At 41.4% G+C, this 72,089-nt stretch overlaps 1 protein-coding gene across 1 annotated transcript; it reads left to right on the forward strand.

The window, feature by feature from the left end:
• Window positions 1-3,082: 3,082 nt before the first annotated feature.
• LOC103801372 (chromosome unknown open reading frame, human C14orf39) lies at window positions 3,083-29,487 on the forward strand. The gene is made up of 17 exons (XM_009073785.1): window positions 3,083-3,131; window positions 3,498-3,554; window positions 6,555-6,681; window positions 11,400-11,489; window positions 15,183-15,370; window positions 15,844-15,886; window positions 16,405-16,525; window positions 17,654-17,748; window positions 21,821-21,960; window positions 22,406-22,485; window positions 24,332-24,417; window positions 24,510-24,574; window positions 25,668-25,738; window positions 26,028-26,185; window positions 26,577-26,712; window positions 28,059-28,116; window positions 29,285-29,487. The coding sequence occupies exons 1-17, from the start codon at window positions 3,083-3,085 to the stop codon at window positions 29,485-29,487; spliced, it is 1,767 nt and encodes a 588-aa protein (XP_009072033.1).
• The last annotated feature ends 42,602 nt before the right edge of the window (window positions 29,488-72,089 follow it).

Genomic DNA, 72,089 nt, shown 5'->3' on the forward strand with positions numbered 1-72,089 from the left:
CAAGAGGCTTTTGTTTGGGGGGGTGTGTGGGTAGGAAGGAGTAAAACGGGGCAATTCAGTTGGAGGTTTGGTTCAGGTTTCCTCATAAGGGTTTAGGGCTCGTCAGAGGGTTCCTAGAATAGTGTGGTAGAAAATGGGTTAAGGAGCGTAAATAGCACCATAAGAAACATATTTTGATTGGATTTTTTTTATTCAACACAGATGAAAAATTGTCCAGAAATGTGAACTCTAGTAAGTTTCAAGAAGACTCAAATAACTGGTCACTTTACAGTTGTGAATAGTAATGAACAGCACAAGAGAAATAAGGTTTGCTCTCAGAAAAGCCTCACTGGAAAGAAAATTTTATATATATATATATATGTGTGTGTGTGTGTGTGCCTGTGTGTGTACAAGGAGTTGGTGTCTGCTATCAAACCTGTCTTTATGTTTGCCACTTGGGCAAAGGAGATATCATATATCAATACATATATATATCTCAATATATCTATATCAATCATATATATATGCAATATATATAATTTCTTTATCGAGAACATATATATTCCTGTTCTATGTATATTCCTGTTTTATATGTATATTCCTGGTTTTATATATATATTGTGTGCAAATATATGTGTGCAAATCCCTGAACTGCATATATGTATATATAAACCAGAAATTAATAGTTTCACAGCCTACAAGTGGTAGAAACGAGCCGTGGATTTTAAGGAAGATATTTCCCTCAGATGATGGGTATTTTTCACCTTTTAATGAAGAACCTAGAAACGTCTGTTGCCAGATATATTACTGCTCTGTTATGAGGAATGGCATTAATATTAATTTTATGATGGTTAAAGACACCAGTAGGTAGTTTGCTCGTGGGTTCTGCACCCAAATATAATTTTGCAATGTATTGAACTTTATTGCCACAATTGAATTCCTTATAATGACATCAGTATAGTAAAAACCCGCAAGATAAAGCATTCTGAATAGCCCCTTTAAAATAATCCATGCAGTTTGAAACTATTTTATCCAGTCCTGTGTTACATATTTCTCCTCAACAAAAATATCAGCTACACATGAGAATTTCCTCTGAATTTGTCAGCCTTAGTTGGCTAATGGTTCGAAGCTACCTTTTCTACAGCAGGACCGAGAATCAGACTTTGCTACAGTCATATCCTGGAAGGCATCAGCTGCCCACAATTTGTTTCAGGCTGGTGTTAACTACTTTTAAGACCTGCAAACACCCTGTAGATTACCAGTGCGGCTGAGTCTCTCAGCCCGTTCTGACACTTGGATCCTCTCAATTCGCAGCACAGAGGAGCATTTGCCCTTTGCAATCATGTTACTTCAGTTTAACAGTATTGGAATAACAAGGATTTCACATGTGAAGAAGCAACTTTACCCTTTTCATAAACTGTAATGTAAAATTGCAGTAAAAATTTAAACCCTCAGTTCTGTTTCTCTCTTCTACAAAAATATTCAAAAGATAAAATAGACTGTAATTGTCTTAATGATAATATAATTATCTATGTCTTAATGATACAGAGATATACACTCTGCTCTACTGATGAACCCTGTGCTGAAGTTTGTAAGCCAGTCCATAGAATTTCTTTGCCCCGATATCTTGCAGTTTTTATGGGAAGCATGAGAAAAACAACTAGCAAACATTGCTAAAGTATTTGTAGAGAACAGATTTTTAATGCAGGCTCCAAACTAATTTTATTTCTTTCATCCAAAGGAATTGCTTCGGATTTTCTTTCACATCGTGTAGAAGCAAAAATACCCTGCATTGACCTGTGCCTTGAGGTATTATTTTAGTATTTTACTTAGTATTTTCAGATGATTTTTTTATTTGCTGTCTCAAGTGTTTCCAGGCACTAGGAACAATGATTTCAATCTTTTAAATACATCGGGTAAAACTATTATCTCTTTCCCGGAGTTTTTTCACAGCCTGTGCTAATCCAGCCGTTTGGATTAGGTGTTCTGATCCTGCCTGAACTAGCAGACAAATTCGTTTCTGTCAAACGTGCAGAGCTCGCATCGCCCCCACAGCCCCTCCCGCGGCTCCCGCAGCCTCACTGCCGCGGGATGTAGCCTTAATGCCACTTTAGTTCAGTTCTGCAGTTGTTTTCTATTCCTCTTTATCCTGGATTAGGATCTCATCCTCATCACCAATTTGTCGTGGCTTTACTCCTTTCGCATTGCTGTGGGGAAGACACTGTGATGCAGTTAAGTATCAGATAACTTCTCTTGTTAATGTATCTGAGCTAAATTGTTGCGTTCGGTACTTCCGATAAACGGTGATTATAATCCTTTTTAGGAAACTACATCATTCCACAGCTGTTTAAAACCCATAACTGTATTTCTACGTGATGCGAACAGCAGAATGAGTTTGGAGCACTCTGCTCTCCGTCCTAGGAAAGTTCTGTCTTTAATCACACTTTAACCACCCCGTATGATTCCAGTGTGCTGGCGATCCCACGGGAGGAGTGTGCAGGGCGGCTAAGCAGCTTTTCCACCACAAGCACTGCAGCCCATAGGCTTAGTAACCAGCTGGAGCAGAGGCTACACATGTACACAAACATCTTCTCTTGCATTCTAAGAACATTGAGCCTCCCAAAGGTAGAAGTGCTGCAGGGGAAGCGCTTTACCCAAATGACAAACCTCCTTTCCCCCTAACTGTGGTTTAGACTTTCAATGAGTCCATTACCGCTATCAGCGAGAAGTTTGGTTCTTCTAAAGAGGTTTAGATAGTAACTCAAATGCAATTAAAACTCAACTTTCCCCCCTTTATGTTTAAAGGCCTGGTATTGTCTTGCAATTCTGACTTGTTTGTTGTATCAATAAAGCTTTGGGGTGTGCAAATCCCTGAACTGCATTTTCCTTTTGTAGCTCACACAATGAGTGACAGGCTTCTGATGAACTTGGACAAACTTCTGCTCGAGCTTGGTAGGTCATTATACCACATTATATTAAATTAGTAATTGCTAATGCAATACGTGGCCTGGTATTGTCTTGCAATTCTGACTTGTTTGTTGTATCAATAAAGCTTTGGGGTGTGCAAATCCCTGAACTGCATTTTCCTTTTGTAGCTCACACAATGAGTGACAGGCTTCTGATGAACTTGGACAAACTTCTGCTCGAGCTTGGTAGGTCATTATACCACATTATATTAAATTAGTAATTGCTAATGCAATACGTGTACCAGTATTTTCTGCTTTAAATAGTTATATGGACTTCAAATAAATGTACAATATTAAGGTTTTGGTCTTTGCCTTCATCGAGTTTTGTTAGCTGTGAGAGCAAAGAGAGGTGCTGAGAGGGTAAAGAGAGAGGTGCTGAGAGAAATTGCTATTTAGATATCTTGTTAACATAACCGTTAATCACTTTGTGCAATTAATGCAGCATCGTGCACATTTGTATCACAGCTCATACGTTTGTATCACAGCTCAACTCACATATAACTTTTTATAAAACTGTATATACAGTCATAAAGTGTTAATTTTCTTCTTAAGTTTTCCAGGTAGAACAAACTTCTTACGCTAAGGAACATGTGAATCAACAGATAAACTGTGAGTAGTGATAAACTATCATTTTATTAGACATTGAACACTCCTTTTGTTCCCTTAGCCTTGGGACATGTTCTGTGTCCCGGGGGCGGAAGCAAGCCGAACAATGGAAGCTGTCCCGTGTCCTGCTTTCACCCTGTCTCGTCTTTTGCCATCAATACTTGCTCATTCTCCCCAGCAGACTTTGCTTTTGCTCGCGACTTTTAGCTGACGCCGTTCAGCTGCCTCACGGACAGCCAGTTTCATGCTGCGCCATTTCCTGCTCCGTCTCTGCAGCTCCTCGCAGTCACTGGCAGCTCTTTGATTCAGCTGTGCTTGCTCAATACATCTGCCACTTGCCTCCCTTTCTTTCTTCATGTTTTTTGTTCTTTCCAGATTTGGACCTCTGCCTCACTGCTTCTTCTCTGTTTCTGTTTTCTTCCAATAATGAAAGTTCTCTCAGTTGCTGCTACCTACTCGTGCCTGGTTGTTCTTTTTTTTTTTCAACCAAGCAGCTGGTTATTTTATTTGAAATTCACAACACTAAACCCAAAGAGAAAGTGTTGCTCCACATCAAATTGTTTTCCCTCTAGGACTTACAGACAGCATAATATGCCTTGACTTACTGTTTTTTAATCATGCTACTATGTGAAATCACTCTCAGGATTGGTTGTGGTACAGAAACTCTTCTTTAGACAATTTGAGGATACTTGTGCTCACCATTGGTACTTCATAGATGGATATTGAAGCTCATAACCTTCAGGAAACAGAACAAGAGAGAATTCTGGTCTAATTGGTGATCTTTTTGATGACAACATTACTAATAATCTTCACTGATATATCCAAGCAAATACTTAGTCATTAAGAAGATTATCAGTATTAAACTGAAGCATCTTAAACATGAAAACATCAGTAACACTAAATCTGGCACACCTAGAATTCTGGTTTAACTCTTCAGTCACAATAATTGAACCTAGAGATGAGGTTTTTCTTAACATTTATGGAAGGTTATAGGAAATGAGCTCAGGGAAAATCCAAAGGCTGTGTAGTAACACGGCATAGCTGCTTGTGTGTTCAGTTCAGAGGTACCTAAATATGTGTGAACTGACAACCAACACAGAATTATAGAAGTTTGTGTTAAATCTTTCCAAAACTTACCCAGAAATAGTAGCACTGGTTTCATCTCCTCTCTGTGTATTACCTGGCAGAAGAACAGCTGTAGCATTCAACCTCAGAATTCAGGTGTGAGATTCATCAGGCTCTTTGGCTACAGTCCTTTATAACCAGTGGAGGGAAATAGGCATTTTCAGGGTGTGATTCACCTTATCCTGAGGAAAGAGTCTAAAGTAGGTTGACAAAGTTAAGCTTTGAAACATCAGCTGGTCTATGCTGAGTGTGTCTGCAGCCATGGGTGTCCAGTTCTGCACTGTAAAGTTGGGTGAGATGGATCTCAATCCACCAGCAAAGGGTGAGTAGAGCAACCCACACTTGTCACAGAAGTGTTCATCTATAGAAAATACTAAATGAAATGGTAAGTGCATATTGCATTTATACAGTTACGATGTATCTTGGTGAATCTCCACAAGTTATGTGCAGGATACTTCCACACACACCTGTTTATTTACAGACACAAAACCTGTGTCAGTTGTCCAGTGTTTGTACTTCATGCTGAGTAATGCAAGTTACTGACTTTAGATATGGGAAATATTAACATATGAAGATATTCAGGATAAACCAAGATATTACTCTGAGAATCTTTTGCTTGTCACTGACTGATGTTTCTCTCTGAGGTTTGTTCGCTGGTATAAATGCAGGTGCTGTTGCAAGTGAATATATAGCAAGTAGTGTAAACCCAGACCCAAACTTCTGGATGACCTGAAGTTCTAGAGCAGTAGTTCAAACAACTCAAGACGCACCTGGCATAACTAAGATGCTGTTCCCGGCTGAGTGGATGAGACGGGCAGGAAGTCTGTGATTGACTTCTGTGCAGGGCCACCTACTCTGGCATTTAGTGCTTCAGGGCAGAAGTGATAGCAAGGGATGATTTGGCACTGGTAAATCTGACACCTTGTGTGAAAAAAGTTAAAAAAAACCAACCAGAAGCAAAACCAAACAAAAAAGACCAAGAAAAAACACAGAGAAAAAAAAGTGCACATAGTTGTGCTCATTGCTTGACAAGGTGAGCATCACAGCTTTGACTTGGGAAAGAGAGTTCTGATCCTGTTCAGCACTGTGGATTCTCTACTAGCCACTCATTCACAAAGCGTTACCAGCTCTCTGCTGTCAGAACAGGCAGAATGAAGAGTCTGCCTTAAGAATCTCCACAAATATCACAGTCCTTGAGAATCTGTCATTATAATGCATTCTTAAAATTAATTAACCCATGCCCTACATTAATGTATCATACTTTACACATTCTCACCCTGAGTAAAATTCCTTTTTATTTTAATTTCTCTGTTTCTGTTCCCACTAATAATTTGCTTATATACCTTCAGTGATGTTTTTATTTTCCTCTTATTGTAATCAGCTTCCCCAGTCAAAACATCTGTGTTTCTGGACTCCTGTAAAAGAAAACAAACGTTTCAAAGAGATCTTTATCCCAAGTTTGTGCTTCGATCAGTTGCAAACATTCCCGAGGGCACAGTGGCTTACCCTGCTTTCCCTGAACGCTGCTTCTGGTGTCTGCAGAAACTCAGCTCGAACTGCTGAGAGTGCTTTGATTTCTGCCACTAATAGTTATTTCAGATTTATAGAGATTGGGATTCACAAACAGCACAAATAATTTCTTTCTCTTCCAAAGTCAATCTCAAATTATCAGAGGATAATTAAGACACTTGCCACACAGATGAAACTCCACAGGTTTTGACTCTGTTGTTGCTTTGCTTAATTGCAGGCTGTTCACTCACCTGGCACCATGGAGATGAAGTAGTTTGGAAGACATTTTTAATAATTTTGAATGTAGAATTTTTATTTAACGGATTTTTTTACAATGAATATAATTATTTATTTACTTTTCGATTTCAGTGTATACTGCAAAAATCACAGAAAAAAAGAATGAGATTGCTAGGTTGGAGGAAAATATAAACAGCAGCAAAGATGTAATTGCTGATTTACACAAGCAAAATGAGAGCAGTAAGAAGAACTGTGATGCGTGAGTATAACATAGCCTGAACTTGGAGATTTGCGAAGAAAGTGAGTGAGGAAGGATTGGAAAAAAATGTGTGTGTGGGTTCTGACAGGAATGATGTTAAAAACAACCTTACTATTCTCCTATTTGTTCCAAACTGAAAATTTTAAGGCATAAATATTGCGTATTACCCATCCCCGGGGAAAATAAATTAAATTAAAACCAACTGCATTTGATCTTGGATTAGTTATTTGTTAGAATCAACAATTTTCAGAGGTCACAGTTACTGTCTCTGCAGCATCCTAAAGTGTTCATGTAGTCAGGTAATAGAAACATAATTTTTCTTTATTTGGATGTATCTGAATTCTGTCAAACATGACCAATGTTAAGAATACTATTTAAAAAAGGCTTCTGGAAATGGAACATATTTTATTCTATTTTTCCACAAAATGTTTCATGTTTCTTTTTGTTCTATACATATTTTCTTCTTAGATGTGTCATAACTGCCTCTGCATACACGTGAGTGTTTCTGCTTGCAGGTTTTGGTACAATTTTCACTGCAGACTGTAAAGTTGTTCTTTAGCCACTCTGTTCTAATGAGTGTGATGGGCTGCACTTCACAGTTTTATTTGCATAGATATTTCTGTCAGATTATTAGTGCAAGTTTTAACTGCAGATCACTTTTGGATCTTAGGAGCTTTTCAAGCAACAATTTGGGTACAAGGAGTATTTTCTTCCTGACACACAAATTTTAATTTTTAAATATGAAAACCTCAGGTGTTTGCAAGGGTAACTAAAAAGGCAAATCTGAATTTAGCAATACAGAGTGTGGCCCAGATGATAAAATCCATTGCAGTGTTCATCTCTCCCCAATCTGTCTAGTTCCTCAGCAGCTGAATATTTGTTAGCAAATTCTGTTTTGTTTTCTTGCAATTCTATATCTAAAGGTGAGTTCTTGAATAAAAATATCTATAACATAGGTTTGATTTTTCTTTCTGTGAATGAAGAATGTGGGTGTTTGTAAGAATAAAGAGAGAAGTAAAGATTGCATCAGGGACCTTTCTGGGTTTATTTTGGACTCTCAGAGAACAGAAGAAAGAATGGAATCATTAGGGGATGAAGTGGGTGTAGTGACAAGCTGTTTGAATGAATTCCCATACCCTACTGATCTATAAAAAGAGTTGAACTTGACAAGAAAGTTCCGTTTTTTCATTGCATTAAATTTTTGCCTCTAATGTGGTACAAAATGAGCATTTTTGTAACTTTATGAAACCACTCACACTACTCCCTTCAATCTCTTTTTGAGGTTGCAGATCTGTTTGCAAATCACAAACTGTTAAGTGATGCAAATGAAGAAATAAAAAATTAAGGGTAGAACTAAGGATCTGATCTAAATTTTAATCATTGAATTCAATGGGTTTTGGCTCAAGTCCTACAAAGAATAATTAATGGCATTAGTGTAAAGAGACTGAAAATGAGAAGTGACTCATTGCTGAATGCATGTATTCATAGAAGGACAATGCTTGCAGAAGAGTAGAGACTTTGTGTCTTAAATTATTGGAAATGTCATTTAACGACATCCTGAACACTGCCATAAACAAGCCTCAGCTATAAGACCAGACAATTAGAGCACTTACACAGTAGAATCATCTTAAACTTCCAAAATTTATTCTAGTTGACACTCCATCTACACTGGACATGATTCTAATGTTGATTTTGTAAATTCAGATATTGTTATGGAGTCACAAACACCCTCACAGCTCAGTAATTGCCTGTGATGCTCAACAGAGCTCCCAAAGAACCAACTTTTTGTCTGGGTTACAGCATGAGTATATTGAAGCAGATTTGGGGACTTGGAGCAAAATGCAGGATTCTTACATTCATCAAGTCTGCAGAAAACATCATACATAAGACAGATGTATTGGGATAATACTGCGTCTTCTAAGGAAATCCATATTGATCTTTGTAACAAAGAACTGAAGGCACAAAATGAGCAAAAATAAATCCATATTTTTAGACAACAGATGACATTTCCCCAATATTTAATCTCCTTAATGATTCAGACTCGACCTGTTGATCCCAGAGTAATAAGGGGAGAAATGCTGCTGCTGAAACCTGTTCCAATTGCATTGTTTCTCTTCTAGTGTTTAAATTTAGGTGCAAGGATGGTGAGATTTCATGGAAACAAATTAATAAATTCACTTTTAAAAAGCCAGATGAACTCAGAACATTGCTAACTTGGAAAAGAGATTGTTGTCTTGTCCCACTAGCCGAACTACAGGATATATTTTTTCCTTCAGATTAATGTGGACTAAGATTTCTTTTATCCCCTGGCTGATGAAGGGAAGGAGAAATAAATGTGATTGTTACCAAGAGAATCCCTGAACAGACATGCTTTTAGCAAATTACTAGATGAGCTACTTGAATCCTGCATACCTTGTTGTGTTCCCAAACCAGTGCTCTTGTACCTCATGTTTTCGCATGTCCACAGATGTGTACACAAAATCTAACAGACCACATGGTTTGTACTTTTAGGAGTTCTATGACTTTTTTGTAACTTGGGTTTGTTTTCTTCCAAAGAAAGGCACAGAGTTTTCTGAGTAGAACGTCAGTGTTATTGTGCCAGTACATCTTTATATATCTATGTTGGTTTCTGATTTTGAAAAAATCTGACCCTTTAGAAATTCATCTTTATGCCGAATTTGCAGTAGAAAATGGTGAAGTAACATTTTGTAATTGCGTCACTAGTGGTGTCAAACAATTTGTGCCAACAGGGCTAAGTTTTCTGAAGGATGTTGCAATTTCTCAATTAACTGTTGTGTTGACAAACCTCACTGCTGTTATACATGTTGATTGTGTTTTGTGTTGTCTCACCACGTGGAGTCCAAGATTATTGGACTTCAGTTCAACAGATTGTCAGATCTTTGGTTTTTTATTTGTTTTCTTGATGAAAATTGCATTAAGTTAACTGTTACTGAACCTTCCGTTTCATTCCACCCTTGGAGTGGTTTTTCAAAAGGACATTCATACTTTGTGTGATTGCATGCCACAAACCTTCCAGCTTTGAACCATAGGGCACAGTCATATCCAAAAATGCCCTGTGCTTGCCCTGCTCATGCAGTACAAAATGAGCTGAACGTCCCTAGTTGCTCTTTGAATTATTTGCTTTGCTCAGCTGCAGCCTTGTTCTGTATTCCCATTTCCCCCCTCCTCCTTGTTGATGTAACTATTTAAATGCGTCTCTGCTGGTCCAGATTCACTTAGTATCTTCAGTCCCTAGGGATTTTCCCTCCTATTTCTTCAACATTTAGCTTTGACAGTATCTATGCATGTGTTCCTAAATCTGGGGTTTGTGCACGCATCTCCTGGGACAGATAGCACCACTCAAGCTTCATTGTAGGTGTTAGTGTTGCCTTATGGTATCTTGCATTCTGGACAAAAGCTGAATTTATAGATCACTTTAAGCCCTGACTAGAGAGAGGCTGTGCTATCTTTATTTTTCTGTAGAAGATTCCCTTGGAGGGAGCATATGGGTTTCTTCTCATCAGAAGCTGGATCTCTGTCCTGCTCCCACGCAGCCTGTTCAGAGCTGAATCTCAGCTCCCAATATCTCAGAAGTCACCTGTGACACCTATGTCATTGCAGGAGCTGTTCTCTCTGAAGGAGCACAGTGCTGGCACGTAAACCTGTTTAGCTCAGTAGAGTTCAGTAATTTTTTTTCCTTCCCTCACCTCACAACACTGTGGTGTCTGTTAAGTCTTATTAAGTCATTACTGGCTGTTTGGAGGCTCCATGCACAGAGGTTTCTGAATTTGTTTCTTACCCTGTTTAACTGAGCAGTGCCCTGGCCATTGGCTCAGTTACAGCTTTTTCTGCAAATGCCTTTTTTTGCTAGCTCTTATAGCAGGGAGTGGAGGAGACATCCAGGCCTGGACGGCTCATGCACCTTACACCATCCTTTTTCATGCAGGATGTTTTCTTTTCAAAAAGCTCTTTACGTGCCTCTCCTAAAGATGACATCCAAATTTCACTTGAATGAGAGTCTATCTGCCTGTTTTTCTAGATTTCCCACATCCAAGGAGGAGGAATCTCTAGTAACTGGATGCTGAAAAAGTACTATTATTTTCCTTGTCAGAAGTCCTTCATGTATTCCCTGAAGTTGCTGTGCTTTCAGTACCATCTACAGCATCCTGCTGGAGGAAAATCACTTTGATATTTTCTGAGCAGGACATGCTTAGCAAACGGAGGAAATTTCGAGTTTGTGACTGCTGCTTGCATTTAGGAATGAGATGGCTGCTGGTGATACCAATGAGAATGAAGTTGTGGACACCTTCAACAAGAGGATTTTACATATCTAAAGGATTTACTGATGGCGCTGTGTTGAGTACTTAATAGGTGGATTTAGATGCCTAATTGCTTAGCATTAGGCACAAAAATTTCGTCAAGCTGTCTATTCATTCCCTAAGAAGTACTTTGTAATCTTTCTTAATCATGTGTTCATATATAATTACTTATATATGTAATATCTTGAATTGTGATTTTCTTGAATTTCAAATCTTAAGAAAATAACCATTTGCACTAAAAGACTTTTGTACGAAACCCATTTACATCTGACTTTCAGAACGTTAAGTGGATTATTTGTTGTAGGAACCTTACTAAAGTAACTGGATCTTCGGTTCTGAATGGCTTTTTATTAAGAAAGACCACCTATAGTCTTTCCTTTTTTTCCCCTCCCTGCACAGCTGGAAGCCCACCTATGCACTCCTTAGCAAGCATGGAGAATATCTGAAAAGTGAACTTGAAGCTTTAGAGGAAGCTACAGAAAATGAGAGGTAACTGTGGTCGTGTGGGATGAGGTTTCCAGCAGTAGTACTTACTAACCTGACTAAACCAGTCAGCAAACAGTGCTGTCTGCAGGAAAGAGTTGTAAACTTTTCAGGGTGATTTAGGTGACTGAGTAATGAAAAGAATTTTTGATTTGCATTATTGTAAGGTTATACGTTATTCGTAGTTACCGATCTCATAGGATAAAATATGGATTCTCCAAATTCAATTGCTCCCCAAATGCCTATTTTTCAGAACATTGTTCAGTTGCCTAACAGTTGAGAAAAGCCCAGGAAATAAAAACAATATTTTCAGATAACTACCATGAACATTGAGATAATTTTAAGCTTTTCTTCATTTATGAATATGAATTGCACATGATTATTAGAAGACACAAATCAGGTTTCTGTATAGTGCTGTGTATATGTATACATATTTCTTCCAAATAACTACAAAGCAACAAATTCTATCCTGGAGCCTGAAACACAGGGTGAGTGGCTCAGGTAAGCCTGGTCTAAAACCATCCTAAGCCCAGCTGTGAGTAAGCACTAATTAATTGCAGGTCAATTCTGTTCAGTAAGTTGCATCTCAGGTGTTTCCTCTTCATTAATTAGAGCCTGCATTTAAAAGTAATAATTAATTGTGCAGTGTAGCTGCCTACATACAGTGGGACAAGGATTAGTCCCTGAAGATTTTCACTGGAATGCTCCACATGTGCTGTGCCAAGGAAACCCTCAGAAGTTTTATTTAACACTGGGGTAAAATTGATCTTTGAGGGAGGCTGCTCACCTCCACTGATCTGCTCGTGAGGGGGAAGAGTTGGTTAGCCCCACGGTGCAAAAGTCATGGCAGAGCTCTCCAGATATCTAAGTACCAGTTTAGAGTTGCAAATTTAGGTAATTTTGTATGTTGGCTTTGAGTCTTTTGTAAGTGTTTTTTTTGCCAGTTGTCCAAGACAGCAGAAATCTCATGCCTGATAGCCTTTAATTAACTCAGTTAGTAGCTTATCTGTCTTCTTCCTGTTCAGAGCTCTGAATTTGGTGAAAAATAAGGCTAAATTGGCTTTCTATGAGTATATGATTAAGCCATTTTGGCTCTCACTAATTTGAGCTGACAAGCCAAAGAAGCATTACTTTTAAATTGCTGCTTTAGATAACTAGTTTCAATTCCAACATGGAAGTGTTTGATCTGTTTTCCTGAGCTTAATTATAAGACATCATGACTACAAATCACAAAATAAACTTAATCCATGGATTTTTCCAAAGTGCTCTCAAATCTAGTCCCTCTGCACCGAAGCATTTGGTGATGTGTTCGGATCAGCAAGATGTGCATTCAGCAAACTCTAAATATTTAAATTGGGAGGAAAAATAACTATATTTAGAGCTTTATGAGCTGAATGTGCTTTTTAGCCTGGGATTTGGGGGCACTGAGGACATCCTACTTTAGATGGAAAGATGTTGTTGTAGGATGGGCAGATCGGTTTGGGTTTAATTAGGCACTTATTATGGAGGTTTCAGAGATGGTCCATGTTTTTGCATTGTTATTGGTTTCAAGAACATATGGGAATGTTTATATGAACTGGAAGTTCATCCTGAAAATAAGTGACATGAAGAAGGAAAGAGGAATAAATCACTATCCATATAATGTTCAGGGGTGTGAGTTATCTCCTCTTCCCATTGTAATTAAAACTTCTTTTTCTAATTACTTTAAAGTGAACAGTGCTGAAATCTGAATAGTCTGTGTTATCTTCATGAAGTAGAGGATGTAAATTGCCTAGGAAAAATACTAAACAAGTGACAATTTCTCAAGACTCCCGAACCATATATGGCCATAAATAATAATCTGTGAAAAATACATTTTGGGATGAGAATATAAAGTTTGATGACTGCTTTCAGAAGCTTGAAATGTACCTGCCACAACAGATTATTTTACTTATTTATATTATTTAAATTTATCTGGGATGTATTCTTAATTACATAGTAGCAAATTTCTTTTTTTTTTCCCCTCAGTTGCTGTTTGTATCATTTAAGTTAAACAGAACTAAATCTTCTTAATCTTTCATCCCTGGGAAATTTCACACAGTGTACACAAATATCGAGTAAAACAAGCAGCTTCTGTTCCTGAGAACACCTCTGTAGAAAATCAAATTGATGTAATTTTCTATATGATGTTTGGGAAGTATCAATTCCTTGGTTTCACAGTGTTGATTTACAACTTCTTTCCCCCAAGCAAATGTATTGAGCTTCAGACAGTTTAACAGGAACTAGTGCCTGGAGTGTGGTTTGATTTGTAAATTATGATTTTTTTTCCCCCACTGTGACTTCTGTTTTTCTTTCATAAGAGCAGAAGTTTCTAGTATAGAATTTGGACACAAGTTTTTCTCTCTTCCATTGCCTGGGCTAAGCAGCCAGGACTGTTTGCCTTTCAGCCATGCTGCAATGAAGTGATTAACAGCAGTTTGAGATAAAATGTGTTAATGTGTTCCTTTCAGAGGAATACTGCGAGAGCTGCTCCTTAATGCAGGTTTTATTCATGGGGGAGGCAAAGGGATCTCTGCAGTTAGTTGCCATTATGCACCATCATTTGTTCCATAAAGGAATTTCTTGCTAATCCACAGGTGTACTAATAACTTAATAGTTTTAAATTCGCCTCTCTCGTTGTTCACATAACCTTTTCCTTCCAGGGTGACATTTCCTTCACCTTCTGTGATTTTAGATTGACATATTGCAACATCAAGCAACTTAGTGTAATGTTTCTTTCCCAGTTACATGACACAGGTGTGTTACCAGCACAGGCTGGATGTCTGCAGCCGTGACACCCCTTTGTTCACACCTGAACAAACACTCAGCAGCACACTCTAATTATTTTACATACATTTTCTGCTTTATTTGATGAGTCGCATCCTGTTCCTTGTTATGGCATTTGTTTTTATAGCAGAATTTTCCCAAAAGCCTCTTGAAAGTTTTAGATATGTCATGAACATGAACTGATGTTACCTACTTCAGGAATTCATAGCTGTGTACTCACATGATGTCAGTGAAATTTTACTAGTGCAACATGAATTTACAAGGCAGACCTACAAGGAGCTGAACATTCAGGCTCTTTGCCAATGAAACATTGAAGTGTTTGCTTAACCTAAAGTATGAATAGTCCTGTTATTTTGGTGTGACTAATGTGTGTGTTTAAGGCTTCCCTGAGTCAGACACAGATTACTCAGCATCTCCTTGGAGGCAGCTCTTAGCCCAGTGGTGGATCAGGCTGCTCTAAATCTGGGATGTTTGGCCAAATTCTATTTTACTGTAAGCTTGATACAGCTCCACCGAAACCACTGGAGTTGTGCCAAAATACACCAACAGAGAATTTGGCCTGCAATGTGTTTTGTGATAATTACACAGGGAAAAACCCACTTGTCATCTGCCACGCTGCCTTTGAGCACGGTATGGTCTGCATTCCTCTCAAAACAATGAAGTTTGACTGGTTTTCACATCATGACTGTATTTATTCTTTGTTACACACAGCATGGCCTTACTTGAAAATAGCTGGGAGATAAAAAATAAAGTCAAATAGTGATATATTGAATATAATATTTTTTTTTCTGGGACAGCAGCAAATCGAATTGAGCTAATGCCATAAATTAATAGTTTTAGCTTTATAAGCAATGGCTTCGTGTGAAAAAATTAAAGTACATGTATTTTTTCTAGGAAAATGTATCAGGATTACATAACCCAATATAAAGAAGTTTTGAAGGAATATAGAGAAAAATATACAGGAACTGCTCTTGCCCAGGAGTATTATAAAAAGAAGAAGGAAGTTGAAGAGATACAAAACAGAGTTTTGAAACGCTGTGAAAAATATAAGTGGAAAGAAGATGCTTCCTCAGATATTCTGGGTACTGCTGTTGTCAGAGCTTTATAATACAGCCTGTGGGTAGTGAACTGCACATTGAAATGCAGTTCCATACAGAAATCTTCTGGCTAATTTTCCACAGTTTATTTTAAGCTAATAAAAAGCTCTTTTAGTTAGACCATTTTTAGGAAAAAAAATCTGCAGTAAACAAGAATGTAGAGTATATATACTGCTGTCCCTTCCTCCAACCCATGGATGTAAGAGGGAGAAGTTTGCCTTTGGGCTTCTTGGGGTAAAAGAGTTCCAAAATTCCTTTAGATTGAACTTCTTTAAATTTAACTTTCATGCCTTTTTAGTGCTTTTAGTGGGGTTTTTAATGGCATTACTGTTATTGTGCTATTTCTGTCACCTATACTAAGTAAAGACAACTGATTCTGATCTAGTAATTTTTCTTGTATTTGTTAAGAATATTAGAGTTGTTAATTAATTACCTGAAATCAAATTTTCTTTCTGCAGAGGCTATTCCTTTTAAATCCATAAATGACTGGGCTGTACACATGTATCCTTGACTTGAGTGCTTATGCTGTTGGCAGGGAGGAAAGTTTATATTTATCTTTCACAACTTTCTATTAGAGAAGATATCAATTATCTAAAGATTTATGTTTAGAGTGGCAGCATTAGCATTTCTCTGTGAGAAAACTGAAGGTCAAGTAACACTTCAGTTTAAATTTATGGGAGCATTTTGAGGAAAGAAAATAAAATTTCACTTAACAATATCATAGAATCATAGACTTTTAGGGGTTGGAATGGACCTTACAGATCATCTAGTCCCAACTCCTGCCCTGGGCAGGGACACCTACTCACTAGATCACCTAGACTTTCCCTCCTTCAGTTTTATGTCCATCAAATTGCTTCATTAAGGAGAAATTGGATCTGAAGATTTGCCAAGGAAATGTAGATTTGTCACAGCTTTCTCACCTCTAACAGTTGCACATATGGCACAGAGGGCTCAGGAATCTGATTCTATCCCTTGCTGGAAATAAGTAATGTTGAAATCTGTTTTCCATAACATCAAAGTGCCTCTTTGAAGCAAAAAACACAGGAGATGTTACAGCTTGCTGCAGTTACTGCACAGGAATCCACTGAGCTGCAAAAAGAAGCAGAAGAATTAGAAAGGAAAATTAATTATTTCAAAAAGGTAACTGTACTTTGTTTTACATAAATGCATGTTACATATGGAGATATACATCCTACCATAGTATTTTCTGAAACACAAAAATCAGTGTATTTTCACACAGACCAACAGGTGATTCCAGTCTTATAGTTGTGTTTCTATAGCATCACTTATATGTTCTTAGGGAAGAGGAGTCCATGAGTGTAAAGGCTCTTATAACTTGCTTTCTGTTAACCTCAGTGTAGGCCACAATTTCTATCAAGGCACCATGTCATGATGACTTTCGTGCTAGCTCAAGAAAGCACACTTTAAAATAGAGCAGGGCCACCCCTTTGTGAGCCCCAGGGCTTGAATATAGAGCTTCCACATGTCCTGCTGGTTTGCAAGGGTTTGTGTTTAACTAAATATGCTTTACAATAAGGATAATGGAAAATCCTTCTTTCCTTCTTATTTTTCCCCCACAAATAAATATGTGGGTATATAATACTGGGGTAAAACTGGCTGATTTCAGACAGAGATCAATATAGTTCCACTGATTAGAAGCAGAACTGATTTCCAAGGGATGATCTTCAAAAAAAGGGATTTTCTCAGTACAGTATTTGGACTCACTCCTCTGTAGAAGGTCTCTTCTAAGTCTGAGGAGCTCAGTAGGCCAGTCTTGGAAAGGTTTGGTAATTTTTTGTGGCATTGCATCTGGATGCTTTCACCTCTCTGGACCAGATGGTTGAGGACTCCTTGTGCTGATAGAAGCATATTGTGCTGTCTTCTGTTTATATTTTGTGATCTTGTTTGACACCCATAGTCAGGGATTAAGAATCCTAACGTGGTATGTGCTGTGTAAACATAGAGTAGGAAGGGATGTGCTGGGTTTGTTTGTAACTATGAAAGGAGACCATGCAAGCATCTCCTGGTTCTGGATAGTTACATAGAGTCTGTGTTCCAAAACTTCTGTGTTTATTCCAGTTGTTACAGTTGGTCCAACAAAAGGTATTGCCCCTCTGTAACCTTGTTCTGCTTATTTCTTCAGAAGGTCCTGTCTACAGAAATTCTATTGCTGTGCACTGATTCATCAGGTTTAGCAAACCTTTGCAGCACAGCCATAGATTTTCAAGTTTCATCAATTTTTATGCCATTTGTTCTGCATCTTTTAAGAGATTTGAAGAGACTACAGAAGAACAAAATGATACTGAAATGATGGAAGGAAAAAATCAGAAAAGTCTGGAGAAGCCAGAGGAGTTTAAAGAAAGGTAAACTGCAAAATGACTTCTTTCCTTGCTTGAGTACTTTCTCCTTTCCCTGAGTGCCACCTCAGCATTACTCAAAGACTGCCACAAAACACAAACTGCTGCTAAACAAGGACTGTCAAGCTTCTCTAGCCCTGGTCATGTGATTTAATTATGGATTTTTAAAAGTTTTGTGTTTCTGGGGGTTAAGATGATGGTGAATTTTGATTCTTAGGAGCTCAATGTATCCACACACACACAATTCAAAAGCATCTTGTAGAAACCTTTGTTCCTCAGCTACTGTGTGAGTAGTGTTAAGAGTTTTGAGTGCAGCTACAGTGACTGTGCATTCAGAGATAAAATACATTAACTCTGCTAAATGCATAATGGGGGAAGGAGTCAATGTCAGTTGTCTTCACCTCTGAACTACTTAAGAAATTTAACTCTTAATTTAGTTCTTAAAAACAAGCATGAGTGAAAGTTCCATAGACAGGATTAATGGCTTAGGAAATTAGTCAGTGATCATTTACAGCTGGGACTCACTTCAATTTGAGTTCAATTACAATGACTGAAAATCACCATCAGGACTATCTCACACTCATCTGGGGTCCTTGTGAATGTTGAAACATCTCCCGTTGAGCTGACACTTCTACACCAAAATCCATTTTATACTGAAAATATGTCTGAAAGATTTGTACAAGTGATTTTTTTTTACTGTTTAAGCCCTTATGCCAGTTCTACCTTTTTATAAGCTCTTTGTAATTGACAAGTCTGCATACAAGGAGATCTTTTTTTGTACACTTACTGAAGCAATAGTTTCATGGCTTGAGTCATGGCTTTAAGGCCTTGTAAACATTTGAGTCTGTCCTAACTCATGTGCCTTTTAGCCTCCTTGTGTACACTGATGTGATATCACGGAATTGTTAAGGTTGGAAAAGACCTTTAAGATCATCAAGTCCAACCACTAACCCAGCACCACCACCATGTTCACCACTAAACCATGTCCCTAAGTGCCACATCTACATGTTTTTTGAATACCTCCATGGATGATGACTCCACCACTTTCCTGGGCAGTAGACTGTGTACAGCATATGGTGTAATACTATGACTTGATTAGAATCAAAAGGTTTTTCCTAGCGTAAAATTCAAATTTTATGTCAAAGATATCCACAATGTAAGGGCTTGTAGAAAATGGTATGAAATTATTTTAAAAAATCCCCATTTGACCTTAGTGTGTAAAAAAAGAAATTCTATGCTTTTCACTAGAAAGCATAGAATTGCCTGCTGAAGTAACTACTGATTTTAAAAGTGGGTATATTGTGAAGCTGTGATCATAACCACTGTGGGAAAAAACCCCAACAACATAAGCAGGAAATATATTGAGAAAATGAGCTATATGAATTGAAACCTTTGCAGACTCAAGGCATTGTACAAAAATCCAACATCAGGATATGGGTACCAAGGCAGAAGCTTGTTATGAGCTGTCCTGCAGTCACTATAAGGTTAGTACTGAGCAAAGACAGCTTTGTGAAGAAAATAGAGATATCTTCATCTTCTATCACAAAAGAAGAAGAAGAAAAAGGAATTGTATTGTGAATCTCCACGAACTGGTGCAGACCAGCATGAAACCAGCAGCATCAAGGGAAAGAACTAAGGAGAGCAATGAAAGTACTGAGCAGGACAATGTGCAAATTAATACCCATGAAATGCTTCAGAGAGCTACCATACATGAAGCCAACTTGCAAGTCAATTAATAGGTGCTGATATCTATGTTCTCCTCTGGCCAGGAGAATGGCAGCGGTAACTGCTCTTCTGAAAGGTCTGGAGCATTGTAGATGGAATCACTTTTTGCTAGCCTGGTAGTTGTTGGTTAGGCTGAGTGCAAAACACAGATTCCTCTGCTCTTACCAGCTGTTCTCTCTGATTAGTGATAGTTCACCAATTACACTGACAAGTATCATAGTTAAATTATCCAAATCAAGAGTTCTCATCAGTCACCAAATAGGACTCAACTCTTTTGAAGCTCTGGTCTTGATTTCTCAATCAGAGATTATATTTATTACACAGACAGGCTGGCATCTTGAGCTGTGCTGTGGCATATGTCATGTTCATTCTCTCTGCTTTTGTAAAATGTTGGAGAGAACTTTAATTCCATTCTATTTTTTTTTCTGATTTGGTTCTGTATTAATTCCATCACTTACATTCTAAGCAAGAGCTTTTTACTAAAACTTCACATAAAGGAGATTCCATGGCAGATTATTGCAGTTCTCTCAGTATTTTTGCATTACAAGTGATTAGCTTTTACTGTTCAAAGTAGAAACTTGCTAATACAATTCTTGGAAAAGTACTTGTTTCTGGACTTCTAATGCAAATATAAATGAAGAGCCAACCCTGTGCTCACAAAACCTCACAGGCAGTTATTAGTTACTAGTTATTCTTGCCACAGGTTTATCTGCAATTAATGCAACTAAATTAGAATCATAGAATCAATCAGGTTGGCAAGACCTCCAAGATCATCAAGCCCACCTCTACTGTGGTTACTAGACCATGGCACTAAGTGCCATATCCAGTCTCATCTTGAAAACCTCCAGGGATGGTGAATCCACCACCTCTCTGGGCAGCACATTCCAATGCCTGATCACTCTCTCTGTAAAAAATATCTTCCTAATATCCAATCTAAACCTCCCCTGGCAGAGGTTGAGTCTGTGCCCTCTTGTCCTGCTGCTGGTTGCCTGGGAGAAGAGACCAACCCCCGCCTGACTCTAACCTCCTGTCAGGGAGTTGTAGAGGGTGATAAGGTCTCTCCTGAGCCTCCTCTTCTCCAGGCTGAACACCTCCAGCTCCCTCAGCCTCTCCTCACAGCACTTGTGCTCGAGTCCCTTCACCAGCCTCATTGCTCTTCTCTGGACCTGCTCCAACACCTCAATGTCCCTCCTGAACTGAGGGGCCCAGAACTGAGCACAGGATTCAAGGTGTGGCCTCACCAGCGCCGAGTGCAGGGGCAGAATCACCTCCCTGGTCCTGCTGACCACTCTGTTCCTGATCCAGGCCAGGATGCCATTGGCCTTCTTGGCCACCTGAGCACACTTTCACATAAAAATCTATCATATTCATGGGTTTTTTTGGTTGCTGCACTAAGTGGTATATGGTTTATATAGATTGTTCGACCTCAATCCAGCACAGCACTAGGTGTCTATGTAACTACAGGTGAACATAGTCCTTTCCATCAGAGTGACTTGACTGAGGTACACTCACAGTTTTATGTGAGCACAGTCATGTATGTATAGGAGTTCAATGTGTTGACAGGTCCGTATGTCTCAACCAGTGCTTCTAGTTTGGTATTTTTTATGAGTGTTGCCAATTTTACCCCACACTATCTTATAAAGCTCATCCTACATTTTATCTTATCATGTAAAATTTCAAGAAGAACCAACACACTGACTCAGTTTTTCATTTGTTCAGAACAGCATTGTTTAGTCAGCTACAAATCAGATGTTGTAACTAGAAGCACAGAGGCTCTAAGTAGGGAAGTAAAATAGAACTCATTATTTTCAAAAATGGCAAATGTTCCTGTGCCAAATAGCCACTTTGCCCTTCATTGTTCTGCTCACCTTTGTCTTTCTACACTGCAAAGGGCTATTTACCCTCCACAGATAATTACCCCACAAGTGAAAACACTTGCTGCAGTTTTCTCTTTTGTATGTGCAGTGTGAGTATTCCAGACAATCTCAGAGAGAGAGAAAAAGTGTTTTTAAGTGTTAAATGTGATTTCAGAACCACAATAATGAAGTACTTTAATCAAAGTGTAAAACTCTGAACTACTAACACTTTTCTTTGATACTGAAAAACTTTAAGTCATCAGAGTTCTTATAATTGGCTTATTACTTCTTTATGGCTTCTTTTTTTAGTCATATTTTCAGTGTAATATTATTTAAAGAAAACCTCAATTTTTATCAGCTACTGGTACTGAAAGTGGTAGAACCTCCCTGACAACATCCAATCCCCTTGAAAACTCCACATATTTGAAGCAGTTATATTTTGTGATTCTTTTGTTTACAACGAGTAACCTACTTTTTTAAAATTTATTTTCCTTTAGGATGTTTGAAGAGCAGGAACACTCCCCTTTGCCAAGTGAGAAACATCAGCTGTACAAACCTTTGCACGTCCCATGCGTTCCTCGCAAGTTAGTCCAGTCTGTACAAAGTATCAGATTCTCAAAGCAACGATCAGAGACAGGTGCAGTGTGTTTAAAGAGCTGTCAGTGAGGATTTTGGATTATTTTTGTGTAAATGAAGGGGTAATCCATGATAGCAGATCTAGTGAACTGCCCCTGCTGTGATAGTTGAGGTCAGGGTTTCAATGGAAGTTGGGAGCTCTATGTTCTGGAAATCTTCTATGTCTGATTCCTCTCCTATCTGTGCAAAAAGTAAAGTACCATGACAGATACACCTGATGCACAGTGCCAGAAAAATCTGAATCCTAACCTCAGCACTGTTTGCACTAGTACGGGAAACATTAACCAATTTTTATTTGATTGATGCTGTCATATCTTGTGATAATTTTCTTTTCACTCTGTATTAACAGGAAAGTTTATAAGCTTTGTTCCCAAGTTCAGTTTAACAATGCCATGCTTCAGACACTTCATCTTATTGACAATATTGTGTAATGCTTGTTAATTTAGGGAGAGAAGAAAAGGAAAAACCTATGGAACTTTCAGTGGCCACCAGCAGCTCCTCCAGCCTTGCAGAAAATTCATCACAGGTATGCAGCTCTGCCACAGGTGAAAACATGGGATCATGTATTCTGGTTTATGTGGTGGTTTAAATTTAAACCACTTCAAGTACACCTTGTGCTGTTATAGCTTACATAAAACTTGTTGACACACTGTTACTTGGTAATGCCAACAAAAACCTTTCTTTGGTGCCTCTTCATTCTGAAAATATGTATGTTCCTGCAAAGTGCAACTGGTAGACACAGCAAACATTCTCACATCAAGCCTGAGGCGGAACATCTTTCCAACTAGTTTTGTATAATAGTTTTAAAAATTTAGAATAACCTTTGTAGATTCACTCGGTCATATTAGGAAATTTTCGGAACTCTAAAGGAGGAACTCAGTCTTTTACTACAATTAATCACCAGCCATCTCCTCCATAGTGAAGGATTCCATAAAGGACTAAATGTGCAGGATGCTACACAGAACAGCCTACAGTTAGCAGGCCAGTTCTGAGGTTCAATCAGGGGAGAATCTGGGCTGAGAGGAATAAAACCACAAACAACATTGCTTTGTACGCTGCAGAGTTCCACAACTCCATTTGCTACCTCTCACCCATAAGCACATAGTTCCTATGGCACTTCTTTGAAATGGTGCAGTGTATTGTAACTTCATATTTTAAATATTCAAGCACAAGAAACCAATCCAGGAACAATTTAGAGGAACAACAGTTGCGAAAACAACTATTAGCCTCATTAAGTTCAAGAACATTCATAGGACCAATAGGTCCTATAAAGAGTTGAGGTATCAAAGGATAAGGTGAGGCCATGGGGAATAAAATAGTTTGTAACTGTGTTTGCTGTATAGAAGCTTGAGGAAGTTTCCACATCAAAACCTTCTTTCTAAGGGACATCTTGCTGGATCTATTTAAACCCAAATTTTAATGAATGACAAAAATCAACTAAAAACTTAACAGAACCAGCTATGATTTTCTTAAGAATTGCAAAAAACTGAAAGATGAAGTGAGTGAATCACTACATGGTTTAGAGTGGAGCCTGTGGGAGAAGATGAAGCCTTTATAAGATAAGACAACATGAAGGGCAGTGGCTAGATTGAGTGGAACTAGACCAGAAGAAATATCAAACAATTCTGATTTGTGACTGGTGGAAGGAGTTAGACATGATGAGGATGAGGGAAGGGCTGTTGCTAGGGTAATCTAGAGATGACGCTGGGAATCTGGGACCTAGAATTGCACTTAGACAATAGTGGGAAGCAGTAAGTCAAGGTTAAGAGAACTTTCAGCAAGGGTGGTGGCAACAAGGAAAAGAAGATGCAGTCTGAGGAAAAATAAAAAGACTGGAAGAAAGTTGCTATGCTTCAGAGAAGGTGTGCTGTAAACTACAGGAGTGGAGTGGCAGGACCAGCTCTTTTGTCCCCTACCCTGAATTGAGTTCAATTTGATACATTTTGCAGATTCAAAATAAACCAGAACTAGAAGATTCTATGAAATCATGTGTTATCTGATGCTGAGGCACAGATTCCTTATGCCACTCTGCCCTTAAGGCACAAATAGATATATGAGTTAGGGTAAGTAGCAAACCTGGACGAAGTTTGTAAATTACATAATTCTAATTGTGTCATAGAGAAGTTTGTTATTCACATCTAGTTATCAGGGCTGTGACTGGGACTTTATTACAAAATTTATATAGAAGTGGTTTGGGCATCATGCTCTCAAAATGGAGGTGAAGCAAAGACAAGCAAAATGTTTTTGTATTATCTGACCTCTAAAGAGTGGTTAGAAGAAAGGATTTCCATGGTCTGAGGAGAAATCAGAGTGATATTGTTGAAGTGAAGATTTTATTTCCTGCCTCATTTGAATGTTTTTGGTGTGTTTAGATGGTTATTGACACTGCAGGGACTAATAACCCACAGATTGCCCAAGTTCCATCAACAGCAAGTGTACAGAACCAGATGAAATTCAGGTAATTTTCTTCAATAACATAGTTTTCATTCTTGAGATTGAAATTCATAGAAATAATTCATATTTAGACCAAAAGTATATTTTGTCTTTTAGACTGGCAAATCCTCCGAAGCAGTCGATTTCCAATGAACAGTTTGAGAGTGAAAATGCAGTAATAGGTAAAGTGCCATTGTCATTTTATTGATAAATCTGGATCACATTAACTATAAACCAAGAAATTCTGGGGCCAAATTTTTGTTCTGGTATTAAGTGGGTCACCATTTGTGTTCCTTTTCCACCTTGATTATTTAGTCCAAACTCTGAGTATATCAGACAGGCTGAGTCCTAATTTAAATAGAGACTGAACTGCTCAGTAATGTGGCATTAATTCTGCCTTGACTCTTGCTAATGCAAGGAACCTTCCAACATCTCTTGTGAATTCACACTCTAGTCTCAAATTACTTGGGTAAAATAAAATCCAGTCTGAAAACCTGCCCAGAAGGCATGAGAAAATGCAAAGAGAAAGGGTATAGTAAACCCAGTAATACAGGAATCTTGAAGCACCAGATAAAGATTATTAAAGATGATAATTAACTAAAGAAATACACAGATGATGCTTACAGAAACACATCAGGGCAGTTACAAACACACCTATAGGTTTTGAAATCGCAAGGCACTGGGCTGCAGTTTAAATATTTTTTTTCTAATGATAGTGCTAATTTAGATTCATGCAAAAGACTATAGTCTATACTTTTTATAAACAGGACACTGTGTTTATAAACACACCCACAGTGCCTGAAATGTTGCACTGCCTGAAGCTTAGAGCAGAAAGTCTGATAACATCCTTCTCGTTTCTCATCTTGGCTTGTGCCCAGTTCTCTAAGCTACACTTCATCGCTGTCACATGGATGTGCTTTTTGTATTGTTCCCACCTGGTTTCTATTGACTGGTATTAGCACTCTCAGAGGGCAATAGCTGCATTAGACAGCAGCACTCTCAGGGAACAATGGGTAGGTTTGAAGAACACACCAGACCACATGAAGCAGCCTGAGTAATGCTTTAACAATAGAGACTAAGTGGCAGAACAAGAGGTAATTATTATGGACACAGCCACAAAGTGGGTTATTGTGAAAACCACAGGCAGAATAGTTCCTCACCAACAGCAACGCCAAGTTAGCAAACCTTTCTCAAGGATTCTTTCCCACAATGTAATTTCTATGTATCTGTTTAACATGCTGATGCAATACATGCAGTGCTGTCTTTTTTGTACAGCAAACCAAGAGGCCAAATGTGGGGATAAAGAAGCAGATGATGAGCCAAAGGATCCTTCACATATGCCTCAAGTAAGCAAAGTATTTCATATGTGATAAGTAACTTTTTATTTAGATGAGTAAAAGTATTTTGACCTTTTTGAATCAGTTAGCAAGAGGTAACTCTCAGAAATTAGCAAAGTGACTCGTTATAAGGCAAACAACCCATGAGAAGCCAATCAATCATTTTTTTATTTCCTTAAAATAAAACAAACTTGCTAACCCTAAACCAGATGATGAACATATTTATAGGCAAATGGACTAGTGATATTTTGGGAAACTTTATATGCCATAAACATTATCATATATTTCTTTTTAACAGGACATGCACACAGGTTTTAAGGCAAATGAAGATAATTCTGACACAGCAGACGAAAGTGCAGAACCTTTTCTAAGAGCACCTAAAACACCTGAGTTTGTAGGAATGCCTGACTCACAGGGGAAGAAAACCCAGTTCTCCAAAATACCTCCATTTGACTTGTATGATTCCTGCTTTTACTTCCATTTTGAGCAAAAATTTGTTTTGATGTTTATTGCATAAACATTTCTTCTGGTTTTGAAAGATACTGTAGAAAGATTTCTCTAGAAAGCTCTTATGAAAATATTCAGATATTTTTCCTGAGTTATTTGTTACACTGGTTTCTATCTCTAAACAGTTTTTATTTTGTTAACAGGTAAGGGAATTTGTAAAAACACACCTCACTTTGCTTTAAAGACTTGTGTTACCTGTCCTGTGATGCAAAAAGCAATAATTGATGGAAGCTATGGGGCTCTCAAAGAGTGACAAGCCAGAAAAACCAAAACCAGAACAAACCCACATCTATGTTGTTTTAAAAACTATTAATCTAGTTTCTCCCTCCTATCTTTACAGCATTCAAAATTTAGGTTGTGATGAAGGAACATCAAAATCTCCTGCTTTCTTTTCTCTCATTAACTTCTCCCAGAAGTCTCCAGGCTTTAATTTATTCGATTCTTCTGTGTTTGGGGCAGAAAATTCGTCTGATGAGGTAAATATGAGTACTTGAGAACACCAAATTTCTGCTAATATGCTAAGAAAACAGCATGGTCAGTTAATGAGCTTTTTCAGACTGGTTATCTTTGTAGCAAACAATTTTTTTAATTGCTTGTTTAATTTTATATTTGATGTCCCCCTTCCTGGCAATCCCCCATGATGACTTCTGACCAAGTATGAATCTTTCCCATATGGATCTTGTGCCAATATACAGGTGACTAGATTCACCAAAAGGCTTCTGGCTCAGCATTGCAGTGCAAAGTTTAGGCTCCCTGGCAGAATTCACAGCTCACATGCCTATCCTGTGTGGTTGTGCCTTGGTGAAATGAGGAACAGTGAGAAAAGGAAGGAAGGACTATCTGTTAGGAGTGTTAAAGAGCAAATGTGGATTAGCTATACTTATATGGAGGAGCTAGGTAGGTTAGGTATTTTTTTCTCTCCTGGGAGATTAGGGAGATAACTAGGGATTCAGCATACACAGGTATCGGTGCATAGTGCAGGGGTTAGGTGTCTCCTGCTGGCAATGTAGATTCAACCCCATTATGCAAAAAAGGGATTTGAGACTAGGTATCTCCTGTTTCAGTGGGTGTGCTCTGTCTTGAGATTACTAGATAGGAGCTGGAGGAGGGATGAGGGAAAGCTCCATTTATTTTGTGTTTGGCACATTAAAAGTGGTTGGCATCTCCCAGCATCAACTGCATGTAGGAGAGAACACACTGGTGAGTGGTTTGTGAATTGTTTAGGAGTGAGGTATTAAGGCACCTAAGGCTATCAGAACCCACAGTATTTTGTGCCTGCTCAGCAGCAAAACCCAAGAGTTTACCAGGCTGTAGCAGACATGGGATTGTCTGAAGTTAGATGGGAGCCTTGAGGGACTGTAGTATCTATTATAAATCTAGCCTAAGAACTCTTCTCAAGAGTGTGAGTGGTTATTCTGCTACACTTTCTGGCGATATCAGGTCCTACTCAGTATGAAGTAATTGTGTTGTTGCTCAGAGGTTTTCTAAAACATCACAGAATTAAATAAATTTGAATCTTCTCATTTTTAAATGTAGCAGTGAGCCAGATCAGACTTTGGACTGTGGTCAGTCTGACATTTTTTTTAGAATAGAGGGAGTGTGTTTGCAGATAGGTTTGCTGGTCTTTGCACGCATCTATCAAAGGGTTTACTTTGCAGCTTCAGGGACTGACCTGTACCTTTAGATGCAGGTTTTGTGACAGCTGTGAAGACACTGAGACAATGTCTTCTTACCAAAAGGGAATGAGTATATTACATGGCAGCATTAGATCTTATCTTTTGTCTTTCTCATTTGTTAAATAAAACGTCTGTTTATGTTGCAGACAGAGGAAAATTATTCTGTGGGAAACATGAACCCTCTGTCCCCACACAAAGACATTGGTAAGTCTGAAACTCAGATGTGCCTGTATGTGCCAGCACTCTTGTGTTTCTGTGACTGACAAGCTCATGATCTTGCTTAACAGTGCACCTTAGGTTGGCTGGAAGGACGTTCAGTTGTGATAATGTATTTCAGTGTTTTATTGTGCTCATTTGTGTTTTGACTAGCTTAAATCTTTCCTTGCATGTTTGGCTTCAAAGGTCTGAAATGTCATGGAAAAAAAGGTGTGAAAAAAAATAGGGACAGTGGTAGGTGTGTTTGAGGCAAACTCAAGAGATGTAAAAAGCTGTAGGACTTGGTAAATACTACTCTATCTTGAAGTTACCAACTTAGTGCTGGAAAGAGCACATCTGCTTGGGGTTTTTTCCTACCGCAACTACAATGAAGATAAAATTTCTATTTGATTAAGGAAATCTCAATAATAAACTGACTTTCATCAGTGTAACCTGCTGGAGGTACACGTTTAAAAATGGCACAAGAGAGTCAGACTTACTGAACAGTACCTTCCCCTCAGTGTGAGTGAGCCAGAGACACTGACACCATCTCTGTGAAATCCTGGATTGACTGAAAGGAAAAGCCATTTTTTCTTGATAGCAAGAGGACCAAAACTTATTCTTGGTCAAACACTTTCCTGAAGGGAACAGTAACCTACCTTGGTCAAACAGTTTCCTGAAGGGAACAGTAACCTACCTTCTCTTTTTTTTTTTTTTTTGGAAGTGCTGCACGTGCAAAGCTACTTTCAAAAGTGAATGCATATAAGGTTTTATGCATATGTAGCTATTTTAAAGAGAGGTTTGTGAATTCTGTGTTACTAAATGGAAACTCATGTGTCTTTCTGTTGGTAGCTTTGTTTTTCCAAGTATTTCAGTGGTGGATCCTGTCGTTCTCTAAAGAAACACCTTTGCAGGTTTTGTTTACAAAGACCTCTGTTGCACAATATCTCATGCAGAAGTGTTTTATTGCCATAAATCATTCAAATTCTTCACACTTCATTCCCTGTAGATTCTAATAATGACCCCCTGGAAGTACCACTTCTAGTGCAGGAATAAACACAACTGCAGGTTGATGCTCAGAGGGATGTTGGGCACAATATATTATTAAGGAAACATGCTGGATGCAGTATTCTCTCTAACTGAATCTAATAATGAATATAATATGTATTCCATATAGGAAGCTTGTTTGGGAAGCCAGAAAGTGAGGATGCATTTGCCTTTCCCTTCCCCTCGGAATCAACTTCTCATGCATTTGGAGATGGAAAAGATGACTTTAGTTTTCCATTTGCATTTGGACAGGATCAGAGATCATCACAGTCTCCTTCTATGAAAGGTTTTCATTCTTCCTTACAGAATACAAAGCCATTTACACTCTTTTGAATACCTTTGACTTCCTTTAAAATTTTTTTTCTGCTTAGCCTTGACAAACGTTTTCAGTTTCTGAAGTTAGAGTGCAAAGCATTTCATCTTCTTGTTTCATTTCATGTTAGAATACGTTGCTGCAGTTGCTGCAAGACCATGTGTGTGTTCCTCAGCCACACATGCATTAAGATGCAGCTTTTATTTTTCTCATTTATCTCCTAAATGTGTTTTTTCATGTAGTGTTATGACATGCTTTTGCTAAACTGGCACTTACAAGCAGCAGAAACACCATTTTACAGTGGTGTGTTGGGTTAATTCAGTATCTGTGTGAGATCTAGATGAGTACTTTCAACCTCTGATATAAACTAAATTACTTGTGTTAGTAAGAGTGACTGTTTATTGTAGCAGTAAAAGCTGAATTTGAGTTAAAGACAATGTTCTTAACTATTCTGTGTACAACAGCTGACATAAAATTTCTGAAATAAATGTTTTTGATAACTTTATGTGAAGTTTTTAATACCTGAAGTGAAATAATGGTGCAGTTAAAATACTTAACAGTTCAACTTCTGTCTTTCTACTCAAAATACTGAAAGCAAGTTTCTTCCTCTTTATCTATCCAAAAAGGACAAAGTTCCCAAAGGCTAACTGTGGTCAGTACAAGTATATCCACCAGTTCTCCACAAGTTGAATTCCTAGTGGAAAGGATGACTGTCAGGACAGTATCAGGGTTGTTCAGCAAGGAATGCTGACTGTTCTGAGCCACCACAGCACTGTGCCCTGTGAATCCCTCACATCCATTTTCTCTAGAACAAACACTTTCACATTTATGGCCTTTGAAGGAAGTTACTTATTTCTCCTACATATGAAGCATTTGGAACTCCTGGGTTTCTGTCACTTGCTGTGAAGTGGGCACCCTGCCTGCCAGCAGGCAGGAGAAATGCTGAAAGGGAAGCAAAGCAAATGAAAGGGAGACCACAGCATCTAGCAGACTTCACAGGAGACATTGAGAATGCACAAACTGGTCAGAAGGGCACATGGACTGAGTGGAACAAGTAGAGTCTGCACAGTCTGCCAAGAAATGTCAACAAGGTCCAAAGGGAAGTAGAGTCCCTCTCCCTCTGCTCACCTGCAAAGCCTTAAATGACCAAAATCTTAGTGGTCTCTGACGCTACTTTTCTGCCAAACTCCTAAATGCCTCAGGACTAATTTTGTGCAGCTCAGCTTCTCCTTAAGAACTAGTGCCTAGAGATTCGTGCCAGATGGATTTTTGTTTTACTGGAGAGGGATTCAGGAAACTTCAGTAAAGTGCTGCTGAAGTCCAGCTAACAAGTGAGACACATGGTTTTGGTGGACTTTGTGCTCTCCAAACATGGGTTTCCATGTTAAACTATTTTAAATATCTTTTCTAATCTACTGCACAACTCACAACCTGAAAATTAAAACCAGGCAGAGGCAAGTTTGAGAGTCCCCCTGTGTTATTTGAGGCAGCGTTGCATGCTACAGTACTGGCAGCTATTCTGAGATCATTAGAAAGCCAGAAAGAACAGTTTTGTTTGCTCAGTTATACTGAAGCTTGTTTTCCTGTCTCCTGACGAATTCTGTCATCCATGTCTCTGACATTACAGTCTGGTAGTCAAGGCTGCAGGTTGAAGTGGGAGAAACCACAGTTCTAGGTCTTGCTGGATGTTTACTGGCACAAATTGGATAGGCTGATTAATAACAAAAAGAGAAAGCTGCCTCAGAAGAGGAAACCACTCAGCATTTGGGATATTTTTCTGGTATTTGAGGATGAACTGCTTATAAACATACACTGAGATATTGTTTCATTAGTATCTGTCAAATTCAGCCTAGAAATGATCCCTGGTTATGCTTACAAAATCCATAGCAGTCATGTTGCTGGATTGCTGACACTGGCACACACCTCACTGACCAATGTCATTTTGGCTTGTCCTTTACACACACATCTGACTACATCCCTCTCTGCTCTGGAAGCTGTATAAGCAGAGATTCAGATTCTCTTGACAAAGCAGGGGCTGCTTGAGAGCAAAAAGCCAGGTATTCCAGGTACTGCAGACGTGACTGGGGCTGGAGGGCAGTAACCTGGAGCAGTGTGGCAGAGATGGCAGCAGGGAGCTGTAATCCCTTAAAAGCACTGCAGCTGTCAGCACAGTGCCAATATGCTACACTGTGCACTCGTGCTGTGAGTCCTTGGAGGTTGGGATCACCTTCCTGCTCTGTCCTTGTATTGCACCTAGTAAAACAAGAGTTCAGGTTCACAACTGAGCCCTAAGGTACTAACAGCAAAAACCTCTGAGAAAAACAGAGCAAGGATTTGACTTTGAACCTTATATGAAGATCCTAACCAGAAGGCAAAGGGTTATTTAGGGCCCTGATATATTTCTCATTCCACTTAAGCTTTTAATGAAGTATTTGTCAGTAAAAGCTGCATTCGGTCAGTGCTGATTCAATACTTTACATCACCAGAACGGTAGGTAATATGATATTTGTCTAAATGAATTTTGGAATTTGTTGAGTAAAATGTTTGTACAGTGATTAACAAAATTTACACTCCTACCTGCTGCTGTATGAGGAAGACACTGATGCCTCAGTTTTCTTTCTCCCATAGAAATAAAAGCTATATGGGGATGTAATTTTTCTGATCAGCAATAACACAGAGAGCATTTCTCCACATTTATGTTGGGCAAAGTGGTTTCCACTAAAAAAACTCCATTGTAATTTGTGAAGTAACACAACACTTCGGAGCACCATCTACTATTTAATTGTTAATTTTAGTGATGCATAAATGTAAATAACATTTATAAATGGTTGGGGATATTTGGCTAACAAATAAGCAATAACTGGACAAGTTTGATGCTGAAGATTAATTTAGAAACTAGGAGGTAAAGCCTAATGTAACAACTCCCAGCAGTTGTGGGATGTAACATTTCCTTTCATGTAATGCTTCCTGAACCACTTTTGATAGGGAATTAGACATCCAGCAAACTCTTCCCATGCAAAATTCAAGTTTTGTGTTAAGCATTTATGGATTTTCTGTGACTTCAGGCAAAGTCTATCAGTACAAAGTGCATTTGTCCAGCACAACACTCTGCAGGGCTAATTTTGTTGTGTTCTTATACCTAATATTTAAGGTATCCACAAGAGTTGTGTATTTTATGTCAGAAAAACTGCGGTGTTCAAGTCTGGATAGGGAATCTGATAGTGTTAAAATTGGCTCTTTACCATATTAAATTGTCTCTTATAACATCTTATAACATCATGTGACTACTTAGAAAAAAAGAAAGTGTATGGTGTGACAATATAGATTCATGTAATTGCTGACAGATTTTATGGTTAATATAGTAGGAGCAACCAGAATTCTGAGTTGGAAAAACTGCAGTGACACAATACAGAACTGGAGTTACAACCCACAGTGTTGACTGGAGAACACTGAAAGTAAGTAATGGCTCTATTTCAATGTTCAGATTATTAGCAGGGTGCAAAAAATATCACCTGGATTTTAAACATCCAACAGTTAATGAATTCTCTGGTTCCAGTGTTTCACAGTCCTAGTTGCAGTCTTTCCACACACTTCAAGACACCTGTACATTGTTGCCTCCCCAGCCTGGACCTTATGCAAAGAAAAAATATCTATTTAATTTTTCATTTCAAGAGTATGAACATAACTGTTGGAGGTAGCAGGACATCATGGCATGTCTGTGGGTAAATACAGACTTTGGGGCAGGGGTAGAAGAGTCACTGATGCTAAGAAAACAATCTTACACTACAGCATTAATGCGCTTAAGCATTTCAGGGAAATAAGCTTTAAGTGCTACATATTGTAACAGATTGGAATGTGTAGACTTACAGTATTAGATGGTTGTAATCTCCCCAGTGCAAGGCTGATTGCATGGGTAGCAAGAGTTGGCTAATCCTTTTTGGCCAATGGCATAAAACAAGGATTAGTTTTTCATTTACTGCAACTGAGTGGGTCATTAGGATCCAAAGACACTAATGAGCCTGAACAGGCAATTGGATTCTGGTTTCAAAGTTATGGGCTAGTTTGAAAGGAGATTGATTGTGTCTTTTAATGATTTAAAACATAATGTTTCGGTGACCTTTTGCCTGAAAAAAAAAAGATGAATGAAGGGTATAACCATGGAACACAAACCTGGAATGTTGACTTTTTTTTCCTCCTGAAACTCGAGTTGTTGCCAGATTCATTGCCTTAGAGGCTGAATGGCTCATTTAGAAATATCTCTGTTGCCTTGCTTTTATGTTCTGCTCTTGATGTCTCCAGAGTTGACACAAGTCACATGCAATCAAGTCTGTATTCCTGGTGGACAGGCACTGTCCTAATATTCTCTGACTCACACCCAGGTTGTTTGCAGCTCAGCAGTTCTGCTTCCAGACACATCACTTTGTGTTCTGATGCTAACATCTTGCTGAGAAATTGCCTCTTGGCACCTTGTTTCTTGAATCCTGTACCTTGCCTGATTTGATGTGAAGATGATGCTCTTTTTAGCACTTGCAACATGTTACCTTTGGATAGGTAAATTTTTCCCCCCCACCTTGCAACATCCCAGATTTTCTTCTTTTCAGGAATCACTTGAATACAGCAATAAATAGGTAACTTGTATTTGGTTTCATTCAAATCAAAATGCTGGTAAAAGGGTATGAAGGAAATATTAAAAGATGAATATTTCCCTGTTTAATAGGTTGTTTAGACATACAGAAAAGACAAATACTTTGACTCCCTAGGAAAAGTAGTGTCAAATGTTTTAATAGCATGAACTGAATTTTTTGTATCATGCCACAGTCCATAAAGCAGCCACAAATTTATTACACACAGGACTTGCTCCATAGTCCTTTGAGACTTGGGTTGGGGAAAATCAGGGAAAGAAATACAGGGCTAAGTAAAAAAAGAGTTCTTGCTAGTGGGGAACCAGCTGCTCTGACTGGTGGGAACCCTGGAAGCTGTCAGTCCTTGGAGCCTGGAAGCTGACAGTCCATACTGAAACTCAGTTTGGAGCTTGCAGTCTGCTCCCTTCTGCTGGAGCAGGGCTGCCTTGAGCTAAGTGTGGTCTCTTGCTGCTCTTTTCTTTTTCTTGAGGCAAATGCGTGGCAAGTTTTAGCTGTTTCCACGAAATGTATGTTGCTGTGATTGGTGATGTTGTTCACTGCCACAGCTGCAAAGGGCTCACAACCAGATGTTATGGGTTCCAGAAGTGGTGAAAAATGTCTCTTAGCAATAACAAAATCCTCTGCAGGCAGTGTTTCCACTGCATGCCAGGGAGATGCCAAGCCTGTGAAGCACTCCAGGTGTTACCCAAGCAGCACTGGTGTGCACCATGATTTTCAAATCATGCCACATGAGTTCACAAATATCACTAGACACAGTACTTCAAAGTGGTTTGTTCCCCTTGGGAATCTTTCCCTGAACACTTCACCAGTTGTGTATCTCAATGCTACATACATTGGAGGTGTTATCATTTGCAGCTGCCTGTTTCTTTTTCTTCCTCACACTTGGAAGAGGCTCTTGGAAAAATTCCAGTTACTACCAACATTATCTTAGTGGTGAGATGTTAAATCAAGGCCCTGAGCACCTCTCTTCATTGCCGACCCAGCCACTGCTGCTGTTTTGTTGAAGAAGAGTTGATGCAGAACCATGGCTTCTTAGAGAAAATTTTTTTCCACCTTGTACTAATACTTGTAATTCATCATCAGAGACCAAAGGGCAGTGGAGTTCTGATACAAAAAGATGTAACTCACAGATTACGTGGAAAACACCACTGAACTTCAGAGGTGCTTTTAAACCAGTGTTGACCTTCAGACAGAGCACTTAAAAGACACTGATTCTTTGAAGTAGGTCATGACTTCATGTAAACTTTCCCTCTTCCTAAGTTTCCAAACATTGTTTTTTTGCTAGCACAGAAGAAGGATTCTGATCACAAAACCAAGGCAATAAATGTTGGATAGATTTTTCTGCTTTAGGCTAACTTCATAGACCTGAGAGCTGTGAGTGTGGCCCTACACTGTGGGGTTTGGGGGGTTGATTTTGCACAGCTTGTAATTCTCATTTGCCAGATGCAAATTAATATGGCTAAAAGTTAAGTGTGTGGTGCCACATATGGTAAGGACGTAGAGTTGTTATCACTTGTAGACAGAGTTGTATCAAAATTACCAATTGTAGTGACAAGTTTTTGAAGAATTGTTTAAAAAGCCAGTCATTTGATGGACAGATGAGATCAATTTATTAGATTGTTCTTTCAGCTAGTCCTGAGATACTCCTGTTGCTTATCAATAGGACACTTGGATTACATGTCTTGTGTTGCATTGGAACTGTAGATTGGCCTTAGGTGACCAAATTGCCACATTATCAGTCATTGAGCATCTCATGATCCTCAGTAATATAATGAGGAACTCAGTTTGGGGTCAGGTTGTTGAGGGACATTAGATTGTTATAGTCTACAAGCAGGAATATTAGGTCAGGTCTTTTGAAGCTGTTGCTACTGCCTGAACCACTGGACCATCTATGGGTGTGTAAAGCACATTTATCCCCATGACTGTCAGTAGTAATATTTCCAACATCTGTGCATTCACAGAACCACTGAATAGTAAGAGTTGGAAGGGACCCACGAGGGTCACTGGATCCAGCTCCTGGCTCTGCACAGGACATCTCCAAGAATCCCACCATGTGGCTGAGAGCATTGGCCAAACACTCCTTGAACACTGCCAGGCTTAGGGCCATGACCACATCCCTGGGGAGATGTTCCAGTGCCCAAACACCTCAGGGGGAAGAGCATTTTTCTAATATCCGACCTAAACAGCCCCTGACACAGCTCCATGCCATTCCCTTGGGCCCGGTCACTGGTTGCCAAAGAGAAGAGGTCAGTGTCTGCCCCTCTGCTTCCCCTCATGTGGTAGCTGGATACAAGTGATGAGGTCTCCCCTCTCATAAAAGAGTTAAGTATATCAATGGTAGGCAAGAGGTTTTTGTGGTAGCATCGAGGGACCATAAGGGTTTCTCTTCTGAAGAATCAGAAATATTGTATCCGAATGATGAGACACAGATCAGCTCCCATTGTACCTGAAGCATGTGTGGGTTTGGCCTAGTCCATGCACTGCCAGAGTCACTACCCTAACCAGGCTCTGCTGGGGTATGGAATATCCACACATGCTGGCTGCTCATGCCCTTGTGCTGACTTTGGAGAGGGGGGAAAGCACAGATGATCCAGAGCAGGATAATTCCTGTGTTGCCAAAATAGCTTTGGTGTTACCTTGGGCATCTCTGTGACCCAGGGCAGAGACATAGGGTCGAGGCACAAGCCTTTTGCAGTATGTAAATGACACTTGCACAGTAGCACAAGGCTTGGCAGCAGCATATGCAGCTCTGCACATTTCTCACAGCTAACTCACATATTGCAGTGTCAATATTTTAAGAGAGAACACTTTGCACCACAAAAAGGAAAAAAATAAGAAGGATGCTCCAGTGGATGCTGTATGTGTTTCAATTTCCTCTGTTGAGTTTGATCTGAGCTGACATTGCTGGAATGAAGTAGATTGTCAAAGGCTGGGCAGAGAGCTTTTATCATTTGCAAGTATTGGCATAAAGTAAAATAATGATTTGAATTTCTGTTTTCTGTCTTTTGTGGCTTCCTCTGTCAGTTATGGTGATGCTTTTGACAAGGAAGTGCTGCTGGGTTAGTGATTGCTTCCAGAGCTTCAGAAATAGTTAAGTTATCTGTTATTATCATCATATCAACACTGACAGCTGATGGTCAGTGCTTATATATTGTCTTTGTAAATTACCAACTGATGTTAGGAGCAGCAAATGCATCTCTGCTTTATAAGGTTAATTCCATAGGGATTATTTGGACTAATTCCAAGGGTTTATTTGTCATCTACTTATATTCAGACTTGATAAAATTTTTGGTATGAGCTAAGTTGTGCAGAACAACTTCAGATAAGGTTTTGTTTGGGTTGGCGGGGGATTTTTGCTGGGTTTTTTTTTAAAGTTGGTCTTGAAGGTCCCTTCCAACCCAAATCGTTCCATGATTCTATGACTCTATATTGAAAAAAGTATAGAGAGAAAACAAAAAATTTTAATTCTTGTAGTCAAAATTATCTCTCCACTCAAATGACTAAATGATAAAATATCAAGGCACATAACTGCACTGTGCTGTATTTGCAATGTGGATCTGTGGAGTTATAAAGTATAACCAGTGAGACTGAGGTACTGGCAAAAGAAAACAATAATTTTGATAGATACGGATGAGATTTCAGCAACTGTGTAGTAAATAAACTAATAAAACTTAATTTTATGCAATCAGCTGCTCTTAAATCAAAAACCAGTTGGCTTTCTTAATCACTGTGTGAGAACTGGTTAAACTTTGTGTCTTCCTAGTTAGGGAAACATTGGTGCTGTGACAACTTGCAAGATTGATTTGGGAGCAATTCTTCCCATTCTCCACCAGAGAAAGCAAGGATGTGTCTGAATTACTCTGTAGTTATAGCTGGGAGACCTCCATAGCAATTATCATTTATATTTGAGTGCCCACAGGGTACAGCTTCATTTAGGGCCACGTTGTGTTATGCACAATGAGAGAGTCCAGGCCTTAAACATTTTGCAGTTTAAAAAGCCTGGGCAGACAGTGATGGGCTGGATGATAAAATGCTGAGTGCTTCCCACAAGTGCTAAGCAACTTGACTGGAAACCAAACGTGAGCAGCTCCTCTCAGTCAGCACCAGTCAGTCTGAGCCATCAAACCTGTAGGATTCATTGAAAAGAAAATATCAGCTACAAATAATAAAAAATCAACAATCCCCACTAGTTTCATAGCCCTTGCAGAAGGGAAAAAGCCTTAAAATAAATACTAGGCCTTTTGAAAATGTGCTAGTTGGAAATAAAATGGAATTCCTCTCCTTGGCCAGGTTTTGTTTGGATGTCTCAGGAAGGCATCGTGCACCAAATTCAAACCAGGCCACTTCCACCAGATCAATGCTCCTGACAAGCTGTGCTCTGAGCAGAGTTGTCACCAGGAACTTAAGCTGGGAGAAATTTATAAAATCTGAAAAACAGCAGCTTTCCAAGTGTGGAATGTCCTTTCAAGTGCTTGTCAGTCTAGAGAGATGATGAAAGAGCAAATCTGATGAGAGAAAGATACGCAAATGGCAAAAAGGAAAAAGTCACAGGGGAAAAACCCAACAAGTTGACAATTAGTGCCTGAGATGTAACATTTACTCCTGCTTACCCCCACACTGGAGTCAGACTGTGGTATATAGTAAGATCAATCAATATCTGTATGTTCCAGTGCTTCCAGAGGTGGATTCAAGCAGAGCAAGGTGTATCTGCAGCACAGGTGTACAGCCCCAGCCTTTGGCATGTGTATCACAGGGTGCAGCAGTAGCCCCTGTGCAGGGCAGTGCCAGGCTGTCAGCAGCAAGATGCTAGGTCAGTGGCCTGGGAAACTGGCCTTATTTTTCCTATAAAAATACAGTCTCTGATGGGGCTATTTTGATTGTCATTACTACGGTCAGCATTACAGCTCCTGGCAGCTGCTGTGGGAGGCAGAAAGGAGGACGTCCATATGGCACTGAGCATCGCATCCAAGGTGCCTTGCGTTTGGGAAGATCCTTACCAATGTCAGTGGTGGGTCATTTAAGGCCTGATTTTATTTCAGCAAAGTCAATGGGGATTTTGGCATTTATTAGTAGGAGCAGAAACAAAACCTTAATCCCTGGTAATTCTGTTTGTATTACATTATACACAGTGTCACAGATGTGCGCAGGAGACTGTGAAAAACACAGGGTCATATGCTGCTGTCACCTGCTCTCCCAAAACAATGGGAGTGAAGCCAGAGAGGACCTGCAGGCAGGCAGGCTTGGGCCACTGTTTCAGGCCACCAGTTTCAATTTTTCTATCCCCTGTGAGAGAGAATGAGTTTTGGGGAAATAGATATGACTAAACCTATGCCACCTCCAGTCTCACCACTGGTGAGCTCTCAAGATGCTGAGAGTATCACTTGGCCAGATGCAACGTTAGTTACTCTGTGTGCTGTAAGATTTGGAGCAGAATGACAGACACAAAGTGAAAGGGAGGGCATTGAAACACAGGTTCAAGCAGGGAAGGACAAGCAGGAAAAAAAAATAAGCAAGAAAGCAAGATATGAGAAAAAGAACAGGATCATGAAGCGTGAAGAAGGAACACTGGGAGGGAGAACATATCCCCAAATGGGTCCTGTTAATTCCAGCTGAGTCACTGTTCTTTGACCCAAATGCTTTATCTCCTCAGTGTCTCCTCCCTGCTGTGCCCTGGCTCCAGTGAGCACTGGGCACTACTCTGAGGACGTGGCCAGCTCCTGCTAGGCAGGACCTCTGCTTTCCTCCTGTTTTTAGAGCTCATTGTGAGCACCTCAATGGCTGATTACATCAACTTAGATGGGCAGTGATCTGAGGAGACGCTGAAGTAAAGACATGGCTAGTAAAACCATTGCTGAGATGGACAGTAGCGAGTAAATTTGGAAATCCTGAGCAGAAAGGCCTGAGCCTCTCTGTGCTTCCACTTACATAACTCCCCCGTTGTGCTAAGTGCCAGCCCTGGCACTCGATGCTGCCACACTGGCCTGGCCTGACCATGGCATAAAGTATCTTTTCATTTGGGGCTTGCTTACAACGTGCCTCATTGTTCTGCAGTGCTGACCTGGACACGCCGAGGCGGCTGCTCTGGGTCTGTGTAGTGAGCTGCACTTAATCCAGGCACTGCTCCAGCCCCGCAGGCTCTGCGAACACTGAGGGTTGCAGCCAAGCTGCTTGCACGCTGCTAGGACAGGACTTGTGTCTGGCCAGCTCCTAGGATATACTGTCAGGAATGCAAGGACACTTAGAGCATCGTGGGAGGAGGATGGCTGTGTCCCTGGGGTGGGATTCTTGGGATAGATGGAGCCACTTCCTTCTCCATCTCCTTGTGACAGCCAGAGATACCAGCTGAACTCAACAAATAAGTTTGTTGACAGAGTGGTCCACAAATAGCAATATTTATCATGCTACAAATCTGTTTCATATGAAGAGTTTGTTTAATAAGAAGTCAAGTGTACATTGAGTCTGGTTACATTCCTCCTCTTTCGGAGCCTTGGAAAGCAGAGCAAGGACAAAGCACTTGTTGCTCTTCAGCTTTGTTCCTCCTGCCAGTACTGACAGCATGGTGTAAGCATCACTCACACACTCCTGTGGCTGGCAGGTCTGGCTCTTTGTGCCTTCATGATCAGCAAGGACTTTGTCTCCATCACCTGAATATGTGCAAGTAGAGGTGTGTGCACACAGACAGCAGAATGGTCCCTGCTCCACACCTGCTTCAGTTGTCAACCTCTTTCTTCCCAAAGCACATGTGGGTGCAGGAAGGTGTGGCACCAATGCAGAGTCCAAATAAACTGTGGATGAATTCAAAGCCCCTAACAGAGTCACAGAATGGTTTAGGTTGGAAGCAACCCTAAAGATGATCTCATTCCAAACCCCCTGCCCTGGGCAGGGATGCCTTCCACTAGACCAGGTTGCTCCAAGCCCAATCCAACCTGGCCAGGAACACTTCCAGGGATGGGGCATCAATGTCCTGGTGTGTTAGTGCCACTAAATAAGTTTATAATCAGAACAACTTTAAATACCACATCACATTTCTGGGCCAGTCTTCTTTTATTTAGGTCAGTGGCCAAGCTCTAAATCTATTCGTTTTATTTAGCCTCTGGAGAGTTGGGTCTGTCTCTGGACATGCATTAGTCTTCTGGTATCTCTGTTTTCAATGGACGTAAAAATTAACATGTTAGTAAAGGCTTTATCACCATCATTGTTATTTTTATGTGCTGCATTGTCTGCAAGAAGATATAATCATAGAATCACTAAGGTTGGAAAAGGCCTTTTAAGATCATCAAGTCCAACCATTTACCCAGAACCAGCACCATGTTCACCATTAAACTGTGTCCTCAAGTGTCATATCCACACGTTTTTTTGACCACTTCCAGGGATGGTGACTCTGCCACTTCCACGGGCAGCCTGTTCCAATGCTTTATTAGACTGGACAAGTGGGGAAAAAAGCTGAGTTGGTTCATTTTACTTCAGTTGTGATGGTGCATTTTTTGGTTGTTTAGGTTGCAAATGGAACAGGGCACAATTAATCTCTTCCTGGAAACGAGCTGAGTGTCTCTTACATAAAGGCTTTAGCCTCTGAGCATGCAGGCATGATTCTGATAAAGCTGAATTATGATCTTAGTAACACATAAGCAGGACTCATCCCAGGATTCCCACTGGAAGCAGACCTATACACCACAGAAATATCACATTCATAGGACATTTATTGGGGTATGGTGAAGCTGTGCTGAGGTTTTAGCTCCAAGAATTTCAGATGAAAACCTGGTGAAAGCAATTCTAAGCTTTGGTTGAGAAAATGTTTGGGGAGTTTTTTATTCAGCATAGTCTTTCTTTCCCAGGGAAAGACATGGTCTTCCTAAACTAATTGGCTGGACAAGCCAATATCAGTTGGATATTTAACTAAAGGTGCCTATTCATTCCAGAGCTCTAACTTTTCCGAGCACAACTGCTACCTTTGCTGTGCAATGGGAACTGCTGTGGGTACTGTGGGCACAAGTCTGGTCACATCAGCCTTTCTCTGTAGCACCAGACTGACAGAAAAGGTCCCTTCCTTCCCTAACAAAGTTAGATAAGCTCTTACATAGAGAACACATGAAAGACAATAATGTGCTGTTAGACACCTCTGTGTCTTTATCTCCTGCTTTATTTGATCAGAGAAGGCATTTTGTTAACACTGGGGATGTATTTGACCCACTCACCTTCCTACACTGTGGAAGGGCTGATCACCCAGCACTCAAACCTCAGCTGGGGAAGCAGAAAACCCCCAGTTCCCAGCACTTCCACTAATTAAGGCACAAAATTTATTGACTATTCCCTCCCATATCACAGCAATCTTCCCTTCTGACAGAACATCTCTGAGAGTGATGTTTCCAAGACCAGCTCACCTCATGCATGTGCAAAACAAACCAGGTTTTGCTCTACTTTCATCCTGTTTTGTGTGTGTGCTCATGACATCATTTAAATAAGCTTATCCTGCTCAGAAAGAAAAAAAACATTCCTACCACAGTTTAGGTAAACCAAGCAATTATTCTGTTACTAAGTGTAATTAATGCCTAATGATTTGCTTTGATTAATAGGACAATCAGCATCTGCTCCTAGAAGTAGGGATTAGTAACCCAAGCCATCCCCAGTATTAGCAGGCAGGGGGTCCTTTTGTATTAAAACCTATTTCTCCACATTCATCTCAAAGCAGAAAAGCCTTGTGCTATATTCTAAAAGCAGAATGAAGAGAAGGTAGTATCTTTTTGAAATAATATAGGGAAAACTTTATAATGTCTTCCTGAATTTGTGTGTTTGAGTGACATCTGTGCATCTCCATCCCGTAAGAAAGGAAGGACTTTGATCCAGTACTCTGACAATATTTACAGGCAAAGTTGCAGCCAGAACATTTAAGACTTTGCATCTTCTAGGCACCTCCAGCAACAGCAATTTGAGCTAAATAAGAATCTACATTTGATCTTTCTGTGTTGCTGATTACTGCTAAGTATTCCCAGTTTAGGAAAGAATGGAATGACTTTTCTTAGAGATTATAGTAATTTTTGTAAATCTTCTGATTAATTTACCTTTTTTCTTTTCCTGTATGGCTGAAAAATTACAGTATACAATGCAGCCACAAGGCTAATCATTCTTTAGCATCTTCTATTGATCCTAGAGTTAGAGCTGGAGTGGGGTTAGATCCAAACACTAATCCAATCGTATAACAGACATCCCCATATGGTTACTCCCTGGCTTTGCCTTAAGCCAATCAATAATCACTTTGACGAAGAAAAATAAATTCGGATATTTTTTTGTTGAAAGGTTGGACTTCAGTCATTTGGGCTCTGGGTGCTGCATCTACCATGTGATATCCAGGTGTTATGGACTTCTTGGTCACTCCAGTGTTCACTTAAAAATAACTTTGTCATGGCTAGTAGGATAACCAAGGAAATGGTCTCATTACTGGGATTAGTGCAGAGCTAAGGACAGAATTAACTTGAGCCACACATCTTGCTTCCAAAGCCTTTAAAGGAGACTGAACACCTCATAAATGAGTTGGGCTTTCATTGTAATCTAAACAAAAATGTCCCTGAGGAAATGACATCAGTATGAGCTGTTGAACACGGGAGGTGTGTGATGTGGCCTCACCTGGAGGCTCTTCTCTCCAGCTGGGGTTGGAAATACAAGAACAGAGAGAGGCTCCCTAGTAGGCATTTGGTTTATTATGTTCATGGATGCTTTCACAGGGACATTCATCTGCTGTGCTGTGTGCAGCACTGAATACGGTGAAAAGACACCATAAATGCCAACTTTTCATGTGGCTCTACTTCAGCTCCTCTCTGAGTCTGGTTGGTTGAGGGCTGACTCCTGTGTTTGGCCTCAGCCCACACATGTCCCCTCTGCACCAGCTGCTCTGGTGTCCAGAAACCAATTCTCTGGCACTAGAATTTATGCTGCAGTTGCAGAGGGACTCTGGCAGTCAGGACATGGTGGAGGATGAGGACTGATGACCAAACGTTCACTGTACTTTCAGTTTAATCCCATGAATAAATCTCTGATGCCAGAATTTCAATATTCAAAGCAAACTGCTTTTGACCAGGTGGGAGTTGAAATGAAATCATTGCAATAAACTTAAAAAAATAACATCAAATACCTGACCACATAAAGTAAGATATGCTGTAAGTTGCCAGACTTGCCGTGTATTAAATGAATACATTGTGTACTGAAAATTCTCTTCCTTTGGCTTTATTTACTCTTGGCTTGTAGCTTTACTCAGAGGGACTGTCCTGATTCATAAAACTGCATAAAATTTCCAATTACCTTCATATCTTTTTGGGTTTTTTCCTCCTATCTATTGTGGCTTGGCCATGCATTTCAGATATGCATTTCCTCTTGTTTTTCAAGGTACTGAGATTCAGGGTTTTATTTCACCTTCTAGAATCAAATCTCCCTTGTCCTCTTCTTTTGTCCTTGTGGAGTTTCAGAGACATGATGACTGAAGCAGGAGATTTACTCTTATATCCTCCATTAGAATCAAGTTCTGTCTTTGTGGTCTGTCTGTAATATTATAAAACTGATGGGTGAGTAACCAAATCCCATTCAAGCACTCCTCATGACAATGTAAATTGTGGAACCACCAGCAGGACAAAGAGTGTGGCCAGACCTGCTCACTATTAGCCTTCTTCACCGAGTTGCATTGCAATATAGAGTCAGGTCTGACCTGGGTGGTGTGAAAACACTTGAGTAGACTCACAAAGAGTGGAGCATTGTTTTTGTGACTGCACTAGACTCTCTCATTTCTATTTATTGTTTGCACAGTGCCCATATTGCAGAAGTGATTTATCTGCCAGCTGGATAATGTGCCAGGGAAGGAAACAATGCTCAGAGTACCTAATGAAACACCAATGTTTATAGGCACTTTCCCCCAGCTCCTCTTTAAAGTAGAGAATCTAAACACCAGCAGGTACCAAGCACTCAAGATGCCAGAATTTATTCCTGAAAGTTATTTGTAAGCCATAATACAAACTGCATGCAAAGTAGGAACCCAACAAAAATAACCTGCTACGAGTTGCTCAAAATCCAATTTCTGGGCAAGGTCTTTCATGATGTGTATTCTCCAGCTGGAGGATGAGGACCTGTTTGGTCTATGTTCCCCGATAGGCCTCTGCATTCCTCATTGCACTATGGTGCATCTTTTAGTCTTTGCTTGTGATCAGAGCTGGTTTTGCATTGGTCTTGACAGCAGTTTGAAGTGGTTTTTTTTTTTTTGTCCAGAAATGTCACCAGGAAGTATATTAATGGAGAGATGTCAAAGGTATTAAAAGGTATGGAGCACCATGCTATAATGGAAAGAGATTCTTGTGTATATTCCAGTGCAATCTTTGCAATATAAAAGCAGAGACAAAACACCTCCTGTGTTTCCTTCCTCCCTTGAATTCCATCTCTCACCACCCTATTCCCTTTGCAGGCTGGTAAACAGCAGTTGCTAAATATATGCATAATAGTGAAAGCCACTACATAATACACAGCATTGAAAGAGAATCCTGCCAGGCTTCCAGGTCAAGGGAAGGAATATCTCTTTCTTTCCTAGTTAGCTTATCTTGCCATTTGTCTCCTTTTGCTTTATGAAGGAGCTGGTGGGGAAGGTCTCCAGTTGATGGAGCTGCTCAGAGAAATATTCATTTTGAATCGAAGTTCAAGCTGCCTCCAAGCACGTCCCCAGTGCTGTTAAACAATGATAAAATATAATGAAATTCATATTTACTCCGCAAACAGAAAGCATGCAGGTATTTGACTTCTGAAAACCCAGATAATTGCCTTAGAAATGAAATCTGTGACAGATGGGTGTGAAATGGGTAATTTAGGTAGAAAGTGAAAAGAAAGTAATGCTTAAACCTATAGGAGGAAGAGACAAGAGCCAACAGTAGGCAGAAGCACAGACATTTGCACTCTTATTCTACAGAGAAGTGCATAGATACTTGGGGACAAAGGTGTGGGAAGGGAACCCATGGACTTCACCAAAGTCCACCCCTGGCACCACGAGCAGACTTCAGGCTCAGACTCACAGCATAGCACTCATACCAGTCCCCACCTGCCATGGTGACATGTCCCTGCCTGCCCCTCTGACATCGACAGCAATTTTAACACCTCCAGTGTGTTAAATTTGCACCTTCAGTGTGTTTGACACCTTCATTGTGTGTCAGTGAGAACTTGGGTCACATTGGGGAGAATAGTTTACTCTGTCCTGTGGGTAAAAGTTGTGGCCCTAAACTTGTCTGCCTGAGTCATGGTACAAATTCCTTCTTGACCTCAAGCCTGTCATCAGTTTAGCCCTGACTTTGTGATAAATCACCCACATCTTCAGAAGTTTCAGGGTCAGCAGAAGCACAAACTTAACTCACATGAAAATCCATCCATATTTGGGTGTTTCACAGCAGGCTGGAGAAAAGCAAACCCCAACACCAAAACTGGCAAAAACGGTGAAAAAAATCCTCTCAGAGTATTGTAATGGTTAAAATTTGTCTCAAAGAGCATTCAAAACAGGGAATTGGTTTGGTACTTGGATGAGGGTACTAGAAATCAAACGTTGAAGACCTCACCTAGCAGCGTGTCCTGCCCATTGCCTATCTCAGGCTCCAGGGAGGAGTTCAAGGCAGACCAAGCAGAATGAAGACATGGGGCTCAGGTTAAAAGTCTCTTTTTGGGCTTTTGGACCTGCAGGTTAAGTGGTTTTGTCATTTGCTGGTTTCATCATCTTCTTCAGACCTCCCATAATCCTGCCATGGACTCTGCTGCTGTGGAAATTGTCACTTACCAAGCTCTGTCCCACTCCCCTGACCCTGTGGATGGAACGTCTGAGTAATGTTTCTTTCTGGGTGACTACTCTGTCACTGGTTCTCAGAGCTGCTCTTTGTAAGATGATTCCTGAGCTGTAAACTGATCCTGTTGCAAGGCCAGGTAGCAATTGCTGCCATGTGCTCAGGATTCCCAGGCCACTGAGTCAGGACGTGGCATTGCTTGTCCTGTCAGTCATGGGGGTATAGTCACAGAGGATAATGCAATAACACAACATCAAGCAGGTGAAGAAGGTCTTTGCATGCCCTGTTTGTCACCCTTTAATGTGTCAGTAATGAGACAGCCACTCTGCTGTTATCAAGAGCTCTAAATGCTCTGGAACACCAATGAGGAGTGGAAGAGAAGCATTTAGGTGAAGATCCACAGTCTGCAAAGGTGTGGACTCATGTCTTACTGGCATAATGCCTCTCCAAGCAGAGAATTCAGCAGTGGTGATAGCAGGCAGGAGCAGTGTGGCTGGGAGGTGTTTCCTGGCTCCCCACCTGACAGTGTCCCCAGAGCCCTGCAGTGGGGTGAGCAGGGGGACTCAGAAGGAAACTACTGCCATGCACATGAGGCCTCCAGACTGATGCTGAGCCAGGCGAGTCCCAGAGCAGTGGCAGTTTGTGTGTGATCAGAGTGGACTCCGCAAACTGCTGCTCCAAAGTGCTGCTCTGCTGGATTTCTACTGTTAAGATCCTGGTGTAAGAGTTTTGTTAAGTACCCCATTCCAAGGCTGTGTTCTGCTCTCAGGGATATGGACTCACAGCTCCCACCAATATCCATTCTGGCTGAATGGATTTGGCTGTTGCCTGACACAGGACATCCCAAGGTGGTAGAGCCCTGCAGGAAGGTTCATATTCTTCAGGGGCTGGATGAGAAATGCTATTGAGCTAAAGAAAACATCAGCATCATTACAACTACCCACTGTGCTTCACAAGAGAGCTGACTCAATCAGTTCTTGCCCCTGCCCTGCCTTCCCTGCCTCCCAGCTACAGGACTAAAAAAAAATTCCAGCAATATACTTATCTTCAAAGCTTCCAGGGACAAAACTCTGCAGCCTTCATCGCATCTCTTGGTCTCATGTTCACAAGCACAGAATTCAGTGTATAAATCAACACGCACTCAGCACGAAGATCATTCTTGACACAGGAGGAAAAGTTAATGTATGAAGAAATAAAAGAATACGTAATTGAGGTTTCCCCAGAGGAGAAAGGAGTGGAGAAATCTGCCACGGCACATCATGCATTTCACTAACAGATACATATTCATTCTGCCTAAATGTATTCTGGTAGTTCTTCTGTATTCCTTGTAGTTCCTAACCATTATATCTGATCTCTTTGTTGGGGACAGAAAAAGTAGGCTTAATAGGATGTCAACAGACAAGGAGTATAAAGTAATTGCCCATTACGCTATAAATGTGTTATAATCATTTGCCAGAGGGAGAAAAAGTCTAATTGAATGAAAACTCTTGATGGTTTCATTATGCTTCTATTAAAAGGCAGTCAGCCCTCCTGATCCAAGCACAAGGCTTGATGCTTCTTGCATTTACATCTGTAAAAAATTGGAGGCAACTGCAACATTCCTGATGGGTTTGCAGCAAGGCAGAGCTGGAGTAAGAGAGCTCAGAGTGGGTCCTGAGCATTTCTGAGCCAGGATGAAATGAAAACATTTACCACACATGTGGCCAAGGAAGAAAAATTCAATACAAGTGACAGCAAAGCTGAATAAAATGTTGCCAGCAATGGCAGGAATCAAAGTCTTTCTGTGTGTAGGAAGCAAGGAAAGGGCTAAATTCTGCCTTTCAAACTGCACTGCTAAAAATTCAGGGTAATTACTTGCTTATTAGTAATTAAATAAGACTTTCTTTTCTCCACCCTCCCCGACACCCAGTCAGAACAGAGTTCTTGAAATCCCTTTCTGCCTTTGCCAAGATCAGCCCAGCCTTTCACAATCACTCACCAACTCCCCCTTTCTCTGCTGCATCTTGTTCAAGCTCCTTGTCCTTGCCTCTGTGCCCTGCATCATCCAGCTCTCCTCCACTTCTCCTGCTACCCCGTGCATCCTCCATGCCTTATGCACCAACTTCAGCATCCTCTGTGACTGCTTCCCTGCACTTTCCCCTCCTGCCACTATTCACAGCCCTCCCAAGGTGCTTCACAGAGTCATCCCCTCACCGACTTTCAGTATTTTTTGAAGTCCCTTTTCTTCCATGACCTTAAATAAACACAACTCCTGGTGCTTTCATCCACTTACCACATGACAACAGGGATTGTCACTCCTCCCCTGCATTAGCCTCTCTGAATCTGTAACTCCAGTGCTGGTGTGTTTGTCCCTGCTCTCCCAGCCCATTCATCTCAGTGGCTGCTGAGAAGTGGTTTTTGAGCTCTGTGGGACAGGAATGGTGAGTTGTGGTGGGTCCCACCTGCAGCATGAGGAACAGCACGTAGATTTGTGAGCCTCTGACTCCAGCTCTGGCTCCTGCAGCAGGGTGAGATGTGTGAGAGCTGGTGGGGCTAGGATAGGGCAAAGGGTAAATGTGATTTAGGATTTAGGAAGAAATTCATGACTGTGAGGGTGGTGAGGCACTGGCATAGGTTGTCCAGAGAAGCTGTGGCTGCTCCATTCCTGGAAGTGTTCACAGTCAGGTTGGATGGGGCTTGGATCAACCTGGGGTAGTGGAAGGTGTTTCTGCCCATGCCAGGGGATTGGAACTAGGTGGTCTTTAAGGTCCCTTCCAACCCAAACCATTCCATGATTCTATGATCTCAGGTCAGCCTGGGACAGTTGCTGGTCCTCTGCCCACAGTGGGAAGCCCTTGATGTCTCTCATCAGCTGCCCACTGGGCAGGTTCTGTGCTTGAAAAGTCCTGGACACAGGAGAATTTTGGGATGTGGCTCATAAGGTCAGACAGAACAGACACTCCTTAGCTCTGCTGTCTCAACGAAACCACTTTCAGCTTGTTTCTGTTGATAAATTCCTTGTTTCCAGCAGGAGCAAGCACCAGTACATCATGCCTTTTAAAGGCTGACTTCTCCTAATTGCCCTCAGTGGGTCTCTGAAGCATCACACACAACTCCCTGAGGGTCTGCAGACCACCGATGGGAAAGTGTTTACCACTCACTCTTTGGCTTCCTCTGATCAGGCAAATTAGGAAAGCTACCTGAGCAGAGGTGTTTGTGTGGGCTGAGAGCCTCTCTCAGTGGCGATGGTGCACTCTGGAGGAAGTGAAGAGCAGCGATCTCCCCTGCTTGGGGAATTTAAAGTGGTTCCAAAGCCAGACAGCTGCTTCTCATGCTGCCTTGCACTTATGCAAGGTACTGTGTAAGTTACAAGGCAGCAAAAAAAATCACACTGGCTACTATATATATTGCACAGATGATGCTCTAATGAGGAACATCACACAAAATAGAACATAAGTCTATGTGCTTTGCAGTACTTCCTTCTTGCTCAAAGCCCTTAGGTTCCTCTGGTTTTCTATCTGTGTACCTGCCTCCCTAGCCAGTCTGTTGCATACCAAGTCCCTTGCAGACTGGGAATGTGGCAAAGTCTGCTGTCCTTTCTGCTCTCTCTCAATCTGGTTCTCTCTCCAGGAGATTTGCATGCTCCTGGTGTGGGTTCATACCATTATCAGCATCTTTTTCACAGCTCATGTTCAAGGCTCAGCACAATAAACACCTGAGTTGTTTATGTAAAACAAAGGCTCAGCAGTGGAGTTGGTGTTTGGGCATGTCTCATCCCTCACTATCATTTTGTTAAGGAAAATATCCCACCTTTTCCTTGGCTTTGTTTTTGAGGGAATCACACTGGATTCCTCCCAGCAATGAGCTTGCCAGCTGTTCTCAGTCATGTTTGGCAGTTGATTTCCTTACAGCTTTGCTGAGAAAGAACAGGAGGGAGAGGCAGGCTAGTCTCTCACTCAAGGAAGAACAGGCAGGATACAGCTGTTAGCTCCTGTCCAGATGTGAGTGTTTGGCCAGGCACCATCACAACCCAGCCAAGGTGCTGCTGGCCTGGGGAGGGGGAGGCAGCAGAGACTCTGCAGTGGGCAGAAATCTGGGGGACAAAGAGCACATACCCACAGCAACTGAGGCATCACTCCTGCATGTCACAGTACTACTTCATTATCCTGTGTTATGTTTTTATCTGCATTTAATTGGCTTGTGCATCTGCATGAACAAACCATAATTCTCGGATCATGAATCACAGAATCATTTAGGTTGGAAAAGACCTCTAAGATCATTGAGTCCAACTGTTCCCCCAGCACTCCCAAGGCCATCACTAACTCATGTCCCCAGGTGCCACATTCACACCACTTTTAAAGCCCTCCATGGATGGTGACTCCACCACTGCCCTGGGCAGCTGTGCCAGAGCTTGACAAACCCTTCACTGAAGAAATTTTCACTAATATACAATCTAAATCTCCCCTGGTGCAATTTGAGGTCATTTCCTCTTGTCCTATCATTTGCTACCTGGGAGTAGAGACCAACCCTCACCTGGCTACAACCTCCTTTCACATAGTTGTATAGAGCAATTAACTGAACATCTCAGTTAATTTTCTGTCTGTTTTCAGTTGGGGCAAAGGTAGCTGTTTGTCCTGCCTCCAGGGAGAAGGTTATCCATGTATCCTGTTGGATAGGCTCAATGACTCTTCTCTGTTTGAAAGCTGCTTGCTTGTGCCTGCTGATGCTAAGGTTTTGCTTTCATTGACACCAATCTCCTGAGCTCACAGTAAGATGACATTTTGAAATAATTTCTTTCAAAATATTTACCGAGAAACAACTCTCTCATCTCAGGTCTGTGTTGAGAGTTGTACTCCAGTGTGCACTCCTTGATTTCAGCAGTAAGTGGTTTTGTCGTGCATCACAGTCAGACTCTGAAAGGAAAATTGCTGGTGGAGCTGAGTCTGCCAGGGGGAATGTTTCCCTTCAGACAGAGCCTGGGCCAAAGCTACCTGGAATTAACTGCTCTTTTTCCCTAAGGTTTCCAAACACTGTAGATAAATTCTAGCTGTGATGAGCTGGTTTATGAATAGAGGAATCCTCTCTATTTTTAGACTTCTTTTCCCTGAGCAGAGGAGAGGAATTGGGAATAAATGTACAGATCCTTGTACCTAGCAGTGGGATTATTCCTATCTTTGCTGTTTCATATAAACATAGATACTCTGTTCAGGAAAACCCAGTGGAAGAAATGTAGCTAAAACGCTGCACTGTGAGCAGCTCCATGTGCTGACAGACACAGAGCTGCTTTATTTGACACTATTTGGAGTAAAAATCAAATAGGATGAGATGATAAACAAAACCTGGTGTGAAGGATAAACAAGGATCACTAAACTCATCTTGTTTAAAGACTAAATATCACTGTTGCTTTTACCAAGTCCATTCTAAAACACCAGAATTATTTTACCACTTTTGGCTTGTATCTAAAACTCAGCAGTTTTAACGTTTTCTTTTGGTGTAACACAGTCAAGGCAAAGGATGTCATAGAATTGCAGAGTGGTTTGGGTTGGAAGGAACCCTGAAACACTACCTAGTTCTGCCCCTCCTGCCATCAGCAGGGACACCTTCCACAAGGTGTTAAATACAGATACAAAGGTGTTAACATAAATTTGGGGCAATTCTGCTGAGATATTTAACCAAAACTTTCAGCTTGGACATGGAAAAATGGGATTTAAAATTTTTTTTTTTAAGAAATCTGACTTCTAGTAAGAATTGAACCATTCTCTTCCCTGATCTTGTAAATCCCCTTCAAATACATAGCTAAGCTCTGACTTCAAAAGCATCCTCACTTTTAAATATGTTTCTCCTGCTGCCTTGGAATTGCAGTTGTTCTGAGAGGAGAAAATCCACCTCTGTTTTTGAGAGATACCAAAGAATAGATTAAGGAGACTAATTTTAGGCTTGAAGTTTTGACCAAAGGGATAACATGGGTAGAAACAAGAGAAAAGTCCCAAATCTGGGGAAAATAACAAAGTAGAAAGACCTTCTCAAGGAAGGACAATCCAAGTCCTCCCAAAGCTGCCAAGGATTACTGCAAAGCAATAATTAATGGCCATTGCTGCTGGGTCTCTAACCGATGCAGGGGGAATATTGATATAATCCTATTAGTGTGTTGCTCTCATTAATGTACTTATGTCAATTAGCTGAGCATTTTAGCAGAAAGGTGAATTTATTATTTTTTTCTCTCCATCCAACATAGATTTTCAGTGCAAAAATCAATTTTGAACAACCAACAAAGATCAAGGTCCATTAATGAATCTTATCTGACACTAATGTTGTCTAATTACATTAAAATGTCACAACTAATTTGACAGTAGCACAGCTCCCTGCTCCACAAACACAAGTTTGGTTACATTTCTAAGGAATTCAATGTTTGAACAGGAAAATAATGAATGGAAGTTCCAGTTTGATTATTTTCTGCATTTCTGTCATTCTTAAGTGTTTTGAAACAGAGAACAAGAAAAACCTGAGCTCGACAGAACATTCAAGGCTCTGAGGAGACCTTAGAGCCTCTTCTAGTACCTGAAGGGGCTACAAGAGATCTGGAGAGCAACTTTTGAGAAGGGCATGGAGGGACAGGGAAAGGGGGAATGGCTCCAAACTGACAAAGGGCAGGGTTAGATTAGAAATTAGGAAGAAATTCTTGGCTGTGAAGGTGCTGAGGCACTGGCACAGGTTGCCCAGGGAAGCTGTGGCTGCTCCATCCCTGGAAGTGCTCAAAGCCAGGCTGGATGGGGCTCAGAGCAACCTGGTTGCTCAAAACAGAGAGAGCAGAGACTGCAGGGAAGACACAGTGAGGGTTTTCATCACTCTGACACACTTGAGCCTTGAAAATGAGTTAAAATAAGACACTGAACCAACAACTCTTCACATGACTGAGAACTGGGGCAAAGAGAGGAGATCTTAACCTAATTCCCACTGGATTTTTTTTTCCTTCAACAAAACAAAACAGCAGACTCTTTCACAGTTGCCAGAGCCTCAGTAAGAGATTATAAGCAATTCAGGCAGTGACTAAGTTCAGATACAAAAGCATTTCTGATTGGTTTCCTGCAAGACAAAATTCTGTTATAAAACCTGCTACTCATTTTCCATTGAGAGAGTAATTTGGGAAACTGTCTGTCTTTGTGCTCTAACTAGGCAGCAGATGGGTCCAGATAAGTTTTACTTGGTCCTATTGATTTCACTGCAGGGATTTAATTTTATTTCTCAGCAGAGCAGATTAAAATATGGGAGAAGCTTTATAGGCTTCTGAAATGACAGAAACCTGCCCCAAAGAAGCTACAGCATCAGTGAATCACCCAGAGCACCTCTTTCCATTGTGTCAGCTCAGAGACATCCTCCTCCTCCCTGTGGTACCATCGTTTGAGTCCAGGGAATGGTGTTGGCAAACCCAGTGCAAAACACAGACAACAAGCAGACAAAGGAGAAGCGAGTGAGTCTGAGGAAACAAGGTGTGATGTGGTGGGTTCTTTTGAAAACCCATCCCCAATGTGTGCTTAATAAATAATTAATTGCTGTTCTTTCCCAGCTCAGATCCATTTTCACACAAATGCACTTTTAACTCCAGTGATAAAAAAAAAAAGATGCTTTTTCTGTTGATTCTTCTTCAGTGCAGCCCTGAAGCAATAAAACAAATTGACTGCTAAATTTAGATAAGAATATGGTCTGGCCGAGTCAGCTCAGAGTCCATAAATGTATTAATAAGTGAGATCAAGACGAGTCAGGAAAGAAACCCTGAGATGCAGAGCTGATTCTCCTTTTACTGGGTCAAGGATAGTTTGGGCTATGAAATGCATATTATATTCTCCAATTTGCATGTCTGAGTCTAGATTTATTCTCTTAACTGTGAAAAAAATGCATGGGGGAAGAGCAACTGGTTGTACAGCCCTGAGCAGGACATCCCCATGGAGAAGGGCTGTTTGTTCCAAACTTGTGACTGCACACTTTTCCCTCTACCTGTTGGATTCCTCATTTTCCAGCAGTGGGTGGGTAACATCCTCTTTTATAAGTAGGATGTCCCCTGTGTTCCCTAGCAAAGGAGTCCCTGGGAGTCTATGTGAAGTCCTAGCTGGCACTTGCATTTTTTTGCAAAGCAGATGTGGTGATGGGTGCTCAGTCATATTCCTCACACAGTTCCTAACTTTATATCTCAGAAATGTTATGGAGGTATTTAATGTATTTTTATGGGTAAAAAACCCAGACCCATAACAAGAAGAGTGATCTGTCTCTAGTGCTGCACAAATAAGGACATAGTCAAGCAGAAGATGCATTGTATAGCAAGGTAGGAAAAGAAAGAGGTGGGATGTGAATAGGGAATTCATTCCCTTCACTGGAGAAAGGAGCTGAATCTCATCCTCCCTGGGGAGGAGAACAGGCAAGCAGGTGTCACTTCAGGGTAGTTAACAGCATAGTCTTCTGCTCTTTATCATATTCTTTACTTCATCATGTCCTTGTACTTCACACATATGGCATGGCAAGAGCCTTCCTGAAGAAGCCTGGAAGTTTCTCCAGGCACTAGACACTAGATCTGGCCCTGAGAGACATGACCCACTTCTTCTATGATCTTCCTGTCCCACACAATGCATTTCTCCTGCAACGGCAACACAGGTACAGACAGTAGGGTCATAGATTTTATCACAGTTCTATGTGCATCTCTCAGGAAAACAACCCCATGTGGGGCAGACCTTGTGTCCAGAGGCTGGTCAGTGTTGGATCAGGGACCAAGGCACTTATTTAGAGCTTCCTCTGTCATCTGCTCCTTCTATCCATGCTGTGTCTTCTTCTCCCACCTTCTCCTTTCATCTTCCCTTCTCTTCTCCCATCCATGCCTGGGGATTGGTGCCTGCATTTGTAACAAGGAGTGCATTAAAAGCTGACAAAGCTAAGAGGGAGCTTGGAAGCCAAGGATCTGGGGGTGGAAAGGCATCAGATGAGAACGAAGGTGATCTGTACTACCTTTTCTTGCTGCAGAGCCTGTTTTCCTGCAGTAATGCACTTCTGCAGGAACTGGTGAAAGGTAAACATGAATGGGTTGTGTGATGCTGCAGTTGCTTTCTCTGGGGTTAGAGCTTGCACTCAGGAAAATTACTGCTTTTTACTTACTTAGCAGGAACATCTCACTTTTGCCTACTTTGCCATAACACTTGTGTGTCCATGTCCCTTGGAGTCAGGGAGAGAAAGACAAGAACTTGCTTCAGTGCTGAGAGGATGAGTGTGAGGCTAGAGTAGTTTCATGAACTTGACTCTGCCACTAATAACACATAATTTAATCACCAAGTTTTCAGTACTAATCAATGATAGTGAAAATTTCAACTTTGACTAACACAAGCTCTTGAATTCATAGTCAGAACCCCAAGTAGCAGCATGAGTCCAACTCACCTTCTCCAGGTGGCTTCAGAGAGATTATCTGAGTAAAAGGAGCAGAACTTGATCCATGACATCACACAAAAGGATTGGTGTTTGATCTATTTGGCTAAAATTCCCTGCAAAATGTGTCAGCACCAATGTGGGTGACATGACATACCACTGTGAAGAAACTAGGACACGCTGAACAATACTAACAAAACCCTATTACCACCATACACTGCAGGTGACAGCCAAACCTCAGACCCTGCAGCCCAGCCCAGCCTGCCCCAGACTCGTGTGTCTGCCCCAGAACACTGAGTCTTGCATGAAGGCTGAGGAGCAAACTCTGTTCTCAGAGCAGTCTGGAGAGCACAGGGCAAAACTGCTTCATTCAGCACTGGTGTTGGCTTCCTTCTGCACAAAAAGGGATTGAATTGCTGCTGTTCAATTCCAGACTTCTGCCTGAAGTGATAAGGTCTTTATCTGCTTTTTCTGACTCCAAGAAGCTAATAAGAGTGTTCCTACATTTGTGCCTTGTTTGTGATGTAAAGCATTGAACTGGTTGATCATTTACAGCTTCTTGATTTTCTCAGGCCCTGCATCTCAAGGCCTGGGAGCTAACACAGCCCCTTGCTGGGGTCTTCTCACTTCTTGCCCTCTCCTGGCCCTCCCAATCACCACCTGTGCTGCTCCTCCATACACTGCCATTTCCCCCTCTCCTCCTCAGGGCAAAGCAAGATTTCCCCAAGCAGTTATAGGTGAAAGTCTCTCCAACTCACATTCTCAGGCTACAAACAGGAGCTCAGAATCACAGAATGATAGAATCAGAGGATGGATTGGGCTGGAAGGGACCTTATAGACCATCTCATTCCAACACCTCCCCTGCCATGGGCAGGGACACCTTCCACTAGCCCAGGTTGCTCAGATCTCCATCCAACCAAGCCTTGAACACTCCCAGGGATGGAGCAGCCACAGCTTCTCTGGGCAACCTGTGCCAGAGCCTCAGCACCCTCACAGTGACGAATTTCTTCCTAATAGTGAAGCTAAACCTACTCTCTGTCAGTTTAAAGCCTTTCTCTTTTGCTCTGTCACTTCATGCCCTTGTAGAACTGTCTTCCTCGTGGACATTAATCAGGTAGTGCTCACTGTGCACCCACTCCCAGTGACTGAGGCTGCCCTCAGTGGACCTGTTTCACAGAAGCTGATAGAAACATACAATTTACTGTTTCTGGTATCAGTAAAGCTTTTTGCACTAGTGAGGAAAGAGCTCCTGCTTAGAAGCAGCTACTTCACAGTCTCTGGGATTTTTTTTCCCTTTCCTTTAAATTGCTCAAGTCCAGCACTCTACTGAGCATAGAGTGGACAGTCCCCCAGAAGCAACAACTGCCACCTATTTTCACCAGCCGCACTTCTCCCATCTGCTTGGCTATTCTTCTAAAATTGCTGTCTAATTTTCAGGATAAAGAGTGTCTAAGGTACTTGCTTCCCATGATCACAGCTTTATTACAAACCTGCAAGAAGAAAAAAAGGGCTTTTGTTGTTTTAATTCCTAGGAACTTCTGAATTCAGCTTCCCACAAACACATGCACATAAAATGAAGAAGAAAGTGCCATTGTAAAGAGTGCCCGGAATAAAGACTGACACACATTTTCTTGTCATTTTTCTAATCAGAAACCAAGCAAATAATCACATTCCTGCAATTAGGACATTCATTAAATGCTCTGTATTTTGGATTAGCTGTTGAAATAAAAATGAAAAAGAAATACATTTCCAGAGTGACTGATGGGTGCAAACTGGGGATGAAATTCTCAAATGCAGATCCAAACTTGGAGCAACATGGAGCTTCACGTATGTGACTAATGCTTGATCTGGGGGTGAAAAGTAAGAGTAAAAATAAGAATAAAATAAGCAGGGTAAACTCTGCTGTTTGGTTGACTTCTGCCACTAGAAATCTAGGCCAGATGCAGCCCTGGATTTCCAGTCATTGAAGAAAGAGCTTCATATAAAGAAAATCTATTTTGCAAAAAAGCACAAGTGAAAGAGCTTGGAAGGTCCCCAAACCGAAACGGTTAAAAGCAATCGCGTTTCAATTAAGTTGAATTGAAACAAACAGGCTTTAGAGAGGATGGTAAACACAGCAATGTTTCACTGAGCATTAAGATGAACAAAGAGCATATATCTTCTGAAATGCCTTTTAAGAGCCATCTCATCCCGGCGCCGCCAGACCTCGTACTGCCCAAACCTCCCAACTTCTCCCAGCCAAGCCAAGCACAAACATTAAATAGTTTTATCCTCTCCGTTCAAGATTAAATAACAGCAAGAGAACCATGTGAAGCAAAAGGGAGAGAAATGGCTGCACGGTATTAAGAGAGTTAATTATAGATGCAGATTAAAAGGCAAGACTGAGTGGTGGAAGAAAAGGGAAGAGTAACCTCCGGCGCAGAGATAGTGACATGCAGCAGTTGTCAGTCACCTAGCAACAAGTTTCCTATCCCTGCTGTGCTCTTTAATTCAGCAAATCTGCTCAGGATGTTGGGCTGTTCTCCTGACAAAACGCATTATGTAGTAGACTAAAGGATACAAAAATCCACTGTACACAACACTCTGCTCCCTATTGACCACTGATCCTTTCTCTCAACCCACAAAAGAGCCTTGCATAATGCTCTGAAAAGAGAAAAGTCTCAACAGAGAAAACATTTGCTTGTAATTGAGATTGACTACATAACGAAAATGATGTTCTTTTTTAAATTCAGCTTGTTGAGGCCATGCTTTTTGTCTCCTGGCTCTCAAAACCCATCCCTGCTGAGAAAAGGGGCAAACATTGTACAAACTCAAACCTGTGGGTTTTTTCCCTTCTTTTCACTGGAAGCACACACGCGCACGCATGCACGCACATGCATTTTGTGGCTAAATGGGCAAGCCAGGCTCCTGAAGACTTAAACAAGTTTGAAAAAAGGACAAATAAGAGAATCATGGAGTGTTTCTGTGTTGGAGGGAAGCTGCCTCCTTCTGAAGGGAAGCTGAGGTGTAGGAGGGAAGCTGCCTCCTTCTGAACGGAAGCTGAGGTGTAGAGGGCAGAAAATATTTTATAATTATTTGGCTGAGAAGTGCCTCTGGCTGAACAGAAGAGTTGTTTTATTACCAAGTCCATGCAATAAGTTATCAGCAAACTCAAGTAACAGAGAATCACAGAATGGTCTGTGTTGGAAGGGACATTAAAGATGATCTTGCTCCAACTCCCTGCAGGGATGTCACCCACTAGCCCAGGTTGCTCCAAGCCCCACACAACGTGGCTTGGAACAATCCCATGGATAGGGCATCCACAGCTTCTCTGGGAAACCTGTGCCAGTGCCTCACCTCCCTCACAGTCAAGAATTTATTCCTAATATCCAATCTAAACCTACTCTGACCCCCAGAGTGCACCTCCAGACACACATCCATCCCTACCTCTGCCTCGAAGTCAGGACTGTGCTCTGAGATAATGATTATCTAAATATGAAGTATAAAAAATGGAGTGAGTTTAAAAGACCTTAATCTTCACAGAATGAATTCTACCATGGTCCATAGTAGAAGTGATACTGGTCCTCACAGAGCAGTATCACTGCTGCCACTGCTGGGAGAGCTGAGGGTGCTGGACCAGGAATGCTGGGTGACTTCCTAAGGCTTATTGTTTGGCCTCATCTTGAGTCCAGAAGGTAGGAGGAGGAGAGAATGTAATGGCAGAGAAACTACAGTCCCATCCAGTGCAGAAGGAAGCCTATAGCAAGCTCAAATGAAGAAAACAAGCCCTATAAAGAGGGGCTTGAGCTCAAGTGGCACAGTTGGGTCTCTGGGATGGAAGTGGCTCATTTGTCCAGTTTGTGGAGCACCTAACACAGTGAAGGATCAGCATTCTGGGAGCTCCACGAGTTCAGATAATGGCAATAACTCATGTCAAGATTTTCCATTGACATCAACCAGTTGACTCTGCAACTCCAGACAAATCAGCAGTAATGCCTGATATTATCTGAAGTTCTCTGTGGAATGAGACCAATGAGGCATGTTTGTGTGGATCCCATCATTTCATCCAACACTGAGACTGCAGAGGAGAGAGGTCTGAGCCAAATGAGTTCCAGAGCACAGCAGATATAGAGAACATCACGAAAAGCCAGTTGCTTTGGGTAACAAAGCAGGCTCCTAGCTGCACAGGCAGAAGGTCCATAACTTCACTGCCTAAAGTACTGGTGGTGCAGGTAGAGCAGCACTTTCCTCCATGGATGTCAGAACCACCTTCTCTTCATAGAATCACAGAATGGTTTGGCTTGGAAGGAACCTTAAAGTTCCCTGGGCAGGGACCCCTTCCACTAGACCAGGTTGCTCAGAGCTCCATCCAGCCAAGCCTTGAACACTACCAGGGATGGGGCCACAGCTTCTCTGGGGAACCTGTGCCATTGTTTTACCACCCTCATTGTAACTGCTTCTTCCTGATATTTAATCTCTATCCACCCTCTTTTGGCTTAAAATTGTCACCCCTTGTCCTACACAGCAGGCCCTGCTAGATGTTTGTCCTCGTCTTCTGCTCTACAATATTAAGAAAAAAGGAAATGCAGCAGTAGGATTTCTTCTCCAAAAACACCTTGGAGCCCAACTAAAAGATGGGAAAGGTGATGGTGTGCTTTAAAATCTGATGCTCACAGAACAGCATCACTTGGAGACTAAGAGGCCAGGGTAAGGTTGATGGACACAATACTTCATCCCACCAAAACAAACCCACTTAGATTTCACTCCAGCTCAGCTGTTTCCACCCTCTGTTCTCCTAGTAGAGAGCGAAGGGATACAGGGCAAAGGCCATTGTTTACCCAGTGGGTGTTTCCAGAGATGATAAAACACATTTCCCCACTTGTACCTACAACCCCATGATGCCAGTTCATGTCCAAGTGCCTTTTCCCTTTGAGGGGTTGAGCACCACCAGGCAATTGCTAGACATGCTGCCCCACTGCTGGCTGTGAAAGAGGACAGATTTCACCAGGTCTTGCCTGGCCTTCAACTTTGCTCTGCCCAACTGACCCTTCATTCCCTGCTGACTTCATCCATAGAGCTGAGCTTGTTGTACTGGGCTGCTCTGAGCCACAGAAAATTGGGGGGAATTGCCAATGGACATATCTCAGTTGATAACTTACACCCAGATTTTGGGGTGGTTTTGTGTACTTGGCATGGCAGAGCCAGTGGCATCTGGGGGGGGGGGTTTCTTTGGGATCATCTCACAGGATAATGACAATAGTGGAATAAAGAGCTGGATAATGCTGAGTTTATTCTCTGAAAAGTTTAACAACTCCTCTTCCATATCAGTACTTCTGCCAGTCTTTGCATTGTTTTGTGCATCAAATAACAAATTATGTCCTTTGTTTCCTTTATTTTAATAGCTTTGGCTCTGTAGATCAGGAAGATTAATAGGAGCCATAATATAACACAGAATATAGCACAGTCTGTTAAAATTAAAGGATTGGGAGGGGCTGACATGAGTGTGTGGTGCACCCACAACGAAGAAAAAAATAGACTTCTATTTTGAAAGTTATCTCTCTTAAAAAGGTTTGTTCCTTTGAAAAATATCACATTGTTTTTGATTCCAGACAAAAATAAAATGTTTGCAAAAATTTAGGAGAATAATTTCAACAGGTAAATATGAACTTCAGAGAGAGTTTCAGAAGCTGGGAAGGATCAGAAGGTAGTGTGCAACAGTAGAAAAAGGGAGTTATGTGTACCCTTCAAAGAGATGCTAATAACATCAAATAGTAGGTTTAGAGGAAAGTAATAGAAAAAAAGAACATGCAAATAATTGTGATGAGAGTGAAATCTGTGTTGTTATCTCCAGAAACTGTGTAGTGGTGGTTACTATAGAATTTAAGAGCCTCTGTCACTCAGAGAGTGCTGACAGATTTCACAGGGGTGACAAAGAAAATTCCCTGTGAAAGAGTCGGATCAATCATAGGATGTTTAAGAGCCCGAACAACTGAAAAAAACCATGGAAAAAAAAAAGCCAAGCAGCAACTCTTAGTAGTATTGAATGAAAAGAACTCACAAAACTATTTACATCCATTTCTGGAGCTTTGGAAATATGGTTTGCAGGGATTTTGGTTTAAATCTACCTGCAATAACGAGGGGTGTAAGTCCTGCTCAAGCTCAGCCCTGGGTAGCTCCTCTCTGCTCAGCCTGAGCACACAGGCTACAAAGGGAGACAAGATTGTCTCCTAAAAGCAGAACTTCTGCTAAGGAGGATATTAATTTTCATGTATAGTTTTAGAGAAGTTTTCTCTCAGAAAAGCTAAAATTAAAGTGGACATTGAGGTCAGGGCGGAATAGTTGGATCACGTCCCACCAAAAATAGGAACCGCGAAGGATTCTCCTGTTGATATTTTAAACTTTTGTTCATGCAAGTTTTAATCAATTAAAATGCATTATCTACCCTCTTAACTTTCTCAGAGAGGATTATCTGACATTTACTATTCACCAGTTTTGCTGAAAAGGTTAATAGTTCACGGGCTGAAGTTAGAAGTAAACAGAATTGATCATTCCTAATGCCTTGGCCCAAACGGAGGGGCTTTGTGTTGACAGGCTGGGAGATGTAATGAGCCTCTAGTACATTCTTAAGGCTTGTTTCATTTGCTCTGTGAATGGGGAAAGTAAAATTATAGTCTATAGGTGTTTTCCATGGTTCTTTCATAAGCAGCCCTCCTGACACCAATTAAAGAGATTATGTCATCAACTGAAAAGAAAGCTATAACCTTGTATGTTAATGCTGTGATTACTTAAGACAGGGTCACTGGACCCAATAGAACAGGGAATGACCTTGGTGAAATTAACTTCGGAGCTCAATTCCTAATTAACTGTTTTCAATGAAAGAATGTGTGATTTCAGGCTATTGGTTAAAATATTCACTTTTTTCTGTACAAGGACTTTGCCACCAGAAGTTAGTCCCCAGCAGCATAAAAAACCCCAAACAAACCAGGAATAAGATTAGGAAATGGCAAACAGCATGTCCAGAGCTTTATGAAAGCAGATATTGTCCCCTGGATATTTTGCCTGAAAAACCTTATTCTTTTGAGGCTTCTTTGCCCACAGTGCAAAAATTACAATCCTCAGGAGGAAATGACACGTTTGAACACACATCCAGGACAAATTACTTAGAAAAAACATATTTAAAATACAACACTACTAAAATATAGCTACAGAAACCCCATAAACATATATTTATGAATATTATAAGTTTACCATTTTAATAGGATTGCAGCATAGCCAAAAATCAGGCCAGAGAAGCTGTGTTTTGTACCATTGGAGGAGTGCACAAGAAGGCAGGGAAGCATTTTTAAGCAGCTGTCTCTCAGGTAAGGGCAGCAGTGATGCTCTGAGAGGAGGGCAGGTTGCCAGAGCACCCCTTAACTTTGTCTGAGCTCTATTGGAGATGCTCAGTCAGAGATGCACACACTCAGCCCTAGTGCTAAGGCACTGGCAGAAGCTGTGCAGTCTCCTTGAAACCTTTCCTCAGCACCAAACCACCTTGGATCTCTCACCAGCTATGCTTCACTTTCCCAGAAAGAAATACACACCTGAAAAAAATTTCAGCACTAATATCCAACTATCTGGTGGTAAAAGAAGTCAGTTTAACCTGTCAGCCTTTTTCTACTTAAAGAACTATTTTTAGATGTGGTCCAAGTCATATTCAGACTGGGAGTGCAAGTCCTGAGGGTGTTGCTAATCCAACACTAAAGCAAACAGCAAATTCTCCTTCAAAACTGTTAGAAAGTTAATAGTAACTTGCTTTGGGTGTAGAAGGACTTCAGACCTGAGTTACCCATATGAACACATTCCACTTCCATGGGGCTGGATTTCGTAGAATCATAGAATAGTTTGGAAAGGGAACTTTAGAGCTCCAGCCCCCATCCTCCACCGTGGTTTACAGGGTTAAATCTGTGCCATCTCTGAGCAGGGCAGAGGGTGCTTCCTCTGAAGGCTGTGAGCAAGGCAAGCACGGTGGTCCTCCAGGGTCTTACTCTGTTCCCAACCCAGGACAAGCTGTGAGGTTTTGGATCTGCTTCTGCTACTGAATTGGGAGACAGAGCCAATTCCCCTCTGGCTGCTGTGATGGGATGAGCATCGAAGTAGGTCAAGAAAGGGAAGCAGGAACCTCTTCTATCCACCCACATCTAATTCTAAAGAAGGAGTGATTAGACAAAATGTCCCAGAGAAAGCCCAGAGTACCTGGTGCTCAGAGACAGTGGAGCTATCTATGAGCCATGGGCAAAACCCCAGGAGGAGCCTGTAGCAAAGCCAAGGATGAGCCAGTTTCCTGAAACTCCATCTCTGTTCACAATCCACATCTGTGCCAACCATACAGCATCTCTGGTTGACCACTGGGCCAGCTGCTCCTCTCCTCACATAGAACAAAACTCTGCCTGGGCTGGGCACAGTCACTCACTGTTCATGGGAACACTCTGAAACCTCAGAGCACAAATAGTCTTTTCCCACGGTCACCAGGTTACACAGCAGTGTGCTCCAGTGAGGATCCAGCCCCAGGGGACAGCTAAAGGAACTGGCACTGGCAGTTAAACTGGTGTAGGCTGGTTAACATCACTGATACCTGCCTGGAAATAAGGCATGAGGGTGGGGAGGCACCAATTAAACATAAAGATCTCAGAAACCTGTGCCATGTATTACAGGCACAACAAAATACACCATTCACTTCAAATCCAACCAAATGTGGGCAGCTGCTTTCTCTAAGAACCAAGAAACAAAATCTCATGTGATTTCCTGGCTTTATTTTTATTCCAGGCCTAAAACATCCTTCTTAGACTAGGCATGGATGTATTTGAACATGCCCCAGGGTTGGATATCACCAAGCTCCCAGAGCACTCTTGAGATAACCACCTTTCACACTCCAGCCCCTGGCAAATAAACAGCAAAGGAGCAGTTGGTAAATCTGCTGAAAGGTGCAATTAAAAGTGATAGGGCTGAAAGCAGTGTATTCTTTACTGCTTGTTTGTGGAGGAGGGAAAAGAAAAGGGAAGGAAAAGATTTCTCCCTTCCCTGTGGACCACCCATGGAACTTTTTGTCTCCTTAATTCTGACACCAGAAAGAGAAGAGATACTTGTTGCTCACAGCTCTCATGCACGTTCCTCCCCATAGAGTAAGGCTTTGGGAAGTTAATTACATTAATGTGTTGCCTGAGTAAAAACAGGTGTTGCAACACCTGCATTTTCTAAAGCTGAATTTCATTAAGAATTGGCATTTTTGGAGGGCCAGAGCATGTGGGTTATACAGGGCTGATATTTATGGCACTGGGGCTGCACAGAACCATTAATTGGGTCTGTTCATAACTTGTGCCATGAAACCTATTGATGACCAGAATTAAGCCTTGGCCTGTGTTGAGCTGTCTGCAGGAATTCGGCATGAGAGTGATTTTCAGGGAATGGAAGTGGAGTCAGTTTGTGTGCTTCACCTTCTGGCCCATGCTTTAGCCTCTGCCTGGGCCTGATGATGATGCTCAGCACTTTACAGGATGTGGCTCCTTAGATAAGGCCCCTGAACCTGTGGGACCAAAGCCAGCAGGCTCTGTGCCACCAGCTTCATTCAAGAGCTAGACCAGAGTGAATGAGGCAGCTTTTAGGGAATAAATATTATAGTTGCAAAGAACATGACAACAACAACACTAAGGCTGGAATGCCTCCTGGCACTGAGGATTTTCTAGAAACAGGGAGCAGATTACAGGCTACAAGGGCTGAAGTGGAAGATCTGCTTACTCACATGAGTAAGGGCTACTAGCAGTAGGAAGGATTGCAAGATTAAGCTCTTAAGGAATGAAGTGCTAATGGGTCTGAAGTGGCTCTGCAGTTGCTTACACAGCTGAGGAGATGGCCTGTGACATAACACACTCAGCCATGCAAGCTCCATGTGTACATGTCCATGTCATAATACCAGCAACTTGCTAAGTGCACGTAATCCCTCCCACCAGAGACACAAGGTTACCTCCTTGTGAAAAGCATGTTAAAATCCTGAGAACAGACACTGCCTCGTGCCAACTCTCATTCATACATTGAATCATGTCAGGGAGATGTATCTGGGGTGAGAGACCCTTCCTTCAGCCCTCCCCACCACTTGCCCATGTCTGCCTGCATGCTAAAGGGCAGAGCCACAGGAAGAGGTTTGGAAAGCTCTGTGAAATGCAGCAAGATGATTCCTGCAGTGCAGACAGCAGAAGGTGGCAAAGCATTCACCTTCCAGGGACAAGCTCTGGTGCTGAGGGTGTGCAGAATAGAGACTGTACTGAGGCAAGTCATTGAACAGAGCTGGGTGATAGAGAACTCATTCAAATACAAGTGGAAATGTGGTTTTCCTGCTGCTGCTGAAGCAGGGTTGAGAATATTCAGAAAGTATTTAAAATCAGTGTTGCTACAAATGTTCTGTGAGCACAAGTCCAGCTACAAGTCCATTTGAGCACCATATTTCATGCAGTGCTTCAAATGAATAATTAACACCTAATTCTAATAGGTATTGCTTTAATAACAATAACAACAATAGTAGCAATTATTATTTGTAGTCTCACGACTCACATCCAGGCTGATCATACTCTCATGATCTGTAAATAAGTGCTGTATGATTCATTCTACCTCACTGCAGCTTTCAGCCCAACCAAACCTGTTGCTGATACTTGCCAGCTCCAGTAACCACAGAGAGAAACATTTTGGGCTTTTTTTTTCCTCTGGGTGCATTGAGCTGCTTGCCCGGAATGCAGTGCTTCCATGGGATGTCCCCTGAACACACAGGCTAGAAACCTATCACAAGGGACATAATTTAATTACTAGGATCAATCAAAACACTTATCTCAAATGCTTTATAGTACAGAAAAGCAGTGCAAGGCTCTAAACATCTCCTTCAGAAAGCAGATTTACCTCGTAATGATTGTGAAATAAAATTTTCCATGGAGAAATGTGGGATGAGCAGCAGATATGACTGACATCCATTTCCTTCCTTCCACTTTGGGCTATTTTCAGAGATGACTGACCATGTCTTTCCTACTTGTTTCCTCTGAAGTCCACTCTAGGAAATAGAGAATCATAGAATTGTTTAGGTTGGAAAAGCCCTTTAAGGCCATCAAGTCCAACCACTAATCCAGCACCACCAAGCTCGTCAGTAACCCATGTCCCCAGGTGCCACATCTACATATCTTTTAAATCCCTCCAGGGATGGTCACTAGCACTTCCCTGGGCAGCTGTGCCAGAGCTTGACAACCCTTTCAGTGAAGAAATTGTTCCTAATACCCAAAGTAAAACTTCCCTGAGGCCATTTCCTCTTGTCCTGTCACTAGTTTCCTGGGAGAAGAGATCTTGCTACCCCAACCTCCAACCTCCTTTCAGGTAGTTGTATCTTTTAAATCCCTCCAGGGATGGTCACTAGCACTTCCCTGGGCAGCTGTGCCAGAGCTTGACAACCCTTTCAGTGAAGAAATTGTTCCTAATACCCAAAGTAAAACTTCCCTGAGGCCATTTCCTCTTGTCCTGTCACTAGTTTCCTGGGAGAAGAGATCTTGCTACCCCAACCTCCAACCTCCTTTCAGGTAGTTGTAGAGGGTGATAAGGTCCCCCCCCCCCTCTGGGGGTGAGAGGCCCAAAACTGTACACAGGATTTGAGATGCGTCACCAGTGCCAAGCACAGAGGGGTGATCACTGCCCTGGTCCTGCTGCCACACAATTTCTGATACAAGCCAGGATGCCACTGGCCTTCTTGGCCACCTGGGCACTCTGCTGGCTCATGTTCAGCTGCTGTTGACCAGCACCCTGGATTGACACAGAGGTGCTGTGTCTTCCTGAGCTGAGAGCCTGGTTCTTGGGACCCTCAGCCACCTTCTCTCCTGCCCACAGACAGCACTGATGGCAGCACACACCGTGGACCTGCCTGGTTCAGAGCTGGTGTCTGGTTCAGAGCTGGTGTCTGGTTCAGAGCTGGTGTCTGGTTCAGAGCTGGAGGCTGAATCAGTCTGCAGGATTCGAGCTGGAGCAGCCAGGGTGAACTTCTCTTGACCTTTCCCTAATGTGTCAGTGTTCGAACACAAGACCTCAGGCTTTCATACACCACACGTTTTCTTTCATTCAGTCTTACAGATACTTTCACGCTGCGATTGTTCCAGGTGTTTCTGCCTCCATCCCCTGGGGAGTGGTGAGCCAGACACACACGCGGCATCTTCTGCCAGCGGTTCCGAGCTGCTCTTTGTCACCATCCTCGGGCACCGCACCGGGAGGAGCTGCTCCTCTCAGCCTGGCTGTGCTCTTTCCACCAGCTGGGATTTTTCCCGTGACCAAAGGAGCTGGAGCCCTCTTGTGTTGAGTGCTGAAGCTTGCAACAATCCCTTTGGAAATCCCTTTAGACGAAGCCATCCCAGCTTCACCGGGATGCTGCGGGCGAGCTGCTATTAATAGGAACCCGTCTGCACTGCTTGGCTTTGCTTTAGTAGCAACACTACAGACAGTGATGCTCCAGAATAAATTTCAGCTTCAAAAGCCACAGGCTAAATTATAAAAAGATATGTAAAAAAATGTTATGATATAGAACCAACCTACTCTACTCTCAGTACCTTTTCTTATTGATTCAGAGAATCACAGGGTAGTTTGGGTTGGAAAGGACTTTCAAGATCATCTTGTTCCAACCCCTTGCCATGGGCAGGGACACCTTCCACTAGACCAAGTTGCTCAGAGCCCCATCCAGCCTGGCCTGGAACACTCCCAGGGATGGAGCAGCCACAGCTTCTCTGGGCAACCTGTGCCAGTGCCTCAGCACCCTCACAGGGAAGAATTTCTTCCCAATTCGATCTAACCCTGCCCTCTATCAGTTTGAAGCGATTTCTCCTTATCCAGACCCTCCATGCCCTTGTCCAAAGTCCCTCTCCAGCTCACTTGGAGCCCCTTTAGGCACTGGAAGGGGTCTAAGGTCTCTCTGGAGGCTTCTCCTCTCGAGGCTGAACAACCCCAGCTATCTCAGCCTGTCTCCAGAGCAGAGGTGCTCCAGCCCTTAGTGGCTGAGAATTCCCAGGATTATGTGAAACTGATGTAAATTTGGTTTTATTTTTCATTATTTTTATTCATAAATATTGCTTTTTTGCCTTGTTTAGTGACATCAGCTTGACAGTGAAAGCTGATACTGAAACCACTTCAAATACAAGTATCAGTGTTTTACTTTGGGAAACTGTTACTTAAGTAACCACAAACATCACTCGTTCAAAGTTGGGGAAAACCCAGGATGATATTTGCTTTAGGTTTGTATGTCTGGAGATATTTGTATTTGTGTAATACCCTTCTGATAAAATTTGCTCTAAAACAATCCATTATTTCAATTCAATCTACCCAAACATTTAAAACTGCTTCAATTGCAAACTCATTTAAGACATCCCAGAAAAAACTGTTACCTGTGCTCTGAAGTGCTATATCCAGACTTCTATCAGTCTCTAGACAGGGATCTTCATTCTGTAGTGTGCCTTTTAAGGTCATTTTGTTAGAAGTTATTATTGTTGCTGTTGTTGTTTCTGTTATTTGATGCAAATTGAAATAGTATTTTACAGACTTGTGAGATGACAAGGTCCTTGCCCTGCAAGACTCACACTCCAGCTCAGAGATCCATGATCTATGGAATGACATGAAATACATGGCCTGGTAGAGACACACTTCCCATGGAAATAAGTCTTCAAAGTTTCCATAGGGAAGCAGTTTCTAAGGAGGGTTTTGAAGGCAGGGAAAAAGAGAGGTGAGATTATTAGCATGACTTGAGCCCTCTCTGCCACCAGTGCAAGATGTGGAAGACTGAGACCTACTCATTAGCAAAGACACAGATGCAAATGTTGTGCCTTTCACTCCTTTCCTTACACACCACCATCTCCCCTCTCACCAAGGCAAAGACTATGTGTTTCCTCTATGAAAGAGAACCAAAGCCATGGACCAAGATTGTCTGCAGCAACTAGAATTTTCTGAGCTCTTAGCTTATAAGACAACACAGGCATGTGGCTTTTTATGAATTACTGAGACATCCTCTCAGAATTCAGGTCTTTTAAAGATGCTTCCAGTTGTTCTCTTGAAAAAAAAAAAAAGTATTAATAAAACATTAATCACTAAAAACCCTCTCTATGTTTGGTTGATGACACAGGCATATTCAGTACAGGTGAAGGTCATATCTGATCTTTTTCCATTTTGCCTCCTGGCTCTCACCATATGTCAAAGCTCATGATTACAATCTGACACAAAAGCATCTTCACCGAGTGATGCGTTTCCTCTGCTTGTGGTTAAACACAGCAGTCTACAGACAAAACAATCTTTTATGGTTCAAGACTACAGGAACAACAACTGGAGGAGATAACTGATAGGTGTTGCAGCTTTTATGGCCTGGATTGCAGAGCCATCAGGGACTGAACCTCAGTGAGCAGTTGCTGCCTCTCACCAGGGCACAGCTGAAATGGAAATAATTGATGCCGATAGTACGTTTCACTGAGAGTTCCTCATACCTCATGCAAGCTGCAGCTGTGTGTCTGAGACACACAGTGGCCTAACGAGGCAAGGAAGGAAGTCTCTGACAGAAGTTGTTATGGTAATGTACTGTAATGGGACTTGCTGATTTGAATAAAGTAGCATGTTAACCACTCCACAGTCTCTTTACTGTGTGCCATGACCCTATTTACATCTCAATATTTAAGATATTTGCACTCAATACACTCTGAGACAAGCCAACATGCCCAGATTACAGTATTTTTCCATTAATTTGATTCTTAAAAATTGTAAAAGGATACATAGAAACTTTGTCCCTTGGTGGAAACCTGACAGCTGTGAACAAGCTTTGTGGCATTCCCATCATTTCCCTCTTGGATGCATCTTTTGAAGTGAAATGTTTATCCCAAGCCCAAGGTCAGCACAAAGTCACCTGTCACTTGTAGATACACTCCTGGTCTTGGGAAATAGCTAACACTTGGGGTTGTAGTCATTAGAGCAATGAATATTTGTTATTACCCATTCACAATGAAAATAAAGGAAACATTAATAAACTTACCTACTAACAGCTGTAGAGCACCATAACCCATGATGTACACAGTGCTGTGCCTCAGCCCAGGCCCTGGTGAGCATGTGTGCTCCAGCTGAGTCATAATAATGAAAACTCATGATGGATGTGATGATAATGTACACATTAAATGATTACAGCCTACTACTCCCCGACCTCTGCAGTGCTTTGATCTTTAAACACTGTTTGCAATTCAGCCTCTCCTACATCCAGATTAGAGCGTTCGTTCTTCCCTCTGCTGCTGCACATCCCTGTCCCCAAATATCTCCTTCTGTCATCTTCACCTTCTTAAACATGGTTGCCTTCATCATCCTGAACTGGGGAAGTTTAGATTAGATATTAGAAAAGAGGTTTTTTTTCTGTGAGGGTGGTGAGACACTGGCACAGGTTGCCCAGGGAGGCTGTGGCTACACCAGCACTGGCAGTGTTCAAAGCCAGGTTGGCTAAAGCCTTGAGCATCCTTGTCTGGTGGGAGGTGTCCCTGCCCAGAACAGGGGGGTGGGACTAAATGATCTGTAAGGTCCATTCCAACCCCTAAAATTCTGTGATTCTATGATCCATGGATCAGGTGCTTCCTGGCCAGACTAGGTGCTGTAGGAGCTGTCCCGTGGGAAGCTGATGGAGCTACTCCTCCTCAGCCCCCTGTGCCACTGATCTTGGCCAAGGGGAGAATTAGACATTAAGGGCCTGATCCTCTTCCCATCCCCTCCATCCATTGAGATTGAAGCTTGCATTTATGAAGGGAGTCAAGGTTTCTTTAAGCT

Source organism: Acanthisitta chloris, unplaced genomic scaffold (genome assembly GCF_000695815.1).
Source record: "Acanthisitta chloris isolate BGI_N310 unplaced genomic scaffold, ASM69581v1 scaffold2094, whole genome shotgun sequence".
Classification (NCBI taxonomy): domain Eukaryota; kingdom Metazoa; phylum Chordata; class Aves; order Passeriformes; family Acanthisittidae; genus Acanthisitta; species Acanthisitta chloris.

Excerpts from the sequence above, each read along its gene's own strand:
- LOC103801372 (XM_009073785.1), top strand. The coding sequence starts at position 3,083 with ATGAGTGACAGGCTTCTGATGAACTTGGACAAACTTCTGCTCGAGCTT. Across the intron at positions 17,749-21,820 it reads CCAGAGGAGTTTAAAGAAAG|GATGTTTGAAGAGCAGGAAC; the intron begins GTAAACTGCAAA and ends ATTTTCCTTTAG. Across the intron at positions 21,961-22,405 it reads AAAGCAACGATCAGAGACAG|GGAGAGAAGAAAAGGAAAAA; the intron begins GTGCAGTGTGTT and ends TTGTTAATTTAG.